Source organism: Helianthus annuus, chromosome 5 (assembly GCF_002127325.2).
Source record: "Helianthus annuus cultivar XRQ/B chromosome 5, HanXRQr2.0-SUNRISE, whole genome shotgun sequence".
NCBI classification, from domain to species: Eukaryota; Viridiplantae; Streptophyta; class Magnoliopsida; order Asterales; family Asteraceae; genus Helianthus; species Helianthus annuus.
This window is the reverse complement of record NC_035437.2, coordinates 174,036,660-174,108,748: the sequence shown is the minus strand read 5'-3', so window position 1 is coordinate 174,108,748 and position 72,089 is coordinate 174,036,660. Positions and strand designations below refer to the sequence as shown.

Sequence of the window (72,089 nt, the reverse complement as noted above, 5' to 3'; positions counted from 1 at the left end):
GGTGTCAAATCCTATAGCGCTATATCATACTACCAACCGGTCTGGTGAACAAAATAAGTACTATTCCAAACATTAATTTTATAATCTTTAAGAAAAACTAGAGTTTAAACCATAAATAATCATTCAGTTTGTATAAAGATAAGTACTAGTATGTATAATCAATTATACTTTTGAAAACAAGAACATAACAAATAGGTACACATGTTTCACCCCAAAACAGTTGAAAACAGTAAAAGAGGGGGCTATGTACTCACTTGAGATTGCTTAGAAGTCCTAGGATAACCACCAAGCAAAGCTAGAGGAGCACGGAATCAAACGACACCTAATATTGATAACTACATAAATAAACCGGACCTAAATCGGGAGATCGAATAGTATGAGGTCTCGTAAACCAAATGAGTGTGGGAACTCATATGATATGGTTTAACAAGGCCTACATACTAAAATGAAACCTATCCTAAGTGCTTACGACCCATCACGACCCGTTTAGGTAGCTTACGCTACTTTAACGCGTCGTTTGCGTAAAACGTGTTCGGACCGCCTAACTAGTCTTATGACAAGTATTATATGCCTAAACATGTTTAATTATGTTGCATAATTAGTTAAATAAGTTTGGGTTACATATGCTTAAATATCAATTATGCATAAAAAGGGTATTTTGGTAATTTACCTAAGGCATATAAACTACCTATCATACAACTACTTAAACAAAGTGACCATAAGGTATAACCTCGGAAGGTTATTCCCTATACAACTATGGTTACTAAACATGTTTGGTCGGATCCTAATGATCGACCAAACGGGTCGGGTTCGAAAGTATAAGCGATTGTTTAGATCGCTTACCTTACGACCCTACATAAGCACTAATCTAAAAAGTGACGAGCTAAACACGCTAGAACATGTTTAGTTAAGTTAGAAAACAGGTTTGTTATTAAAACAAATGGTTTTAATACCCTAGAGTAGTTTGGTTACAAAATACGCGAGAAAACGCATTTTGGCCGAAACTACGACTCGTCACTGAGCCTAGATAACGTGGTAATCAGTAGGTATAGTCACTAGGGACTATAACCATCGTGATTGTGATCACGTTATGAAGTTCAAACGAACTTCGCATTGACCATAAACTGGTCAATGCAGAAAGTCAAATGCAGTTTGACTTTAACGATAAAAACGAATGAAAAACGCGAAAGAATACTTACAGAAGGTCCCCGCAAGATTTGAACCCGATTCTCTCTCAGGTAGGAAGCATATACTTCCACTTAGCGAGCTTGAATCAGATTCAAATGTGAGGAATGAATGAAAACATGGTGGGTATTTATAGGAAATCTAGAACCGTTAGGATCGTTCATCGTAAAACGAGCTTCGATCTCATCCGTACACATGTGCCCATGGTTTTGTGAAACCATGGGAGCCCATAGTTTCACTAAAACCATGTGCAAATGAGGGGAACAGCTGGAAAAAGCTGGAATTTAGATTTTTCATTTTGGTCCCTTCCTAAGATAACTATGGCAGAATGTCAATTTTGGTCCCTGAACTTCAGAATCTTGCATTTCGGCTCATTTTTGACACGTTTAAGCCCCGTTAACCTCATTTCAAGGCTCTAAAATGAAGTTATAGTATAGGGAACTAGAAATGTGCTAAAAAATATCCCGGATGTCGGCTCGTTTGGTCGTACGGTTGCGTTGTTCGGTAAATTACGACGGAAGTCGTAACGAACGCAAAAACGATCCAAATCAAGCGACGAATGGAATTTTCTTATGCCAAACACTAAAATAAAATATTTTAATGCTTACATAAATTTTTGGATGTCCGGATATATTCAGAACGTAAGATATGCGCGAAAATGCAAACTTATGCACTTTTTGACGCTTTTAGTCCCTGAATGACCAAAAGTTTATTTTTGCGCACCAAACACCTCAAAGCCTAATTCTAAGCTATGTAAAGGATATTTAGGGCATATTTAACTTATGATCAAGTTCCGGAAGGTTCGTTACTATACGAATCGGTATAGTTTCGCAGTTTGACACAATTAGTCCCTGCGATCGAACAAGCTCTATTTCAACACACCAAACCATCCAAAACTTATTTCTAAGTTATATGGAGGTTATTTAAGGTATGTTAAGCCTATTTCACTATTCCGGAGTGTTGGTTGCGTTAAACTGGTTATATTTACGCATCAGTGCGCGTATAACCTTCCAGAAAGCGATTTAGAGTTTGAAATCGGACAAGAATTGATATGTGCAAACGATACACATATTTTTACAAATCCCAAGTATGAAATATGATATTTCTTTGGTTTGGCATTTGTTTGATGGTTGAAGTGACACAGGTGTCACAACCGCCTGTCAAGTTTTGGCCTAAAGGACAGCGCCTGAAATTTGATGTAAACATAAAGGACAAAACTTGTAATTTACTCTTTAAAATTATTGGAGTAGTACAGTAAAGCAAGCGTTGCCATTAATATAATAATAATGAACCAGATATTTTAATTTTGAAAAAATACTCATTATTTGGTAATTTTTAATAAATCATTTATTAATATCTAATAAAACTCTCTCGGATATCCGAAATATTTGATTTTTCTTTTCTAAAAAAAGTATATTCGGAATTTTGAATATTCAGAAATTAGGCAATTACAAACCCTTAACGACATTATGCATGAACTACATTATGTGTTATGATGTGTATGTTACGTTATGGTATGTTTTTTCCGAGGGTTAGGTGTCCTTATGATTTTCTTTTAAATTTAGAACTCACTCAGCAACACCAACTTTTGCATGTATATCAGACTGATTTCGGTTCGCTTTATTGGACTAGGATCTCTTATTCTCTTTGGTTGGATTATGGAGGTACCCTGTATTCCAAAAGACTTATTTTAAGTACACTTTATTGGATCGGGATCTATTTGGTTGGATTACAGAGGTACCTTGTATTTCGAAAGATGACATTTTTCATTTATATCTTTTATTATGAAGCCAGATTTGTTTTATTGTTTATGGTAAATTTTATGGATTGCATGACTTTTACCCTGCAGTGGTTATATGACATTCTAGTTAAACCATGTGTGCTTAGAATTCACCTACTGTGAGGCCTTCCGGGTTTAGGGTTTTTTTTTTTCGAACGGAAAAACACTTTATATATAAATATAAAGAGCCAGCAAGAAGCTGGAGAAACAACAAAAGAAAAAGAAAAGACAAAGAAAAACGAATTACAAAATGTCTAAAACATCAAACACTACCCATTTATCCCAAGACGGGTTCTTAATCTTGGCTCTATTACAGAACCAAAGAAAAGAGTCCTCCTTAATTAACTCCACCGACTTCATAACCGGGATAAAGGTACCTTCGAAGACCTTCGCGTTCCTGGCACTCCAAATCCTCCAGACCGTGGCAATGACAATGGTGTACACTAGACGTTTCCAAATAGGGCTGCCCGGGCTTTCTTTAATAACCCTGACTAAGTCCACCAGAGTGGAACACTCAGCCGGAAAACGAATGCGGGTCCAGGCTAACACGTTCCACCAAATGCATTTAGCCCACAAACAGGTACAAAAAATATGATTTGGGCTTTCTGGTTCGAGCCCACAACGAGGGCACCCAACATCAGCCACCGGAACCCCCCTACGAACCAACCCCTCTCTCGAGGCTATTCTTCCAATGAGGGCTCTCCACAGAAGGAGATTACCTTTCGGTGTGGCCCAACCATTCCAGACAAGTTCAGGATCATCTGGCACATCGGCCCATTTAGCGTCTTCAAGATCTTTCCTGACCTGTTTGACCGAAAAGAACTCATCTGAAGATGTCCTCCATCTCCAGACGCCATTGACAACAATCAAATATTGATTCAAATTGATTCCTTTCAATTGAAAAGAATCACCCATTTTCCCAATATCTTTCCACACTCCATGAACAGAATTTTTAACAGGAATCAAAAGACTATTCGAGTTATTATCATGAACAGAAGCTATGACTTTGGCCTAGAGCTGATTCGGATCCGACTTGAATCTCCACCACCATTTAGCTAACAACGCATGATTGAAATCCGTAATACTACCAATCCCAATTCCTCCTCTTTTTCTTGATTTTAACATCCCTTCCCATTTGACCCATCTAAGCTTTTTAGTGGTATCAGAAAAGCCCCATACAAAGTCTCTACGTATTTTTTCGAGTTTATTAAGAATGCATTTAGGGGCAGCAAAAAGTGATAAGAAATACGAGGGTAGACTTCCCAGCACAGATTTAGCTAAGGTAACTCTACCCGAAAACGAAAGGTATCTGGCCTTCCATTTAGACAACTTGGATCTGAATTTGTCCACCACCAGAGCCCAAAATTTAGCACGGTTCATGTTGACACCAATAGGGATACCAAGATAGGTGAACGGCAAAGAACCAACCTCACAATTCAGCAAACTCGCCAACCTTAATTTTTCGTTGTCTATTAACTCTGAACTCGAACAACTTGCTTTTTTGATAATTGACTTTGAGACCCGACACAAGATATAACCATCTAAGGAGACGGTTGAGGGTTAACACATTTTCTTCCGACCACTTACCCACAAAGAGCACATCATCTGCATAACATAGGTGGGATATAACAGGACCGCCATTCGGAAGCTGAAACCCTTGGAACAAATCAGCAGCCATCGCTCTATCCATAAAAACATTTATAATCTCCATGGCTATGATGAAAAGAAAAGGAGAGATGGGGTCTCCCTGTCTTAATCCCCTTTTGAACTTAAATTCAGCCGTTGGCGAGCCATTTACAAGAACCGAACCCATACCAGAGGAGAGGCAACCTTTGATCCAACTAATCCACTTGTCAGGAAAGCCCAAGTAATGCATCATAAGGAAAAGAAATTTCCAATTTAAGGAGTCGTAGGCTTTCTCGAAGTCAACTTTAAAAATGAGCATTTTCTCTTTATTCTTCTTAGCCCAAGAGACCGATTCGCTTATGATAAGCGGGCAATCAAGAATATTTCTACCTCCAATAAAGGCCGACTGCGTAGGGGAGATAATCTCTTTGATAACCCTCTTCAGACGATTTGCCAACACTTTGGTGATAATTTTGTAGACCGACCCCACAAGCGAGATAGGCCGAAAGTTATTAATCACTTGGGGGTCTTTGGTTTTTGGGATGAGTGCCACAAATGAAGAATTACATCCTTTGCTTATAACTCCATTGCTGTGAAAATCACACATAACCCCCAAGATAAGATGCTTAAAATCCTTCCAAAAGTGTTTAAGAAACTTTAGAGTAAACCCGTCGGGACCCGGGGCTTAGCCCCCATCACACCCTTTTAAGGCATTCCAGACTTCCGCTTCAGAAAACTCCTCACAGAGAGCAGAGCTACTATTGGCCGAAATACAAGGAAGACCATCACTACTAAATTTGGGTCTACGCCGAATTGGTTCCGAAAATTGCTTTTGAAACCAATTTTTAATCTCATTTTTTAACTCTAACGGGTCACAAAAAAACTTATCATCAAACTTCAACCCGTTAATTCTAGAACTCGCTATATTAACATTTAGCATCTTGTGAAAGAAAGCAGTGTTATCGTCACCTGATTTCAACCAATTTATTCTGGCCTTTTGAAGAATGTCATTGGCCTTAGAAGCATCCAAGGCGTTCAGTTTGGACCTAAACTCAATTCTCGACTTTTTATCCGAGTCCGAGATTGGCCCCAACGAAGCCTTCCTTTCGATTTCCCCGATGGCCTCTGAAAGTAACTTTCTTTCCTGATTCTCGGTAATTCTGACATCCCTTCTCCATTTCTTTATCTCAACTTTTATACTTTTTAACACAGACAAAAAAGACACGTCTTTCCTACCATCTGGATGTGGAGATTACAAAATAAAAGAAGTTCATTTACAAAACTATTAGGTTTAATCCTATAAAAGTTGTTTTGTGTAACCAGAAGATAAATGCCTAATATGCCTAAAGATATTGGTATGTGTATTACATCAACGATAGCTATAATGTGAGTATCAAATTTGTCATTCCATTACTGGTCAAGGTGGTATAAGATCTTAGTTTTATAGTGTAGTCATCGTCCATATATGGAAAAAATAATAAAAAAATCAGAAAATAATAATAATAATAATAATAATAATAATAATAATAATAATAAATAGAAACGAATAAAGAAGTGAGTGAAGGTGCCATGATTCAAAGCCTGGACCTTCCTCAGGTCAGACGCGAGCTTAACCTGATGCGGTGGTTCATTTCAACAGAAGTTGATGGCAAACAGATGGTTTTAATACTGTTCACATATCGTTAGTTGTTAGTAAGGGGGAGGGATGTTCACCGAGGGAAACACCCCAAGCCGGTGCCACCTCGACCACCCGTCGGAACCCCACCGCAACCAGGGGCAGAACCTGTTCGGGTATCACCTACACAACTCTCTATCCTCTGCAACACACACACAATCCCACAATCTAAATCGGTAAACAACAGCGGATTTGCACATCCGATCACCCCTACCTAAACCGCCAACGACAGTGTTACCGATTACATCATGTGTACCCGATTAATAGATAATTTCTATCCGAGTGTTCACAAGATTATTTTATTATTATGTTACTATTTGTTATTTTAGGATTTTGTCTTAAAAAGTTCCGAGTAAAATAGGGATTGTGGGGTTTGACTTTTGTTGCATGGGCATCTTCAACATGTGGACCCCATATTCACCTCATCAAGCCGGGCCCACTCAAATTTTCATTAAAAAGATTCCACTCTATTAATCGTGGCTTAAAACCAATCATTGTTTAAGCATACAATTAAAGTTCACGTAAACCTTTAATAATGTAAATAGGGTCGAGATACAATAGTAAGTTTATTTGGGTAAAAAGGCTAGAAAGTGATCTTAACCATTTATTTATAGTAAGTTTATTTGGGTAAAAAGGCTAGAAAGTGATCTTAACCATTTATTTAGTTAATCAAGTGCTAAGATTAAATGATGCAAATTAAAGGGAAGAAAAGAGGCGCGTGAGTTTGTTTAGGGGCATTCTAGTCAATCCAAGTCAATAGTTTCTCTCTCCTCCAATTCCCCTCATTTTTTAAACGTTAATAACTCTTTCATACGACATTATTTTTTTATAAAAATTGCACCAAAAAACAAGCGTTTTTTTATATTTAAAACGAGTGTACTATTGCTATATTTTCGAATTTTTTTTTGAAAACACAGTTGCGTAAAACGCAATGGAAAAACCCAGTTGCGTAAAACACAATGAAAAAAAAAAACCTAAAAAATAACATTTTTCTAAAACGCAATGCACAAAAAACACAAAGAAATGTCTTATTTGTAAAACGCAATGGCCAGAAAACACAAAGAAATGTGTTATTTCTAAAACGCAATAGCCTAAAAACTCAAAAGAAAGTGTAGTTTCTAAAACGCAATAGACTGAAAACACATAAAAATGTGTTTTACCTAAAACGCAATGCACAAAAAACATAAACACATGTCTTATTTCTAAAACGCAATGGCCAGAAAACACTTAAAATGTCTGTTTTCTAAAACGCAATAGACTGAAAACACATAAAAATGTGTTTTACCTAAAACGCAATGCTCCAAAAACACAAATAAATGTCTTATTTATAAAACGCAATGGCCAGAAAACACTTAAAAATGTCTCATTTCTAAAACGCAATGGCCTAAAAAAATAAAAGAAAGTATTCTCTGTAAAACGCAATGGACTGAAAACACCTAAAAATGTGTTTTACCTAAAACGCAATAACTAAAAACACTTCAAAAATGTGTTTTTCTAAAACACAATGACCAGAAAATGCATAAAAATGTCTTAGTTTTAAAACGCAATGGCATAAAAACACCAAATAAAGTGTTCTCTCTAAAACGCGTTGAACCAGGACAATAGTTGTCTGTGAATTGTCTGAACCAGGAATGCAGTTCTAAAACGCAATGGCATAAAACTGTCTACGAATGCAGTTTTCCAGAAACAAATTTATAGAAAATTAATTTTTCTCATGCATTTTTATTAAAACAATTTAATCGAAAAAAAAATTTCCCCTTGGACCCCAGCCAGGGGCTGCCGCCCCTGGGACCCTGCTAACAAGGGCTGCCGCCCTCGGACCCCCGCCAAGATCGTAAAACGCAATGACTAAATCAAAAACCCAGATCGTGAAAATGAAATTAAATAATTTCTTACATGGATCGAAGCCGATTTTTTCATCGATTGACGAAATTTGAATGATAGAAACACTTATCAGCGATTGAATCGAATGGATCGAGTGATTATCTTCAAAATCACGGGAAAAAACGAGATTTTGAATGAAATTAAACTGGGTTTTCTTTAAAAAAAAAAAAACTGAAGAACACGTTGATCGGGTGTTTGAATTATTGATTGATGACGAAAATCGCACTATAATGTAGTGATTATTGAGATAGTAAGTGAAGAAAAGGTTGGGGATGGTGGGTTTTGAAGTAACTGGGGAGAAGAAGGAAGAAAAAAGGATGAGATTGACTAAAATACCTTTTCTTTTTATTTTAAAATTTACCACATGTCATAATTCTATTACTTCATATCCTTGCTAGCCAAAATAAACTTCATATTTGATTCCTACCCATGTCAATAAGTTTAAAAATGTTATTACCCTGTCTCAAAATTATTGATATTTTAATCGGTTATGTTGATTAAGTTCTCATATTATCTCATACTAACATTTTTAAACTCATACAAAACAAGTTATAATTAGTGAAAAAATCTTACAAAACTTATACAATACATCAAAATATCAATAATTTTGATAATATAAGGTAGAAAAAAATAATTTTATAATTAGTGAAAGAATCATTTGTTAATAATACGGTAGAAAAAAAAAGATGTGTCAACATGCAAGTCTATCCTGATTGAGGAGTTGGGACAATGTATGTCTGCAGTAGAAGACAGAGCCATTCTCAAATACAGGTTAATGATCCCTATATACTCGGAAGATGAAATATGCCCGATATGCCATAAAGCTTATATGGATAAATACGGGGAGCAATCAGTTCATTGTAAAGAACTCCATGGATTCAAATATCGGCATGATTGGGTGCAGGATGTTTTGTGGGACATCCTGAGAAGAGCTGAGATTTCTGCTAAGAAACCGGCCCCTGTGAATTTTCTCACGGACTCTACGAGAGGGAGATCTACTTTGCGACCAACGAATCTGCTCATCTTTGCCTAGGCTGAGGGGAAACATGCTTGTGTGGACCTCACGAGGGTTTCCCCTTTGGTTGGTTTAAGGGAAAACAAGTTTGTAGCTGGACACGCATTAAGAAAGGCATAATCAAAGAAAGTGGATAAGCACACAAAAGCTTGCGCAGAGAACCAGCATGTCTTTGTCCCTTTTGCCTTGATACCTTTGGCTCCCTAGCGCGAAAAGCTATCCACGTCTTGACCAGGGTCCAACGCGTCATCCACAATAATTGTTCAGCCCAGGGGGGGGCAGGGGTTTGTCTTTGGAAGGTTTGTAAGATTAAATATATTACGTATTAATATTTAATCTATAGCCATCATAATCATTTACATTATAGAGATCAAAATATATTAGAACCTATTATTTAATTAGTTGGTAATTGTTGATGGACCATATTACCCTTAATAACTAATTAGGTTTCCTCCTGGGTGCTTATATAAGGAGAGTTATGTGGAGGTTTAGGGGTTACTCAGTTACACAATTACACACACCCCATTAGCCATAACATCATCACGAAACCTCCTCTCCAAAACCGATATCCCTTTCGGTTTCTTAGCCCCATCATCAGTTAGCATCCTAAGGAGGAACCAGATCACCTTGACAAAGATGTCGAACTCCATGTCGTCTTCTCTCACTGGATTCTCCTCTGCACTGTCTACGGTGACAGGTATGATTTATATGTTTTCCTTTATGTATAAACAGAACTTAACCAACAAGGTTAGCATTTGCAATTCAAAAAGGGATGACGACGCAACTTGTTGCCCGTCCACCTTCTGTTTTAATGTAACTTGTTTAGTTTAAATATAATTGTATATTCAAAAAAATAGTAATAATCCTTATAACCATTTTAGCTTATATTTTCTTTTTGGAAAGTTGGTAAAAATAATCTTAAATTCCAGTTTTGTTTTACAGATGTGTAAGAATTTAAAGAGGGTGAATAAAGTCTTCTTTTGTTTTTAACACTAATTCAGATATTTCATTTGCTCTAAGATTTCTACTTACAACATTAGGTCCTAATATAATAAATAGCTTGAAAGAGTTGTTGACTAAAGAAAACAAGTAATGAGATTATGGTAAAGAAATATCATCAATTCATCACACATGATGTATAATTGTACGAGAAGATATTAACTAATTCATATTTCATTCCTGTTTTTTAAAAGAGTTATTTGCATTAACTTCTCTCTAAAGGTAGAAATCAAACTATAAAATCTTCTTTATAATTCTAATGGATCTAATCCAATTTCTCCATAATATGGGATATTAGATTTAAGAGTAAATTACATTTTTCGTCATTTATGTTTGTAGCGGGTTGCAATAGATAACTTTTAACTTCAATAATTACAGTCACAATCCTTTTTTAGAAAACGCATTACACCTTTCGTTCTTAAGCATTAACCAAGTTAAAATTTTCAGTTTTGTCTATCCACTTAATGGTATTATGGTCATTTTATGTTTTTATTTAAAATGTTCATTAATAAATAAACAACATCTTCCCCAATTCCCCAACTCTAACCCTAGAATCTCTCCTTTTCATTTCTCTCCAACCAACCTCTACCACCACCACTCCCGTAGTGCCACCACTCATTATCCCCGGACGGCATCACTCATTACAGTGATGATGTAATCGCGTTGGATAGTGATGATGATGAAGTGATATCTGAGCCAAGGGCTCAGATGGCATTAGGATTTGAAGACGGTGATGGAGCTCTGTCTAGGGATTGGATTCTTAGGTTAACATCAAGTTCTTTGATCAATAATCATCGGTAAAGGGACAAACATAGAGGGGTTATAGTTGATGCAACTATCACAGGTTCTTAATTGATCGATCTGACTTCTAAGGTTTAACTGCAGCAATCAGTGTTCTCCGCTTCACTTGTTCATCTGTTTCGGGAAAAAGAATTAATTATACGTTCAATCGAATTTTAACTGGTTTATGTTTTAGCCGAAATCTGTTTAGAAAAACTATTAATATTCAGGTTTCGGGTTCCAGAATTTATGTTTTATGTTTTAGGGTTCATCATGTTCTTGAGAAAATTCGAAAATTTTGTTATGATTAGGAATGTGATTCGGATTATGAAGTGTTTTTCCTGATTTGATCTGTTTTGTCCTCAATAGATTTTCGAAAAAACTGTTATTAGATAAACAGTTACTATTTTTTCAAGATATGTTGATAAAATTAGATCACCTTAAAACAGGAAATAATATCTCATAATCCCTTAGATTTCGAATTTTCAGTTATGTTATCACAATTAACAGCTGTAACAGGAAGTTTCGAGATCATCAGATTGCGACTAGAGACCATCAGTCTCGACTCGAGACCATAAGGTCTCGACTCGAGACCACAAGGTCTCTACTCGAAATCATAAGGGAGCAAAAGGTCTCGACTCGAGACCATAACGTGCTAACTCGAGACAAAGGTCTCGACTCGAGACCGTAACGTGATGACTCGAGACAAAGGTTGCGACTCGAGACCATAACGTCATAACTCGAGACCGTGGTTGCGACTCGAGACCATAACGTCATTACTCGAGACCGTGGTTGCGACTCGAAACCTCATTATTTTAAGCTGTTTAAATGTGAACTAAAGAAAAAAAATTTCGGGGCTCCGCCCCGAACCCCGGGCGGGGGCACGCTGTTCCCCGCAACCCCCAGCGAACTCACCGCGGAGTTCGATCCGCCTAACGGGTAGTTTGCTATTAAATAAATGGTTTTGTAATTTACTTAGTTAATTAATCAGAATCAGATAATGTTTTTGCAAAACCAAAATAGCTTAACTTGCATGAGCTTCTGATGTATCATTTCTGGCCAAAGCTGACTTGATACATCTACTTATCATTCAAGTATTACGAAAGCTATGTTAAGTGTGCATCATAAGCATGAATGTTTTAATATCTGGCCAAAGCTGATTTAATTCTTTCATAGATGGCATACTTAGCAAGTGCATAACTAAAGTGATTGTTTCAATTTCTGGCCAAAGCTGATTTGTTACAACCACTTTGCACATATGCTTAAATGATTACACTTCTGGCCAAAGCTGTTTTGTCTTCATTTAAGTAGAATTTTAACTAAGTCTATTATTTTGATGTTAGTAATAGACATTATCACAGCTTCATTATGTAAAATGGTCATTATTTTGCCTGCCTTAGTTTAACATGCCCTTAGATCACATTAGGATTTCTTCCTTAGTATCATAACTTGCTCATCTTATTTCCACTATCAGCACCCAACTGCGGGATTCCACCTTTGACTGGTGATAACTTTGCTGCATGGAAGGATGCTCTCATGCTTACTCTCGGATTGCTTGATTTTGATTATGCTCTAAGAGAGAAAAAGCCAGCGGACCTTACCACTCAAAGTACTGCTGCTGAGCAGTTAACTCATGAAAAGTGGACTAGGTGTAACCGCATGTCTCTCATGTTTATGAAGCAATCCATAAGCAATGCAATCAGGGGAGCTATTCCTGATTCTGAAGATGCTAAAACCTACTTGGAACATGTGGAGGCGCAGTTCAAAGGGACGTCTAAGGCGCACGCTAGTACTCTTATTCTCAAGCTGGTGACAACTAAGTATGATGGGAGGAGCGGCATTCGCGAACACATCATGATGATGAATGACATGGCCAATAAGCTGAAGGGGCTGGAAATGGAAATCAGTGATGGTTTCCTTGTTCATTTCATCATCACTTCGCTTCCTTCATCCTTTGAAGCATTTAAGATCAACTACAACACTCAGAAGGAAAAATGGACGATGAGTGAGCTGGTCGCCATGTGCGTACAGGAGGAAGAGCGCATGAGGATGGATCGCACTACTAATGTTGCCAACTTCACTACCTCCAACTCTAAGAAAAGGAAGAACAATTATCAGAGGAAGGATGCTTCAAAAGTCCAAAGGCCTAATCCTAACTCTAATACAAGTGCACCTTCCAGCTCTAAGAACTCCTTAGGCAGTATCCGCTGCAAGTTCTGTAAAAAGACAGGACACATGCAGAAGGAATGCCCTGATTTTAAGGAGTGGCTGGCTAAGAAAGGTAACGATTATTTTATGATACTTGAGTCCTATAATTTAAGTGTTCCTGCTAATTCTTGGTGGTTTGATTCTGGTTCTATGGTTCATGTTACCAATTCTACTCAGGGATTCCTTTCAATCCGGAAGCTGGAAAGAAACCAAAGAACGCTTAAGGTTGGGGATGATCGAGAATTAGAAGTGAAGGCCATTGGAACATTACAATTAGTTATGAAAACTGGTTTATGTATTAAACTTTATGATACCTTATATGTTCCTGAGGTAACTCGGAACCTTGTATCAGGACCAAAGTTAGACATGGACGGTTTTATTGTTTCCCATGGTCATCGCAAACTCTCTATCCATTATGATTCTGTTCTTTATGGTACTGGTGTTCTGGATGGAGGTCTCTATAGATTAGAACTAGATGATGCCTTTTCCAAATCTTTGTTGTCATATAACATTAATGAATCACTCACAAAGATGGAAGAGAAACGAGACTTAGAGACTTCATCCATGTTGTGGCATCAACGTTTAGGCCACATTTCAAAAGAGCGATTAAATCGTCTCGTAAAGGATGAAGTCTTACCTCCTCTCGATTTCTCTGACTTTGGAACATGTGTCAAATGTCTTAAAGGTAAAATGACATTAGCGAATAAGAAAGGTGCCACTAGGAGTTCTAATTTATTAGAACTCATTCACACTGACATTAGTGGTCCCTACCAAATCGCTGGCATAACAGGACATACTTCATTTATCACCTTTATTGATGATTATTCTCGTTATATGTACTTGTATCTTATTAAGGAGAAATCTGAATCTCTAACAACTTTTAAAGATTATAAGGCTGAAGTTGAAAAGCAATTAGATCGTCAGATTAAAGTTGTGAGATCAGATAGAGGCGGTGAGTATTATGGAAGACATACTGATGTGGGTCAAGCTCCTGGTCCATTTTATGAGTTTTGTAAGGGCCAGGGGATTGTGAACCAATACACCATGCCTGGTACACCTCAGCAGAACGGTGTCGCTGAAAGAAGAAACCGTACCCTTATGAACATGGTGCGCAGTATGTTAGCCAACACTAACTTACCATTATTCCTCTGGACTGAAGCGTTAAAAGCAGCTGTTCATATACTCAATAGAGTTCCTTCTAAGTCTGTCCCTAAAACTCCTTATGAACTTTGGACAGGAAGGAAACCGAGTCTTAAATATATGAAAGTATGGGGCTGCATTGCTGAAGCAAAACTTTACAATCCTTTCCTAAGGAAACTTGACCCTAAAACAGTTACCTGTTTCTTTATCGGGTATCCTGACAACTCTAAGGGTTATCGTTTCTATTGTCCTTCCCATGTCACCCGTATTGTTGAAACCAAGCGTGCTGCGTTCCTGGAGGATTTCAAGGTCAGTGGGAGCAGTACCAACCCTTACGAAGAATTGCAAGAAGTACAAGACGCGGGGGGGAGAGACTTGTCGCTTACCATTACTCCGATTACTCCTCTTGTACCCAATGAAATTATTATACCTGAAGCTACTGCACCAACTCAAAATTCACCTCTACAATCAGAACCCATTATACCTCATGACGAAGGCACATCAAACGCTCATAACCACGACAACGCTGAACCCGATAATCCACTCAGGAGGTCATCCAGGCAAAGAAGGCCTCCTAACTGGGATGATTATGTTACCTACCTGACTGAAATGGATCCCGGAAAGCTAAATGATCCTATCTCTTACAATGAAGCCATTAGCAGTGATCAGTCTTCTGAATGGAATAAAGCAATGATTGATGAGCTTGAATCCATGAAGAAAAATGACGTTTGGGATTTGGTAGAATTACCCAACGGAGTCAAACCCGTAGGATGCAAATGGGTGTTCAAAACAAAACTGGATCCGAATGGGAACGTTGAACGCTACAAAGCGAGATTGGTTGCAAAGGGCTACACTCAGAAAAAGGGAATTGATTATCAAGAGACGTTTTCACCTGTCTCTCGTAAAGATTCATTAAGGATCGTCATGGCCCTAGTAGTTCATTTCGATTTGGAGTTACATCAGATGGACGTTAAAACCGCTTTCCTTAACGGAGATTTGGACGAAGATGTTTACATGAAACAACCTGAAGGCTTTAAACCTGAAGGTCAGGAGCATCTAGTCTGTAAGTTGAAGAAATCCATTTACGGGTTAAAACAAGCATCACGTCAGTGGTACCACAAGTTTGATGAAGTCATGAAGAAGCAAGGTTTTATGAAGAATCAAGTGGATCAATGCACCTACCTCAAGATGAGTGGGAGCGACTTTACTATACTTGTCCTTTACGTAGATGATATTCTATTGGCAAGTAATAGTTTAGACATGTTGCATGAGTCGAAGCGTTTACTCTCGCATAACTTCGACATGAAGGATCTCGGAGATGCATCTTACGTCATTGGCATCGAAATTCACCGAGATAGAAACAAAGGGATCTTAGGATTGTCCCAAAGGGCCTACATAGATCGTGTTCTCACACGTTACAACATGCAACAGTGCAAACCCTCCGTCGCTCCAGTAGTTAAGGGAGATGTTTTCGGTTCGTTTCAGTGTCCGACAACAGAGGTTGAGAAGGAGCAAATGAGCCAGATACCTTACGCGTCAGTAGTCGGGAGCTTGATGTATGCTCAAGTCTGTACTCGTCCAGATATCGCTTATATTGCTGGAATGCTAGGCCGTTATCAGACTAATCCTGGCTTAGATCACTGGAAAGCAGCTAAGAAGGTACTTCGATATCTGCAAGGGACGAAAGACTATAAGCTGACTTATAGAAGAAGTGATCATTTAGAAGTGGTGGGCTATTCTGATTCTGACTTTGCCAAATGCAAAGATGACAAGAAATCCACTTCGGGCTATATCTTTATGTTAGCAGGCGGCCCTATCTCTTGGAAGAGTCATAAACAACAGTTGACCACAACTTCCACAATGATGGCAGCGTACATTGCTGTTTATAACGCAACCTGTCATGGAATGTTGCTTAGAAACCTGGTCACTGGACTCAAAATCGTTAATTCCATTTCTAGACCATTGAAGCTTTACTGTGATAATTCAGCTGCCGTTAGTTTCTCGAACAGTAACAGTTCGACTGGAGCTGGTTTATATCTCGATACGAAATATCTATTTGTATGTGAACGTGTTGAGGAAAATAATCTTTGTATCGAGTATATTAGTACTAAGGATATGCTTGCGGATCCGATGACTAAAGGTCTCCCTCCTAAGGTTTATGAAGAACATGTTCGGAATATGGGATTTAGTAAAGACCTTATTTGAGCATATTGTACTAGCTTATGTTTTATGATTAATGAAATTTCCTCAAGTTTGATTTTGTATGTCTGTTAGAATATGTTCAACCGGTATAATGGCATATAGACAAATAAAAGTTACAAATCAAACAAAGGGCTTACGCGTATTTTGATCATGATGATTAGGTTTTAAATTAAGGCTATAGTATGATTAATGGGGGTCCTGAGTCGCATAATGATTCAACGGCTGTATTTTTCTGCTATAGTACTTGTTTAAGGCTAAAATGAGTGTTAACTCCTGATCAGGCTTATCTAATACTCATAGTAAATGATTACTTGGCTAAGTGGGAGAATGTAAGATTAAATATATTACGTATTAATATTTAATCTATAGCCATCATAATCATTTACATTATAGAGATCAAAATATATTAGAACCTATTATTTAATTAGTTGGTAATTGTTGATGGACCATATTACCCTTAGTAACTAATTAGGTTTCCTCCTGGGTGCTTATATAAGGAGAGTTATGTGGAGGTTTAGGGGTTACTCAGTTACACAATTACACACACCCCATTAGCCATAACATCATCACGAAACCTCCTCTCCAAAACCGATATCCCTTTCGGTTTCTTAGCCCCATCATCAGTTAGCATCCTAAGGAGGAACCAGATCACCTTGACAAAGATGGCGAACTCCATGTCGTCTTCTCTCACTGGATTCTCCTCTGCACTGTCTGCGGTGACAGGTATGATTTATATGTTTTCCTTTATGTATAAACAGAACTGAACCAACAAGGTTAGCATTTGCAATTCAAAAAGGGATGACGACGCAACTTGTTGCCCGTCCACCTTCTGTTTTAATGTAACTTGTTTAGTTTAAATATAATTGTATATTAAAAAAATAGTAATAATCCTTATAACCATTTTAGCTTATATTTTCTTTTTGGAAAGTTGGTAAAAATAATCTTAAATTCCAGTTTTGTTTTACAGATGTGTAAGAATTTAAAGAGGGTGAATAAAGTCTTCTTTTGTTTTTAACACTAATTCAGATATTTCATTTGCTCTAAGATTTCTACTTACAACATTAGGTCCTAATATAATAAATAGCTTGAAAGAGTTGTTGATTAAAGAAAACAAGTAATGAGATTATGGTAAAGAAATATCATCAATTCATCACACATGATGTATAATTGTACGAAAAGATATTAACTAATTCATATTTCATTCCTGTTTTTTAAAAGAGTTATTTGCATTAACTTCTCTCTAAAGGTAGAAATCAAACTATAAAATCTTCTTTATAATTCTAATGGATCTAATCCAATTTCTCCATAATATGGGATATTAGATTTAAGAGTAAATTACATTTTTCGTCATTTATGTTTGTAGCGGGTTGCAATAGATAACTTTTAACTTCAATAATTACAGTCACAATCCTTTTTTAGAAAACGCATTACACCTTTCGTTCTTTAGCATTAACCAAGTTAAAATTTTCAGTTTTGTCTATCCACTTAATGGTATTATGGTCATTTTATGTTTTTATTTAAAATGTTCATTAATAAATAAACAACATCTTCCCCAATTCCCCAACTCTAACCCTAGAATCTCTCCTTTTCATTTCTCTCCAACCAACCTCTACCACCACCACTCCCGTAGTGCCACCACTCATTATCCCCGGACGGCATCACTCATTACAGTGATGATGTAATCGCGTTGGATAGTGATGATGATGAAGTGATATCTGAGCCAAGGGCTCAGATGGCATTAGGATTTGAAGAAGGTGATGGAGCTCTGTCTAGGGATTGGATTCTTAGGTTAACATCAAGTTCTTTGATCAATAATCATCGGTAAAGGGACAAACATAGAGGGGTTATAGTTGATGCAACTATCACAGGTTCTTCATTGATCGATCTGACTTCTAAGGTTTAACTGCAGCAATCAGTGTTCTCCGCTTCACTTGTTCATCTTCTCCACTACAATCAAAAACCTCCAAGCTTCCACCTTCATCCCTATAACCATTGATCTTCGACTTCTTCATCTTATTCTGTTGACTTCTTGTTCTGACTCATCGAGTTTGGTTCTAATCAAGACAGCACATATTTCGATTTTGTGATATTTTTGTTCAGATTTTAAATAAGTTCAAATCTGCTCATTTGTTTGGCTCATATAGTATATCAGAGAATTGGATGGGTGTAGAAGGTCGTAGGTGAGAGACTGAGGGGTGACAGTAATGGTGGTGGGTGGTGTTGTTGGTGGTGGTGATTAGTTAGTGGTGGTGGCTGGTGAAAGTGAAGAACAATAGGTAGGGTTTTTTACTTTTATAAATGTTTCTAATTTTGACTTTTTAAGTTGTTTTTTTAATATATAAATATACTTTTAAATAAATAGATAGGGTAAAATGACTTAAATACCCTCACGTGCCTTGCATATGATCACACTTAACTGATAATTTTAACTGGGTTAGTGCTAAAGGACGAAAGGTGTAATACGTTTTTCAAATAAAAGATTGTGACTGTAATTATTGAAGTTAAAGGTTATCCATTGCAACCCGCTACAAACATAAAGGACGAAAATTGTAATTTACCCTAGATTTGAATAACCTTAACTTTCACCAATTAACCGATATCATTTCTAACCTTCGATTTATACCACACCACTCCTAACTCTCAACTTATTTTCCGCTGACACACTCAAACTAATTGAACCTTAACCCAATTAGTTATTTGCTAATGTAGCATTTTGTTTGGTGACATGGCAATTTTTGATGACGTGGCGGCTGATGTGGCTGCTGACTCGGCGTTTTTGTGACGTGGTAGGTGATGTGGCTGCTGCCATGCCATTTTCAATAACGTGGCATCTGACATCAACTAACTCGGTTAGAGTTCAGTTATTTTGAGAGTGCCAGAGGAAAATAAATTGAAAGTTGGGAGTGGTGTGATACAAATCGAAAGCTATGAACAATATTGACCGATTGGTGAAAGTTAATGTTATTTAAATCTAATATACCCGTAATAAAGGTAAACAACTTTACAACTTATGTTGGTAAGTAGTACTAAACTAGGATTAGTACCCGCCGCAATGCGGCGGGGTTCTTACATATGTATAAAAAGAATTAGTATCCAAACTCACCCGACAACCACATCACAAACTATGTGCCTGGAGATATCGATTGTTTCCAAATTCTTAATCAATTGTGAAAAGCTAATAGTGCAAAGTTGATACTAAGCAACAGTATTAGGGTCTAGAGTCATAACTGAACATAATAAGTCGATAAATGGTAGTAATTGACTGGAGACAAAATGAACCGTTTTATAAAGGAAACCCAAACACAGTTGAACACAGTTTCGGACATCAGATAGGCTGAAAAATCGATTAGGCTTTGTAGGCCGCATTCGTGATACGGACACTCCATATCTCATATGTTTTCCGTTGAAGATAAATGGTGGAACGAAGTGAAAATCAGCGCCTCCTTTACACATGCCATAGTACCAAAATTCCACAAATGTGGACTAACAACATCCCACACAGTTGCCACAATAGACCATGCAAATAAGGGGTAAACTTCAATAGCCGTGTTTCATTGGTCTTCGTTTCATTAGTCTTCTTTCTGGCACTTGCTTTCGTTTTTGTTTCTGAAGAATGAAATATCCGTTTGCGCTACATTAGAAACTAAATTATCAAGTGAATAGATGATAAAAACATATACAATTAAACATCAACTTCAACATCCAAATAAGTTGGTTTAAGAATTTAAAAATAACCCTTTAGTTAATGATGCATACCTGGCATCTATTGTCAAAGAGAATGCAAAAAAAGATCCAAACTTCTAGAGCCATGTTTCTGTCTTTTTTTCTAGTAGTTACAGCTGCAGATATTACTATTATCATCATCATACTCAGTAAATCCCACCAATAGTAAAAGCGTAAGGTAGGATATTAGTGTTATTAACAAAAGATCATGTGGGTAAGGACATAAATCCTAGAGTTATGTTTCCTTGCTCTACTTTTTGGTAGTTTCTTTACTTTTTATTTCTGAATAGTGAAATATTTATACAAATAGTATATCTTTGGGTTGTAAAAATTTTAATATAAAGTCTGCTATCATTATCGAGTTATATTAATAGTCAATTAAGTGAGACACATATTTTTCAACTCATAAGTACACAACTATTATGTTTACCTTCATTAGAAATTTTTCAAATTAGGAAGATGCACCACACGAATACTAATTTAAGCATTCATTCTAATTTTACCTTGGTATTATGTTACCCTTGTTGATTTAATAGCCATTTCTTTCCATTATTGGGGAAAAAAATTAAAGTCTAATGTCTCCCCTTGTATCTTGAAGGATGATTTTTACCAAATTAATATTTGCTCTCATCAAATGGCTTGAGACTTTTTCCACATGGCCAATATAATCTGTTAACCATCATTTAATAAAATCTAGTAGTAAGAGCATATAACGTATTAGTTAATGTATACAGTTATACCTATAAGCAAGTGATGGTTGTTAACACAAGTCTTGAGAACAACAAAGCTGTACCAAAATGTAGGGTTGTTGGTATCAAAGAGATCTTTTTTGGTTTCTAATGGATGCTATGTGCAGGACTACTTTCATGTGTGTTCAAGAAGGTAGTAATAAGTATTTCAAGAGGTTGTGAAGTGGCACCTGGTTGTGTGGTTCAAGTATGTATGTTAGCCATTAAACGTTTGTTGTAATACACTGTAATATGAGAAATATAAATATTTATCAAATGCAGAGTACATAAATAACATAATAATGCTATTTGTAATAACTTTAAAGCTATTGGGAGAAGTGTGCCTATAAAACATCAATTTCATATAGAAAGTCGGAGTACACTAAGCTTTTTGTTAAGTTCGGATGTTCGTTTTTTTGCAGAACAGTTAGGACTTACGCATAAGGTGGTGTATTCCTACAAATGTTAACCCCATCGGGTCAAGCATATGATATTGGTTTCATCACACTTTTCGATCACTTCCGCCTTCTGTGGTGATGGTCTTAGTGAAGAACCATTCTCTCTGAGAGCCCACCATCTTAAAGCAACCAACATTCTATAAACAAAAACCTAAATGTATAACAAATAACTTGAAACTTAATTAATAAAACAATGGTTGTTTCACTAAACCCAAACTTTAAATAAAACAACTAAGCTTTAGAATGAAATAAGTAAATCAGTAACAAAGGTTGAAAAACTAAACATCCACACACACTCACATAGCTCAATCAATGACTTGCAGACACAGATGGGGGTCACAAATGGATGAATGGGAACCACAGACATCTTTTTTTTTCCTTTTTTTCTTTTGAAAAAACACCTTAAGCCCAAGTTACAACACATATATGCACTAACATCTTTTTTTTTGAAATACACTCTAAGCCCAAGTTACAACACACATATGCACTAACATCTTGCTTCTTTATAATGTTTAATATGAAAGTATACATTAACTTTACAACTTCTCTCTAATATTATTGTTAGATTGAGGGGTGTGGGGGTCATGGGTTGGGTCATCAATCGTCACGTGGAATCATTAATGGATTGCTACATCACTCTCTTGCCTCATCCACCATGGTTGGTATGGATTAAATCATGACAACCATGAGCCTCCTTTCCTTTTTCAATATTTCCTTTTTCTTTTAACAAAAATAAATTAAAATAAAAGAATAATGGTTTGGGTCATGACCACACCTTTACGGTATTGGTTTTGGATGATGGATTAAAAGTGGGTGACATAACGCTGATGTGGAGAGTCATGATGACTATAAGGGTCATGACCACACCTTATAGCCTTAGTGATCGTCAATATTTTTTTATGATTAAGTTAAGGATCACTTATTTCTTTTTAAGTAAGGGAGATATCACAATCAGAACTTCTACCTATTCTGTCAGGGATCACCACTCATTACATATACAAGTGTTTGAAAGAATATTTCTTTTTACAAGTATATGATATCACTTGTAAAGTATAAAGTGTTTAAAGATCCATATATCACTTATAAATTATGTATACATTAATTTTAGAAAGGAAAATATATATTAATTTTAGAAAGGAATGAATAGTAATATATATATATATATATTAAAATTAGAAATGGAAACTAACAGATGAACAAATGGAAACTAACAGTAATATATATATATATATATATATATATATATATATATTACTGTTCATTCCTTTCTAAAATTAATATATATATATATATATATATATATATATATATTAAAATTAGAAATGGAAACTAACAGATGAACAAATGGTATTGAGTACTTGTATCGATACCAAATTTATCAAACCGTTGTATTTTCGTGTATAGAAAAGCTGAAAGATTAAGTGTATGAATCAGTCCAAAACCTTAATTAATGAATTAATCAAAGTAACAGATAATTCAATAAACTTCTTTTGATATCAACTTATATACCAAAAATAAGATTTGCCCTAATATGTTTTTTTTTAAACAGATTTCACAATAAGCTAAATAAAACACAAGATTCTATTATGACTGCTATATTATCGTATTTTAATATCACCACCAATCTAAGATTATAATAATGTTAAGACTGTTTGTTGGGGTGTACATGCTGTGATGAAAAGGAAGAATCAGGGAAGATCGCTAAACATGAAAAAACTGTTGAAAATTTTATGAAAATACATTTTCATAAATATAGGAAATGAATATTTCCTAATTTTGGAATACAAATATATATTGGAAAGTGAGGTTAATATATATATTTCTTTGTGGATTTGTGTTCTATGTTGGAAGAGCTTCGCAACGAAACCAACGGCTTCCAAAACAGAGCTAAGATGAATGAGATATCGATCCTTAAAGTTTGGTGTTTGGAACATTAAATGCTTAAATAATTGAAGTGGAATGGGAAACTGACACTTTATCCCACATGGGAGCAGAGATGAAACTTAAAGAGGTATTTAAGTGGGGACACCACTTTCTTATTGTTCCTTGGAAGCACACACTAGTGTACGCGCGTAGGGGTCACACCTTAACTCGCACACGCACGTTCATGTGGCGTGGGCGATGGGCACAATGTGGCACTTTGATGGCGCACTTTGCACGCTCGTAACGCTGCGAGCCGCCTTTATATTTTGAGATGCTGCAAGGATCAGGTGACGGGTCAACCATGGCGGATGACATGGCATGGCAAGTTGCGCGAGAGTATATGGCGCATGGCAAGTGGCAGATGACTTGGCATGGTGGGTGGCGCATGAGTACATGGCGGATGACCAGGTGTTGTCTTGGTCAGCGTGGCGCGTGTGGCGTGCGAAAGTGAACCAATACGACGCGACTCTGCGGCGTGTTCGTATAGGTTCACTAGGGACGTGGCGTGTGCACACCTGGGTGGCGCAAACCTGTAGAGTAGCGCGTGCCAGTGGCACAAGTGAGTAGAAACGTATAACATCCCTAAAGTAAACCGACACCCTTATAAATTTTTCTAACACCCTAATATATTTTAAAATATTATAATATGCCCTAAAATACCCCACATACGCGAAAACGGGCCCTGAATACCTTAATTATTATTAAAATTAATTAAAAATTGGAATTTTCGGTTTGAGGCGGGCCGCGTAAGCCACCCCTCAACACTTACGCGGGCCGCGACAAGGTAAAAGCTGGCGAAACCCTGGGCCGCCACGTGGCCCAACACCCGTCGACCCAATATGCTGACCCGGACAAGCTAAACCCTACCCGGGCTACTAGGCGGGCCGCGTAGCCCGTTTTCTCTGTTTACGCGGGCCGCGTAAAAGGCCAAATCAGGCCCTATAAGTAGTATGCATCGGCCTTCAGTCAAAAATCGCTCACAAACGTTTTCTTTCTCTAAATTCTGAAGTATAGGCATTATACTTGGGTTTAATACCCCCTTAAATAACGAGGTTCTGCTCCGTTGTAAGTATCATAACCCCTGGATACGTATTAGATACTCTGCCTGATTGATCTAGGGTTCCGTAACGGCTGTCGTGGTTCTGCCCGACGTAGTCGTTGGAATGCCGTCTCGTGGAGGGTATTACTAATGTTAAAATGGGTTATTTTACTAACACGTGTGCATTTGTGTAAATTATAGATTATTCCCAGGAAATCCTTACTGAAAATCCTAAGACAGCAATGTGAGTAATCTCCTTTTTGCAAATTGTTTTTACAAAACCTCACGCAATTAATTATATATTAAACAGTTATTGAGTATTTGTAAGGATACAATTATCGTCGGTATGTTGGGGTTTTGTATACAAAATTAGTTACTTCCTTGCGAGGAGTAACTTTTCCACAAGTCAGGTTTGACAGTACCGTGGGTGGTAATTGATATGACTTGGAAACAAATGTAATTGCGCGACCGCCCTCAATACTGTACAATGGTTTTTTATTAAAACTTGATTGAACTGGGATTCACTCACCAGTGTTTCCCACTGACAAAATGTTTTTAAACGCGTTTCAGGTAATAAAATGTGAAAGCCAACTAGAAGCCAGCTGGACAACACTGAAGGCTTGGAAAAGTGGCAATAAAGTTACCTAAAAGAAATAGATGTTTTTACTAAATAAAAATAGGAATTATTCCTATGAAAATGTGTGTACCGAAAACTTGGGTTTTATCCCATGTGTTTAATGTTATGAAATGTGGTATTTTACTCTGATAAAATATTTCCTAACTACGGTCCTGATGAAAATTCCGCTGCCAAATTAGACAATAACAGGATACCACCGAAACTGGCCTCGGCCGCCCGTTCCCGGGTTTGTATAAGGGGACGGGGGTTGCGACAGAAGGTGGTATCAGAGCTAAGCCACTGATTCAGCCACAGAAGTGTTCTGCTGACACCAAAATTCAAAGTGTTAGGAAATAAATTACAGAAATACGTGCATAATTGTATTTTCTTGTTATGTGTTATTTGACTATTTGTTAGTTTACAGTATGAGCGACCAAGGACCATCTGACGCCTACCGTCAATTGTCTGCTTCGCCTAGAAGCGAAGGTGCCTCTTCTCAGCCTGCCCTCTCGAGGTACTCCGCTGATACGGAAGAAGGAATATTCGTATTTAAGGCTCAATCTGAAGAGCCATTTCCTCAGAAAAAGAGGGGATGGTTCAGTAGGGGAGCACATGAGCGTAGAAAGCGTATGAAAAAGTTACAAGACCAGAGAGCACTAGCCGAAGCCAAAAGAAAGACCGATGCTTATGCCCAGGATATGCTTAATAGGGGAATAGCCAATATTCACATCTTAGCAACCACTGCAGCTGACCGGACCTGGAGCAAATGTTAGCACCCCAACCACAACCACTAATTCCTGACCAACCGATGGAGATAGAAAACCCTGAAAATCAAGTAGAAATGCATGATTTTAATCCAGAGGAAATACCTAGGGTACCCGCACCAAATTCCTTAGACCCAAATTACGACCCATGGTGGGACGACAATAGGGACTATGTGCAACGTTACCCGATACACGAAGACATGCCTATGCAGAACCTAGGAGCCTACCCAGGGTTAGACCCTCTAGATCCCTATTACGATAATGATGTATTCATTAGAGAGATTCTAGAAAATCCTTACCCATACCAGGCCCCTACACCTCCATACCAGGAACCCGCACCCCAGATTCCGAACCCAGTCCTAGAACCTGCACCCCCAATGAGTGCAGAAAATGTACAAGAACTTAGGACATTTGGTGAGGAAATTTTAGAGAATAGTGAAAGGATGCGACAGGTGGGGGAGCGACTCGTCTGGAAGTACGACGATCGCAATATGGATTTCTAGATGAATCCATATCCGTAGAAATGATGGTGGAAAAATTTATAATAATAATATAATAATATATAATATGTGTGTTTGAAAAAAAAAACTACGGATACCTAATACTATTAGTGTAATTTTATTCCAGTTGGTACTGTAATTTTATTTCCAGAGTTGGTTTGTACTAGATGCATATATATTATATGAATAGTGTAAAGTCGCAATGATCGACGCTTTTGACGAAAGTGCGTGTCATGTGATTAGCAATGTTAGATATTATTTGTGATATTAATACGTGGTAAATGTTTAAAATTTAGATGGACAACGAAGTGAACCAGGAAAACCTGAACAATGAAAACCAGCGTGATAACAACCCGAATAACGATAATCTGAATAATGAGAATCCGAACAACAATAACAATGGAAACCAAGTGGATAATAGTTCCATCCAACATATAGTGGCACAAGGAATCATAGATGCAATGCCATTTATTATCCAAACTGTTAAAGAAGCTGATAATAAAAGTAAACATAGCAGTAAGCGACCAACTGAACCTGAACACAGCATGAATAATGGACCCATACTTCAAGTGCCCATTCCCAAAAGAAGAAGAACCATGCCCTATGGTTGTTCTTATAAAGAATTCTGGTCCTGCAAACCAATAGAATTTTCGGGCAATGAAGGACCCATTGCAGCTCTACGTTGGATAGAAAAGACTGAGGCTGTTTTAAAAATAAGCAAATGTGCTGAAGAAGACAAGATAATGTTTGCTTCCAACCTGTTTAAAAACTCAGCCTTAGAATGGTGGAACACTATCCTCCAGTCAAGAGGAAGTGATAGAGTTTACAACATGGAATGGGAGGAATTTAAAAATATGGTAGAAAGAAAATTCTGGCCTCCCAATGAAAAAGAACAGATAACAAATAAGTTTCCGAACCTTAGAATGACCGGGGTAGATAGTAAGGGTTATACTACCACATTCTTTGAATATGCTAGAATAGTACCAACCCTTGCATCACCTGAACCGGTATTAATCTCCCGATACATCTCGGGATTAATTGGAGAAATTAGACATGTAGTCAAGGCAGCTAGATCTCAAACCATAGAAGAAGCTGTAGAACTAGCAAATACCTTGACAGGTGAGTTAGTGCATACTAGAGAAGAAGACCAGAGAAGAAACCTAACCCAAAGGCTTACTCAAGAATTCCGTTCTGGGAATTCCAACCGTAGGAATATAGGTTCTACCTCTGCACCATACTGCAAGGCCTGCAAAAAGAAGCATGCAGGAAAATGCTCCACTTACTGCAATTTCTGCAAAGTACTAGGGCACAAGGAAAAAAACTGCAGAAGGAAACCAACTAATGGACTGTGCTTCAATTGTGGAGAAAAAGGCCATATTAAGCCAAATTGTTCGAAATTGGCTCCAGCTGAAAACAACAAGAACACTAAAAATGCTAGAGTATTTGTTCTGACTGCAGATGAAGCCAAGATGATTCCGGACGTAATAGCCGGTACGTTTTTAGGTAATGATATTTTTGCCAAAGTACTATTTGAATCTGGTGCAAACCAAAGTTTTATTAATACTTCGTTTTGCAAACTTCTAAATCAATCATTAACTAAACTCCCACACGAATGTCTAGTAGAGACAGCAAATGTAGAAACCTTTAGAATTTCTGAAATCTTGCAGGGAGCAAAAATAGAAATTTTCAATCGCAAACCTTTACCCAATGAATCTGGCAGGATTTGATATTGTATTAGGAATGGATTGGTTGATAGCCAATAAAGCTAATATTTTGTGTCCCAGTTGGCCAGCCTCACCCCTACTCTTCATAGAGACCCGGGTTCGAGTCCAGGCACGGGGACAATCGGCCACCTTCTTCCCAGAAGGAAACGGACTCAGCTCGGGATGGGGTATTCACCGCCAGGCAGCTATGTGGCTGAGCTAGCTTGTGGAGTGGGATCACTCCAGCGGTTGGGAGGACCGTGCAATATCCCCCCCCCCAACCATCTAGATCCACAAAATTCATCTCCGTGATGAAAACTGCAAGTTATATAAGAAAAGGATCTATAGTGTATTTGATTTCCATAATCACTAACACTAAAGGAAAGAACTAAAAGACATTCCAGTAGTTTCTCAGTTTTCAGATGTATTTCCAGAAGAATTGCCAGGGCTACCACCAGACAGAGAAGTTGAATTCAGAATCCATCTGCTACCGGGAACGGCACCAATGGCCAAAGCACCTTACTGTTTGGCACCCGCCGAAATGCAGGAACTGAAGAAACAATTAAACGAATTGTTAGAGAAAGGATTCATACAGCCAAGCTCATCGCCATGGGGAGCGCCGATACTGTTCGTCAAAAAGAAGGACAGATCAATGCGTATGTGTATTGATTACCGTGAATTGAACAAGGTCACGATTAAGAATCGGTACCCATTACCAAGGATCGATGATTTGTTCGATCAACTTTAAGGAGCTCAATTTTTCTCTAAAATCGATCTAAGATCATGATATCATCAACTAAAGGTACAGGAAGAGGACATTCCTAAAACTGCATTTAGAACAAGGTACGGTCATTATGAATTTACTGTCATGCCATTTGGTTTAACCAATGCCCCAGCTTCATTTATGGACATGATGAACCGAATATGTAAGCCATATTTGGATAAATTCATAATTATTTTTATTGATGATATTCTCATTTACTCTAAAAGTAAAGAGGAACATGCAAAGCATTTGCACGCACTTCTAAGTCTATTAAGAAAGGAAAAGCTTTATGCTAAATTTTCAAAGTGTGAGTTTTGGTTAGAACAGGTACAGTTTCTTGGACACTTAGTCGACCATGAAAGAATTCATGTAGATCCAACAAAAATTGAGGCGATTACCAAATGGAAAACCCCTGAATCACCAACCGAGGTTAGAAGTTTCTTAGGATTGGCCGGTTATTATAGAAGATTTATTCAAGATTTTTCTAGAATAGCCATTCCCTTAACCAAGCTAACCTGTAAATCTGTTAAGTTTGAATGGGGACCAAAGCAAGAAGAAGCTTTTAGAATCCTTAAGCAAAGACTAACCCATGCACCCATATTAGCGTTAACAGAAGGAACTGAAGACTTTGTAGTCTATTGTGACGCTTCTAAGTTAGATTACGGATGTGTACTAATGCAACGTCAAAAGATTATAGCTTACGCCTCTAGACAACTTAAGAATCATGAAGAAAATTATTCCACCCAAGATTTGGAATCAGGAGCTATAATTTTTGCTCTTAAGATTTGGAGACATTACCTTTATGGTAGTAAGTTTACCATTTTTACAGATCATAAGAGTTTAAGGTATGTTTTTGGACAAAAAGAGCTGAATATGAGACAAAGACGCTGGATGGAGATTCTTAGTGATTTTGATTGTAATATCCAGTATCATGTAGGAAAGGAAAATGTAGTGGCTGATGCTTTAAGCCGAAAGTATCATGAAAAGCCAAAAAGGGTACGTTCTCTTAAATTAAATCTACAAGTAGATTTAAATGATCAGATTAGAAAAGCACAAGAATCAGTAATCAAGGATGATACTGAAAAATTAAAAGGAATAATTAAGAAATTAGAACAAGGAACAGATGAAATTTGGAGATTCTATAAAAAGAGAATATGGATACCTAAATTAGGAAACCTACGTCATCGTATATTAGAAGAAGCCCATAAGTCTAAGTATACGATGCATCCAGGAAGTGATAAGATGTATCAGATTTAAGAAAGAATTTCTGGTGGATAGGAATGAAAAAGGATATAGCAGCTTACGTTTCTAAATGTTTAACTTGTTCGCAAGTCAAAGTTGAACATCAGAAACCCTCAGGTTTGTTACAGCAGCTAGAAATGCCAGTTTGGAAATGGGAATTGATAACAATGGATTTTGTTACCAAATTACCCAAAACAAGAAAAAGTAATGATACAATCTGGGTGATTGTAGACAGGCTAACTAAATCAGCTCATTTCCTACCAATGAATGAAACTTTCAGTATGGAACAATTAGCCAAATTATATGTAAATGAAATCGTTTCATTACATGGAATTCCTTTATCAATTGCTTCTGATAGGGATAGCCGTTTTACCACTCATTTTTGGTCAAGTTTCCAAAAAGCAATGGGAACCAAGTTAAATCTAAGCACAACCTATCACCCTCAAATGGACGGACAAAGCGAAAAGACAATTAAGACAATGGAAGACATGCTTAGAGCTTGTGTAATAGATTTCGGAGGTAATTGGGACGATCGCTTACCTTTAATAGAATTTTCTTATAATAACAGTTATCACACTAGTATCAATGCTGCACCATTCGAAGCACTTTATGGATGAAAGTGCCGAACCCTAGTCTGTTGGGCAGAAATTGGGGAAAAACAACTATCTGGACCTGAGATAGTGCAGGAAACAACCGACAAGATCATTCAAGTCAAGGAACGACTGAAAGCAGCACGTGATCGACAAAAGAGCTATGCTGATAACAGACGTAAGCCATTAGAATTCCAGGTAGGTGACAAGGTATTGCTAAAAGTCTCTCATTGGAAAAGAGTGGTAAGATTCATCAAAAGAGGAAAGCTAAGTCCCAGGTATGTTGGACCTTTTGAAGTTATTAGAAGAATAGGACCTGTAGCCTATCAGCTACAACTGCCAGAGGAAATGGCAGGAATACATGATGTATTTCATGTATCTAATCTCAAAAAATGCTTAGTTGATGAATCATTAATGGTACCTCTTAAGGATATAGAGGTAAATGAACAACTTAAGTTTGTAGAGAAGCCTCTACAGATTGAAGACAGGAAAGTCAAGAACCTCAAGCACAAGAGATTAGTTCTGGTCAAAGTGAAGTGGGACTCCAAAAGAGGACCAGAATACACATGGGAGCTTGAATCAGAAATGCAAAGGAAATATCCACACCTATTCCAGTAGACCTCGAGGACGAGCTCTAAAACAAGGTGGGGAGGATATAACAACCCTAGAGTAAACCGACACCCTCATAAATTTTTCTGACACCCAAATATATTTTAAAATATTATAATATGCCCTAAAATACCCCCCATACGCGAAAACGGGCCCTGAATACCTTAATTATTATTAAAATTAATTAAAAATTGGAATTTTGGGTTTGAGGCGGGCCGCGTAAGCCACCCCTCAACCCTTACGCGGGCCGCGACAAGGTAAAAGCTGGCGAAACCCTGGGCCGCCACGTGGCCCAACACCCGTCGACCATATATGCTGACCCGGACAAGCTAAACCCTACCCGAGCTACTAGGCGGGCCGCGTAGCCCGTTTTCTCTGTTTACGCGGGCCGCGTAAAAGGCCAAATCAGGTCCTATAAGTAGCATGCATCGGCCTTCAGTCGAAAATCGCTCACAAATGTTTTCTTTCTCTAAATTCTGAATATAGGCATTATACTTGGGTCTAATACCCCCCTAAATAACGTGGTTCTGCTCCGTTGTAAGTATCATAACCCCTGGTTACGTATTAGATGCTCTGCCCAATTGATCTAGGGTTGTAACGGCTGTCGTGGTTCTGCTCGACGGAGTCGTTGGAATGCCGTCTCGGGGAGGGTATTACTAATGTTAAAATGGGTTATTATACTAACACGTGTGCATTTGTGTAAATTATAGATTATTCCCAGGAAATCCTTACTGAAAATCCTAAGACAACAATGTGAGTAATCTCCTTTTTGCAAATTGTTTTTACAAAACCTCACGCAATTAATTATATATTAAACAATTATTGAGTATTTGTAAGGATACAATTATCGTCGGTATGTTGGGGTTTTGTATACAAAATTAGTTACTGCCTTGCGAGTAACTTTTCCACAAGTCAGGTTTGACAGTACCGTGGGTGGTAATTGATATGACTTGTTGCGCGACCACCCTCAATACTGTACAATGGTTTTTATTAAAACTTGATTGAACTGGTATTCACTCACCAGTATTTCCCACTGACAAAATGTTTTTAAACGCGTTTCAGGTAACAAAATGTGAAAGCAAACTAGAAGCCAGCTGGACAGCACTGAAGGCTTGGAAAAATGGCAATAAAGTTACCTAAAAGAAATAGATGTTTTTTACTAAATAAAAATAGGAATTATTCCTATGAAAATGTGTGTACTGAAAACTTGGGTTTTATCCGATGTGTTTAATGTTATGAAAATGTGGTATTTTACTCTGATAAAATATTTCCTATCTACGGTCCTGATGAAAATTCCGCTGCCAAATTAGACAATAACAGGATACCACCGAAACTGGCCACGGCCGCCCGTTCTCGGGTTTGTATAAGGGGACGGGGGTTGCGACAAAACGGCATGCGCATGTCTCGCAACAACTTCCAGACTTCAGCAACATATCAGTTTCGAATATGCGGTAGAAACAGACGAATCAAGAGCATTGACTGAGAGTTAAAGAAACAAATTAAAAAGCAGTAAAGACATTTAATGCAATTTAATTCTCCCCTTTTATTCACGTTTTGCTGTTTTAACACAGGTGCAGTATAAATACTGCATCATACCTGCAGCAAAGGACACACAAAAAAAAAATCACAATCACATGCTAATCTCTCTCTACAGATTTCTCTTAATCTTTCTTCTTGTTTCAAGGTATACCTTCGGGGTTTTCGTCATCTCCGGAAGTGCAACTGCTTAGGATGTTGTATCCTGGAAACAAACGAGTTCTTTTGAGAGACTTGAAATTTGTTTTAAGGGACCCGTGCCCAACACGATCCTCAGCCAAGAACAATAGTTTGTTTTGATTTCTGTTCTTGTTTTTCTTTTATTTCATTTGTAATAGTATTGTAATTACTGCTTTCTTTGCTTCTGTATTGTAAGAGTGATTAATAAAAGTGTTTATTTTATTTTATGCGAAAACGGATTCCTACAAAAACTTGTGCTGAGAATAAAATGTTTTCATTCCCTTTGCCTTCGATAATTTCGGGTCTCTTGCCCCTGAAGCTATCGGTTTCCTAGATATAGTGTAGAAGGCCGTGCACAACAATTTCACGTCGTCAAAGAAACAGAGTTTTTCTGGTAGAATTGGATTTGCTATTCGAAAGGAGATTGCGGCGTAGCATGTTGCCCGTTTACGTGCCATTATTATGTAATTTCTCTTTCTTTGTTGAGACAAGGGCAACTTCTCTGAGTAGTGGCAAGCTGTTCATTAATGGCAACAATCTATAGTAGTTGTAACTCACACTTGTTGCAAGTCACCATTTGTAACTTGCATTAGTTGCAACTTGCAAGTCTTCTACCCATATTGGTTGTAACTTCTCTACAAACATCACTTGCAAGTTGCAACTTCCATACAGTGGTAACTTCCAGTCAGTTGTCATCACTCTAGTTGGATAACCACTTCACAAAGCTCCATGGATTCACACTTGATGTAGAACTTCCATCTTAGCAAGAACTTCACATAGACCGAAAACTATATCACCATACATTAGTGGCAAGTGTTTTATCAGTTGTTAAGATTGCTTATCCAAACAACGGTACAAGTGTGGGTGCGATCATTGCTTTATTAAACAAAATAAGAAACCTTCATAAAGTGTGAAGGGGACATAAGATTATTTGTGTTATATTTGTAGTCTGTTTGGTGTTTAAAGATTAAAGTCATTAGTCATTACCCCTTTTACAAAAGATACACATTTTTCATTTAAGATTAGAAAGGGTAAAAATCTTAGAATAATATACTTTGATTATAGTTATTGATCAATTTAAATCATTTCATAAGATTGTAGCTCAAAATGTAAAGCAAGTAACAAGTTAGGATTTCTCTTTATATAAAGATTTCTTTCAACCATTTCTTGATAAATTAAACTTTCCTAAACAATGCTATATTTTATAAAACTTTTTCTTACTTTATAGAAAAAGTTTTTATAAAAAGTACATCAATCTTTAAGTGATAAAAACTTAATTTAAACACATTAATTTGAATTAAAAATAAGCTTATGACAAATACATCTTGAAGTATAACATTTAATATTTTAAAGGAAAAAGGTTTCGAAAAGAAATTTTGATTCTCCTTCCACTCACACCACCCCTAACACATACAATAATTTATTCATTTGATATTACTACAAAAATTAAATATTAATATGTTTATTTATTTTTTTTTTATAGGAAATCATTTTCATTAAAATGTCAAAGTAACGAATTACAAACAAGTGGCAGGTAAACGGGCAATAAGATGCGTCGCAACCCCCCTTTGAATTGCAAAACTAATCCTACTAAAGATGAAACGACCCTTAAAGGTTGAGAGATTACTATTCGCAACCCGTTGGACCCTGTTTAGGAATTCCATGGCCTCTGGGGCTAGGGAACCAAATGTATCAAAAGCGAATGAGATAAACACATGTTGATTCGCTTTTGATATGTTTATATACTTATAGCTTATTTGATCCGGGTATAATATGGGTTTATTCAACCTGTACAATACACGGGTTGAATAAAAACATTAATATAGAATGTTAATATATACAATCGTCATGATATGTCCTTATAAGAAATAAATTTTAACGTGACAGTTATAGATTTTGTTAAGTTAATTTTTTAAACATTTTTTCTTTCACCATGTTTTTTTTATGTGATTAATAAATATGAATTCAATTAAAGTATACTTAATTCTTTAAATGTTATTTTAACATAGTTAAATTCACTTAAATTGAAAATAAGTAAAAGTTGGTTAATGAATAACAATTATCCATAATTAAATTTATATATTACAACAACCGAACTCAATAAGTCTCACCCCTAGCAAATCTATTTGTAGGGCCCGAGGAAATATGAGATGTAAGCAAACATTTCCCTTATCTATGAAGATAGAGAGGTTCCAACGAAACCCCCGACTTCAAAGCAAACAATTATGTTTATATATTAGATATCTAAAAATATTTTCTTTTAATCATTACTATTTAATACGAGAGACGGATGGGGAAACCAATTTTCTTAGACCCTAGGATGATGTTTCGTGTCCTCTAGTTTAGTTGTTTATCAAGTAGTATCGATAAATATAGATATTGATATAAATACGATTTCAAACAGCCATAACTAAATATAAAAATCTATATCAGCCCAAGTTCAAAATTCGGTTGAATGCTATTCAGGATTACAAAAGAGCAGTGTTGTAAAAATCGCGACTAGGCGACGATTAGTCGGTGATTAATCGCTAGTCGTCCAGTTACTGAGTAATTTTTCTTAAATCGGTCCATTAACCGACTAGGCACGACTAGGTCCGACTAGGCCAGCCAAAAGTCGACGATTCCAGCAAAAAACCTGTATATTCCGGCCAAAACCTCTAAATTCCGGTCAGTTTCCAACCAAATCTTTTGAATTCCAACAATTAATCATGTATACTTAAATAAATGAGTTGAGTAAGATTTAAAACCTAGCTACTTAAAATATTTACCTATAAAAATGTATATATTTATACATAAAACTGAAAATTACATATAAAAAACCCGATCCGATTAATCCTGATTAATCCCGAGTAATCCCGAGTAGTCGCTAGTCCCCACTTCACCGGCCGACTAGCGACTAGCGAGTTCTCCAACCTTGCAAAAGAGTAGTCTACCATCACTTTGTTATATTCTTAAAGTATATGTGTCCCATAAACGGTCCACCAACCTTCATGGCCTCTAACACAACACCTAGCTAAAGTCACCATCGTTATAGCATCGAATGCACGCAATACACACTTGTGTAAGCTATAAAGGTTTTTGAGTTCACAAGTTTAGCTCAAAACATGTTTTTAAACAAAAGTCAATCATTAGTTAAGATGTATCATCCAATACCAAGCTCTATAGTATGTATAATTTTTTATGTACATGATAATTGTCCCACAAATATATCTCTTAGCAAGATCAAACGTAACAATTGTGGCAACAACTGTCTATCAGTGGTGGAACTAGAAAAAAAATTCAGGAGTATCCCAATTTTTTTTTACCTAAATCCATCATTGAGAATTTGAGGACCTGCGGCTAGTAAAAATAGGTTATTAATATTTTTCTTTTACCTATGGTCATCCCTGAGAATTCGAAAGCCCTTAGGGGCGTTGTGCGACTAGTAAATATATATATAATGTTCATTTTTTTTATTAATTGGTGTACCACTAGGGATGAGCAAACCACTGGGTGTCAGCCCAGTGGCCACCGATACCCATCTTAAAACCTGCAAGGGGGAGGTCGCAAGTTCGATTCTTACCCTGAGCAGACTGGAGAATTCATCGCCAGGGCGCTTGGTCGGGTAGCAAACTGGGGAGGGGGATCCCTCCCGCGGTCAGGGGTACCGTGCATTTACCCATTTTTTCACTAGGGATGAGCATGGTACTCGTGTGGCACCGAAAGTGCTAATTGCAATGTAATTGAATGGCATTTGTTACACTCCAAAAGGCTATATGTTTTTCACTATGAGTAGAACAATACAATTTGAGCTACAGTGAAGAGCATATAGTTTTAAATAGTAAACATAAGTATTGTGTTGGGATTCTTGTCTCAAATATGCGAAAAAACGAATAACACACAGGTTTTAGTCGTACACATTTTAAATTTAATTAGATAACTACAGTTGAATGCACGTTTACCGGTGATACGCGCTCGAAAATATTATACCTAACTTTTTATTAGTTTACATAAAGTTCATAGCTTGTGGTTTAGAATTTTTCTTTTATGCAAAGTTTAGAATTAGTAATTAAAATAACATATCATTCATGCTAAGGGGACTCGGGGCGGTCCGTTATGGACTCCCGAGCACGCGTGATCACCTCCGAGCACACCGTCGCCGCCCCCATGATAACGCGTGGAATTTTAAACGCGTTAATTGTATAACGCGTTGTTGTATATGTTGAATGCATAAAGCTGCCGTACAATCTGCATGTTGCACACCATCTGCCGCACACGTGTAATATGGAAGAATATTGGGTGTTGTTGGGTACAACACGTGTCCTCATGGCAGAATTTTATAAAATAAAAATTAAAAAATTTGGGAGTATAGAATTCCATCACTAGTGATTCCACCCCTCCTACATTTCTATCACTAGTGATGGAAATTGGATTGATGACATGGCATTACTTGATTGGATAGTGAGAGTGATGAAATTCCATCACTAGTGAACCACCCCTAGTCCCCTAATAGTAGGTTATGCAAAAGATATGAAATTTATCTTCACACTTTTTATCAAATCTAAAAAAAAAAAAAACAAAACTCAATAAATAAAAACTTCAAAATATGAGTACCCACCGAACAATGAATCGTTGACTAAACGACGTCACTTCACACCTCTTTGACTAATTGACTCTTGACCCCCACCCCTTCAAAACACCCCCCACCCCTCTCTCTCTTTCTCTCTCTCTCTAAAAACACCCACTTTCACTTTCTCTCTCTAAAACACACACATACACAATTGATTCCACACACAAATGGCGAGAGAAAAGAGTAACGGATTGTACCTGAGTGTTCCTAGCTTCTTCAAATGCCCGATTTCAATGGACGTGATGAAATCTCCGGTCAGTCTCTGCACCGGCGTCACCTACGACCGTCAAAGCATCCAAAAATGGCTCGATTCCGGCCACAACACGTGTCCTGCCACCATGCAGGTGCTACAATCAACCGACGTCGTTCCGAACCTCACGCTCCGCCGCCTCATTCGCGTGTGGTCCGATTCCTACCTTTTGCGACCGGAATCTCACGCTTCGTTCAACAACCACATCGCCTTTGAATCCTTGAAGAAATTGATTAGCTCCGAATGTTCAGAACAGTCGGAACGCGTTTCGGTAGGTACGCTATCGAGTATTGTTAGTTTCGCAAAATTATCCGGTGAAAATAGAGAATCGGTTGCCAAAATTGACGGATTTGTTCCGTTGATTACGAAAATGTTTAAAAATTGCAATGAGATTGAAGTAATTGAACAGATTGAGCTTGTTATCATCTGTTTAGATCTGATTTTGCCTGAAAAAGGAGTTAGAGAACAATTAGTACAACATTTAGTCAATTCAACATCATCAACATCGTCATCGTTCACTCTCGTTCTTCAACGAGGCGGTTTAGATGCTAAAATTAGCGCCGCTAGGGTTTTGGAATCACTAGCGTCGTTCGATAACGAATCTCGCCGGATAATCGCCGATCAAAGCGTATTAATAAAGGAATTATATAACCTAACAGCCTCCGACGCCGGTTATCCAGCGGTAGACGCCGGACTAGCTGCGTTAATCGCCGTTTGCACATCTCGACAGTCGAAAAAGGAGATCGTACGGTTAGGAATCGTGAAAAGCGCCGGAAAATTATTATCCTCGCCGGAGAATTCAGTTACGGTGGTGGAAAAGGCGATGAAGGTTCTGGAAATAATATCCACGTGTACAGAAGGTCGAACGGCGATATGTGAAGATGAAAACTGTGTACCGGCGGTTGTTAAGCGGTTGATGAAAGTATCACCTGCAGCGACGGAGTACGGGATCGGAGTGATCTGGAGCGTTTGTTACATGTCACGAGATCGGACGGCTCAGGAAGCAGCAATGAGGAATAATGGATTGACGAAAGTGTTGTTGGTGATGCAGAGTAATTGTTCCGGTTCGGTGAGGCAAATGTGTGGTGAGTTGGTGAAGGTGTTCCGAGTTAACTCAAAGTCGTGTTTGGCGAGTTATGAAACTCGGACGACTCATATTACGCCGTATTGACTCGGTTTATAAAAAAAAGGTTTTTTGTTTTGTTTAGAAAGTCTGACTTGTTACAATTAGATTCAAAGATGTAAATCAAATTTGATTATAAAACGACAATTGATCCTTGTATTGTGCAGAAGAAATGGTCAACAACAAACAAAATTATGTGTTTACCAATGTAGAAGGACTCCATCGTCTACACATGAAATTTAAAAAATAAATAAAGAAAATAATTATAACTTTGGTAGTAAACAGGATGTGGATTGTTTGGTTCAGTTGTTTGCATTAAATATTACTATAACTGAAGTTATCGATTAATCCGTTCGGTTAATTAAGTTAATTTGTCGGTTTTTCGATTCGGTTTGGCTAATTTCGGTTAATACCAAATCAAAGAAGGGCTAACTTTTTTTTGCTTAAAAATACTTGTAGTGGAGGTATAAATACATGAAATAAATGTATAAATACATGAAATAGAGGTATACATAGATGCAATGAGGATATAAATACATGAAATAAAAGTATAAAAAAAGATATACATAAAATGAAGGTATAAAAGCTATAAATATATGAAAATACAAATGGTTCGACTCAGTTCGTTTAACTGATGGTACAAAATTAACCGACAACCGACTTTCAGTTTGGTTTTATCGGTTTTCAGTTCGATTTCGGTTAATGGTTCGACTATTGCACACCCCTGATAGTAACTTGCTCCTAGTAGTAAGTTTTGTGTAGTTTGAAAGTTTTTGTAACTTGTTAGGGGGTGTTTGGTGTTGCGTTTTCAAAATAGATTATGCGTTTTTAAAATAGATTTTGCGTTTTCAAAATTACGTTTTGAAAAAGCATGTATGTACATGCTTCTCAAAAACTGCGTTTTGGAGGCAGATAATCACTTTTTCATCCAAACACTTTTTTAGATTATTTATATTTTACAAACGCAATAATCAAATAATAACTTCAAAACGTGATATTAGTAAAACCAAAATGATTAAAGTGCATGCAAGATATTACACAAAGTGGTTTTTAATTAAAACTAAATAAATATGTTATCTAAAAATGGGTTTGATACCATATTAAAGTTTGAAGAAATATATGTGTGTTAAACTTTTATTGTTGTTTTGAGAGAAGAGAGAATAACAAAAGAATATGAGGTTTAAACCCATGGCATCATAGCCTAGTGGTATCTTGGTGGTGGGATAAGACTTATGACCATTAGGTTATGGGTTCGATTCCCACAAAGAGGGTTTTTCCCAGATTTATTGGGTTTCCTCCTGAATTGGTGTATAGGCATTATTGCCTAGTGGAGATGGATATGATCGGGTGGTTCTGCTGGTGGCACGATGATACTCCAATGGTCCGTCAGTGATCCAAATTTGCCGTTCAAAAAAAAAAAAAAATATGAGGTTTAAAAAGTGACAAATAAATAAATGTGAAGTCACATAAAGATAACCGAGTCAAAAGTATGCCCTTAAATGAGGCAAAGTCATATGAAAACAATGCAGAAAATATGCTCAACGGTGAGTTCTTAAAAAAAGAACAATAATAATAATAATATTTAAATAATAAATATTATTTTGATGTTTGATTATTCAGTATTAGAAAGATTAGATCAGATATATATACTGAATTTAAAAAGAAATATACTTTAATAATAGTTGGTATTAAAACCGACGGACTGCTTATTTTGACTTTAAGTTTGACTTAATGAATTTTGACTTATTTAATTGGTATATTTAGGCTTACGCTTTTGACTCTCTTGGACATGATTTAAAGTTGTGGGCATAATTTCAACCGAACGTGCTTTTCATATACAAGAATATATGACGTTTGGTTAAAGGCATGATTTCTATTATTGGTTTCAAGAATATTGTCACAAAATTTGTTCTAAAAGTTAGCATCTTATATTCTACGTTCTATTTCAAGTTGATTTCTTTTGTTTTGTTTTTCTTATATTGCCATGTTACTATCGTAATTGGTGTTTAAACAATTAAGGGATCCATATGCACCACATACGATAATAGTAATGAAATTCGGTTAATGAAATAGTTAACAAGGAAGAACTGGCCGCCGCTGATGTTATGTCAACAATAAAGGGTAAAGGGGCATGGCAAAACAAGAAGGGTACGCTTAAAATCATATACAATGCACGCTAAAAGGTCATCATGATATACCAGTAGTAGGAATATTTTAAATGCCGGTTCTTATGTCACTTATTGTGTATGCTAATTGTTATGTTCTTTAGTTTCGTATAAATATGTTACCAGATGAGTTGGAATATTTATTCTTCGTTCATCCAACATCATTGGAGTACTGGTGTGCATTCGTGTATGTGTTGATTATAGATGTCACCTACAAGACAGAGGTGCATAATATCTCGTTTCTTCATATTGTTGGTATAACTTTATCCAACAAGAACATATAAATGTACCTGGTAAAATCTCACTCATAGAAAAAACTACGATCTGAGCCCGGTGGAAGTGAATGAGATGAGGGCAAACCTTTCATCTATCCCGGTGAATGGAGAGACGACTAACACACTTGGCTCTAGAATAAAAACAAAGAAGACGAATAGTACTATTAATAATGGTAGTAACTACCAATACAATGTAAAAAGTTTAAAAATGAATAAATTTTTAAATGTAATGTCGCTTTTTAGATACCTTTTATTAAATAAAAGAAGAATGATAATCAAAAGCGATACATATACATATACACATATACATATATCCAGAAAAAGATAAATTGTAAAAATAAAAATGCAAAGTGTATTATTAGAGCACTATAATGCAATGACGGACCTATGAATTATTTACTGAGGGTGTAGATAAAGTGTTCAACCATATTTTCAAGGGGTGTGGTCGGGGTTTTTGGCTAAAATATATACTAATTTTTTTAAGGGTTGCGGCCGCTCACCTTGGCCAAAGGGTGGGTCCGCCCCTGCTACAATGTGGATGAAAGGGTGTTGTTCGGATAATGTGGCACACAAACCGGAAAATGAGTGAAGTCCATAACATTGCGGAGAAAGTTTAGATTCGAAGTCTGAATTCACCCACCCACCCACCCATCCTTCCACACATGCAATATTATAGTGACTTTATAGAGGTTTATACATTGCAGAAAAAGTGTGAGTTTTCTAAAAAAGTTTGGGAATTAGATGTGGCGCTGAGGTGACAGTTTGTGAAACACTTGCATTGTGAATGCTTTTTGGTGAATGATAAAAAAATGACATTTAAAAAAATTTGGAAATGGTAATACGGTATTTTTTTTTTTACGGTAATACGGTAATTTGGAAATGGTAATACGGTAATGACTTATCATAGATGAATTCTAATCATTTTGTGTTGATGGGGTTTTACGCGTCTCCAACCACAAAACAAGAATAGAGGCTACAATACGCGATGGCATACGCCCTTGATGGTTTATTTGGTTAGCACAAAATAATATGGTTTTCAAGAAATCTAAAACTCTAATCTCTTTTGTAGTTGATGGAATAAAGGTGCAATTATTCCCATGGATCAACCAAAGAACTAATCACAAAAACATATGTTGGAACACATGGTGCACGATCCCTCGTTCATGCTTTTCTTAAGCTCTTTACTTTATGTTTGATGAATTGATGCAACGTCAATGTATTAATAGGTGAATCCTTATAAGTATTGTCATTTGCCCAACACCATCACCCTGATGGTTTGGTTTGTTAATAAAATTAGTTTTTAAAAAAAATTGAATGATTAATTGATAGATTAGATTTAATAGTAGATAGGGTTGATTAGTAATCTAGAAGAAATACCAATATAACTTCGTTTATATTTGTGACTTTTTTTTTTTTTTGTTGTGTCACGATATTAAGTTTCTCCTTTCAACTTAACAACATTCTTTTTATTGGTTAAAATATATAATTTATTCGTTTTTCCCCTTTTTTTGGGTAAAACAAATAAAGACCTTTCAAACATCCATTGACTTAGGACCATGTATATATTGAGTCTCATTTCATTAGTTGGTAACTACTATATAAAATTTTGAAGTATCCGATGCTTGTGAATTGTTATTCATCTCTCTCTCTCTCTATATATATCTCTCTATATATATAGAGAGGAAGTTTAACGTATATTCCGGCTTAACGTACATCACGTAAGACAGGTAATTACGCACGTTCATTTTAAAATCACGCACGTTATAACTCAAAAATCCAAAATCAAGCATGTTGAAACACAATATCACGCATATTGAAAACATTAATCACGCATATTATAGAACAAATCACGCACGTTGTCGTACGTGAAGTACGTTAAGCCGTAATGTACGATATACTTTTTCTATATATATATATTAACGGACAACGAATCCTCTAAATGGGCTACTGACGAAATTTACACTTGCCTCCGAACTGGGGAAAACCCTCACCTAGGGCCGAAGCCCGTGGACACTCGCCCGAAGGCATGGCAGTGTGGTGAGGTAAAATCCGCCCATTTCAAGGATCAAACTAGCGATGTCCACCTATTCGCCTATTCTCTCATCATCACTGGGTGCCACAGAAAATAATGGGGATGACAGGAATTGAACTTGGGTCTCTCTCTTACCACTCCACCACCACCTCATTGGCCGACAACTATATTATAACTAACTAGATTATAAACCCGTGTCTTACACGGATCTAAAGATAGAAATCATGTAACTTTACAATATTTGCACAAATATACACAAGTAAATTCTTTTTATACATAAATCAATTTACATAACTTAGTTATTCTTTTTCTTTGTCGGGAAGCAATGAAAGTAGGTGATCCATTTACTTTCTGTACAACTTCGTTCGTAGCAAGTATGACTCTGTTATGAAAATATTCAGCTTTTTCGAAATATTGAAAAATAATAGCGGTGGTATGGTAATTTATGGTATGTTAATCGGAAAGGTAAACCGATATGTTTTGGTAAAGTTAAAATAGTTATTAGCGGTAATGTTTATAGATTGTCATTTAGATGAACGTGGATAGCTTAAGATTGACTATTTTTAAACTTTTGAAATCCTGATATGCATTTTGATAATAGATCTGGAAATTAGATTCATAAAGCAAAGGTGGAGATGTTCTCTGATTGGATTCATTGAACCTGTGAATGACCAAAATTAGGGACATAAGAACTTAATTATCTTTACATCATTTAAATATTGAAGTTGTTTATAATACAATAATATATTAATAAGATTATTAATAAATTAATATAATTCATAACATATCTTAAAAAAATGCACTACCGTTAATAATTATAATATTAGATACCCATTAGAATTATTGTACAACTAATTATTATATTAATTGTATTTAACTAATATTATTATTAAATTAAAGGAGAGAATGAATGTTATTCGCATAAATATTTGAAGAAAGAAAAACTATATAGTTAATATTTATAATGTTTAAATATATTACCTTTACAAGTACAATAATATAATTTATATTAACGGTTTTATTGCTCATACTAATTATATAACCCTACAAAAAGCAACTTGGGTTGCCTCTCTAGAATGAAAAGTGGTGACTTTTAAAAAACCAAACATACATACCCCCTTGTTTAGAATATTTTGTAATTCGTTCATTGGGAAAATCTAAAATATTTTGAGTATCCAAATAAAACTAATCAATAATATATATGTTCATAATATATATTATGATGAAGAGATTTATATTTAATATTAAATTAGAAGAAGATATTTAAGATAAGGCTAAGTGATATTTATTATATTTTAAATTAAAAGAATATAATAAAATTTGTGAGATTAAAGGAACAAATGTCATGTGGCATTATTATTACTAAATATATAAAAAGAATGCCATGCGGCATTAAAATGATTTCTTTATTAGTAGGGGTGTTCTTCGGGTTTTTTAATCAGGTTTCGGGTTTTTCAGTTCGGGTTTTTCGGGTTTTCAAAACTAAATATTTAACCCGATAACCAAACCTTTCTAGGTTCGGTTTCTTCGGTGTTCGGGTTAAATGGGTTGGGTTAGATCGGGTTTTGGGTTAGAAAATGAACTAGGTTAACAAATAAATACAACCTTCTAAAATTTAAAATATCAATATTAGTTATTAGCGAACACTACAAAAACAATTTTATAAAACAACTCTTCTATAGTAATATAATACAAATTATAAATTGTAAAATGCATCCTGTCTTTTAATTAGAAACAAATTATTATAAGTTCGATATTCTTCTTCACTCTTAACGGTTGACAACTTGACTATATGACTATATGTAGAAATATGGAATTAGTGATTCAAAATTCTAAGAAGATATGGTTAGTTGCATCATGGAATAGGGAAGGATTATTAGTTCCTTTTAAAAGATATGACTATATGTAGAAAATATGCTAATTGTTTTAAAGTTATTTCGGGTTTTTCGGGTTAAACCGTTTACCCTTTATTCAACCCGTTAACCAATCCATAGAACTATATTCGGGTTCGGGTTTACAGTTATTCGATTACTAGTTCTTCGGGTTTTGTCTACTTCGGGTTCGAGTGACTTCGGTTTCAGTTTGGGTTTCGGGTTTCGGTTAAAAAAGACAGCCCTATTTATTAGTATTAGATAAAATGTCACAAATACCTTTGCAACCTTTCAATACCCTTGATAGGTTTGATAAATTATAAAGGGATTTTTACATATTTCCCCCTATTAAGATGTCTTATTACATATTTACCCAAACCATAATATCAATTACATATTTCCCCTTTTTAAGAGATATTACCTCTTTACCCTTTGTAACTCATTTTCTAAAATAAAAAATCATCAGACCCTTCCTTCTCCCCTTCGACTGATCTGCTTCACAACGCCAACGACAAGACAATCTGGATCCCCTTCGACGCATTCCGGTTCACAACGGCAATCAACGAAATAAATAATTGAAAGACGATGGAAGACAAGGCAACCCCTTCGAAGCAATCTGGTTAACGACGGCCGCCCAATAAAACCAAATCAGCGATTTTCATTCAACACTAATAGTTTAATGCTAATGAAGAATTTACTTATGAGCAGGTTAAGTTTTCATTGTCAATTTTGTTGCTATCCTCTGTTGTTCAAATCAATTAATACTTGACATCAATTCCATAGCCCAGCTTTCATTTTTCGTCAACTTGTACTTGGAAACCACAGTTTGAACAAGTCAAAATTGAAGTTCACGTGTTTAGATTTTTTTCTCGTCAATTAATACCTGAAATCAATTTCTCTTCCGGTATTGTTTTGGTTGCCGACGGTTGTGGGTCGTGGTAGGCTCCGGCAAAATTGAAGAAGAAACACAATTTGTAATTTTAAATAAGTTGAGTAAGGGTAAAATAGTAATAAATGAGAAAAATTTTAATGAAATGGGTAAAGATGTAATATATATAGTTTAATAAGGGGAAATATGTAATATATATAGTTTAGTAAGGGGAAATATGTAATTGATTTTAAGGATTGGGTATATATGTAATAAATGATCTTAAGAAGGGGATATATGTAAATGACCCAATTATAAAAAACGATTTTATTAAACCTTCAAGTCAATGAGAAATGCCTACACACTTTAACTTTTAAGGCCTTAAAAAGTGTTTGAAATGTGGTGTTATACCCAATTTGTAGAAGATGGCTCATACAAACTCATTGATTGTTCTTATGATGACTATATTGTATATTTTTGTATAAACGAAATCCACAAGAAACAGCCCCCCACCCCCAATACACACACACACGAGACATATATAACATTTCATAATTGTTAGGGATCAACACACATGATGACAATCAACTACACATGGAATAGTGGTTGTATTTATTATATTAAATTCACTTTATTACTGGTATTCAATGTTCTTGTGATTGGGTTTCATATGACTACTCTGAAAAAATATTCGTTTGTTTTTATTTTATTTTAAAGGGTTTGATTTTTATTTTATAAGCACAAAAAATATTATAAAAACTATTGATTTGACATTTTAACCGACATAGTCAAACTTCAAAATTGTTTCATATGTGATACTTAAATGATTAATCAAACTGAATTAAAGAGACTTATATGGTTAATGAATTGAAAAATATTAAACAGTCGGTGAATTAAATATAAAGATTCCATAATCTTCTAACATATGTTTGTAGAATTCTAATTTTTTTAGAATATAAAGATTCCATAATCTTCTAATTAACATATAATTTTTTTTTAGAATTAGTAGTAACAAGTACATCAAGACAATAGAAGAACTTATTTTTTTTTTTGAAAGATGGAGTATTCATTATAGATTGTTGGATAACCTCTTGATCATAGTTCATAGGACATTTTTAACTTCACAAGACTCTTTATTAAAGTTTGTTTGAGGCCATGTACATAATCAATTATCAATAGAAAACTATTAAACATGCATAATAAACTTGTATATAGATTATCCATGGACTATATGAAGTTTGTCGTTAACTTTTTAGTTGTTTTTTTTCTATATTATATCTTATCATGACTAAGATTTAAATGACCTTATTTATTCGTGACAAGTAAAATCTTAGTCTAGGGGTGTGCGTTGGGTGGAAATTGGACGGAACCTAAATGAATCGAGCCGTATCCTAATCCCTATCCAAAAATTCTAACATAATAAAACCGAAGATGGAATCGATATAAAATGGGTCTGTTTCGATCTTTTTGGGGGTGGATTGATTTTATAATTTGGCCAGGAAAGATGTAGAATTTTTATGCTCGAGATATTTCTTAATAGAGGAACTTGTTTGGTTTATTAATTATCCGGTCAGGTCATGGTAAGTAAATAATATGCGTACGTGATAACATTCATCAATCACATAACATCACATGTTATAGCATAAAGTAAATAACTCAACAAAGCATGTAGTGAGAACGTTGCCATTGAGCTTTCATTAATCACGACCACAATATTGTTTTTACAAGTTTTGTAGTACATCATACATCCAAATGATATCATAGGGTCATATCACCCTCAAAATACAAGTCTAACTACACCTATCATATACAAAAAGTGTGATCTCTCAAAAGTCTTCGTAAGCTGGCTCAATCGTGACTTTCTCACCAAAAAGATTGACCTACATCAAACCAAAAATATCTATGATGATGGCGGAGGAGGAAGAGGAAAATGAGAGAAAAGCAAGCGACACATGTGCAACCAGTCCTCCTTATGTACACGACAGACACGCAACAAATATGCAATCTGCTGCTCAGATGTCAAGAAACGAACGTCTGAATCATGGGAAAACGGACGTGGAGTGTGCGGTGCTACAAAGGGGGTCTGACAGTGACAAGGCGGACGTGGAGCTCTCTCCAACTCCTGAATACGACGGCTCAGGGCGTCCTGCTGTAGCTGCAGCGACGCAAGTATATCCTCCGTAGTGTACCCCACATGATACGGGTGGTACGGATCGGATAATGGCATAACATGGGGCGTAGTCCACAAAAATGGGTCGCCTGATGGTATGAATGATGGTGCAGTATGGGGGAACTGGGACATGAATGGAAATGATGACGGTACAGGTGGAACAGAAACAGGTGGTTGCCTCGATGAACCCTCTCTAGGACGAGGTGGCGGTATGTCCTGGAGGAATGTGATGGGGAGATCAGTGCGATGGACGTCAGTGGTGTGTGGGTGAAACAATGGAATATTAGTGGGTGCAGAAACGGGTGCTCCTGGAGGAGTGACAGGTAGCACAAACGGTGGGTAATCATCATCATCCTCGATCCACCTGTTATGGGTATCAGCATAACGAGGATCTATGTGAGCGGCAAAAGGTGCACGGTCAACCAATACCGGCACGAGATCAGGTAAAGGTGCATCAACAATAGGATCATCCACCAATGGTGGTGCAACAATGGGAAGGTCAGCAATGGGTGGTGCAAGAGTTGGTGCATCATCAAGAACAGGGTCGGGCTCGGGTGCAGGATCAGGAGCAACAACGGGCTCGGGGGCCACGACAGGCTCAGGGTCAACAAGGTCCATATCAAAATCGGCAGGAATGTCAAACAACGGATCAATGGGAGCCACTGGCGCCTCTAAGGGCTGGTCCATATGAATAAACTCGATCTCATGATCAGGATCGAAGTCAAGAGGAAAAACTAGATCAAAATCATCATCGACCTCATGGTCAAACTCAAACTCGTGTGACGGACCAGGTGCAGCTGACATCGCCACGTCGGGGTCGGCGTCAGGAGAGTGATGCTGCACACCCTGGTCGTGCAGGGACGCGGATACCACAGACTCCAACGAGTCTGGGACAGGTGAACCAAGAGGAACCTCCTTTACAGGGGCCTCGGCAATAGGAAGGAAAACATCGGCATCAATCGGAGCCCCACCCTCATAGTCGTCCTCAGGGGGACCCTCCTCGAACAGATTAATGTCGTCATCAGATACGACATTGAGTGGCACATTCACCACAGGGAAAGCAGCAAGCGGAATGGGAGCAGGGATCACCGCAAGAGGGAGATCCCCAGCAGGAATGCCATCAGCAGGCTGTATCTCAACTCCGATGTCTGGCAGAGCGAACGGCTGAAAATCATCGTCGTCCGTGCTCGTCGTATCTGACATGTATACGTCTCCCTCTGATGGTATCTCATCGTCTGACACAACCGCCATGGGGTCCACTGTGTCTAATACTCCTGTGTCTGAAGATGATGGCATGGTGTCTGTATCACAACCACACATATGCACAAATATCAACATGAAATCAAATAAACATATAAGTCACAATAAAACAAACAAGCAATCCTCCTAGTCTCCCTAAACTACCCTCCCAGCCTCTCAGACTGAACTTCCTAGCCTCTCAGACTAACTCCATGGTCTCTAAGACCAACCTCCCAGTCTCTAAGACTAAACATCCCCAATCTCTAAGATTGAACCCTTCAGTCTCTAAGACTGAACCTCCCTCAGCCTCTAAGACTGAACCTTCCCAACCACTAAGGCTGAACTCCCTTAGTCTCTAAGACTGAACCATGAATTTTGAAAAAAAAAATGTATTTGTGCCTTTTTGTTTGTAAAAATGTTTTGTATCCTGGATCTGGATGTTTTAGTGTATGCAATGTAAAAAATGTTTTCGTGAGAGCCCTAGTGATCATAGTCTAAACTCGAGAAAGAATCCTAGTTCTCTATGATCGAAGCTCTGATACCAAGCTGTCATACCCTGGCTTTTGCGGAAGCGTGGGTTTAATTGGTGTGACTTCTTAATACCATAGCACAATCATAACAATGCTATATGAAATTAAAACACATGATAGTCATCCATTCATCAAGTTTAAAGTTACCATAACATCATTGTTTAAAATGTCGACACATAAAAACAAGTTACAAACATGACATAATTAAAACGTGTCCACATGACACCACAAAAGACTTGACTAAAAACATGGTTTAAGACTTGTAACCCGTCCAGGCAAGGGTCACACCTCCTAAACCTGGATGACATCATTATTCTCTACGCAGCTTGACACGATTGCACACTTCGCCAGATCCACTAATTTCCTGAAATACATGTAGTTTGAAAAATCAACAAAAGTTGAGCGAGTTAATGTAAAAGTGAGTATGTATAAACCTTTCATGTATAAAAGTCTCTGGTATGTAGCAATAAGGAAAAAGAGATCACCAATGGGTTGCAAAGCCACTGGTATGTGTGAAAAGGTGCAGGAAAACTCAAACCTAGCAGATTTGTTACCGGGCTTCGGCTGTAAGACACGGTCACCTCTATGGGCCGCCCCGGCCTCACGGGTGTGGGCTCGCTACACCCAAATAGATCTATCACTCTTCTGTCCCTCGGTCCTAACAACGAGGATTAATGGCCTTAAGTGTTGTACCCACCCCTCACATGATCTAGTAGTAGACCCTCCCTACGCTAACCATACCATGTAAATAAATGTTTGTAATATTCGTCGCATGTATTTCACCCCTGAAGTATAAAACTTAAAACAATAAAGAGAAAAGGGGGACATGAACTCACAGAAGTGCGTAGCCTGTAACGTCAACCTCAAACTCGATCTACTGCGCGACGACCTACACGTACTAATGTCTATTAGACGAACGGCCCGTGCCTTGGTGTAGGGTTTAATGTTTTGAGTTGCGCTACCTTGATATTATACTTGTTAAAATAACATTAATTATTTTAACTTAACTTTTGTATTTAGAAAAAAATGAGTAAATTACAAGTTTTGTCCTTTATGTATGTACCAAATTGCAGGCAGTGTCCTTTAACTTCAAAATTGACGGGTTTTGTCCTTAACGTTTCAAAATCTTGCACGTTATGTCCTTTAGGCCAAACCCAGACCCCAGTTAGATTTTTTTGTTAAAATTGGTCATGTGCCTTGCACATGAGGGCACTTTTGTCATTTTGACTCCCAAGGGACTATTGAGTAAATGACTAGTAGCAAGGGGCTAACTATGTAAATGTAAAAAAAATTAAAGGTATAAAATAGAATTTCTCATTTCATCTGCACTTTCTTTCTCTCTCTAACTCTCTCTCTCCCCCTCTCTTCTTTCTCTCTCTCTACAAAACCCATGTAATCTGTTAAGATCAAACTCTAATTAAGGTGTGGTTAGTGATATTGAAGGTGCAAAAATACAGTTAAATCATCTTCAATTGCAGCAAAAAGATATTAGGTTTAGCGGTGATGGAGGATTACGGTGGTGGGTGTGATGCTGATGGTGGGTGAAGGGGTGGGTGCGGCGGTGGTCCGATGGAGGTGTAGTTGGGTGATATTTGCCGGAGTTCACCTTCTCATCGTCCTCAGAACTGTGTGGTGGGTGGTTGATTGTGATGGGTTGGAGGCGACAGTGGGTGAAAGGGTGGGTGCGGCGGCGGTCCGGTGGAGGTGGAGTTGGGTGAATCGCCGGAGTTCACCTTCTCATCGCTCTAATCAATATCATCACAACGTCTCCTTTTAACCTTTTGTATGGTCGTCAATACAAGCAGAGTAGCTCTTGCCAAGCTTGATGCTTTTCCAGCAGCCTCTATGGTTATAATCATCACCAACAAACTTCAAACCATGCGCAATTTTGCTTCCCTTTACCTTGAGCAGACATTAAATTTTCTTTGCAAAAACATAGTTCTGTAGATGTAGAGAGAGAGAAAGAAGAGAGAGGGAGAGAGAGAGAGTTAGAGAGAGAAAGAAAGTGCAGATGAAACTGTTAAATTCTATTTTATATTTTTTTATGTTTTTTACATTTACATAGTTAGCCCCTTATTACTAGTCATTTACTCAATAGTCCTTTGGTAGTTAAAATGACAAAAGTGCCCTCATGTGCAAGGCACATCATGTGCAAGGCACATGACCAATTTTAACAAAAAAATCTAACTGGGTTCGGCCTAAAGGACATAACGTGCAAGATTTTGAAACGTTAAGGACAAAACCCGTCAATTTTGAAGTTAAAGGACACCGCCTGCAATTTGGTACATACATAAAGGTCAAAACTTGTAATTTACTCTAGGAAAAATAGTTAGGCAACTATTTCGTATCCACACTTCTTAGGTATTTTATATGTGTATTTCCTTCCCAAAGATGGGGGTATTTATACATGTACACTTGTATTTCCGAAAAAATATATTTTAAGTCCCACTTAGAAAAATATATATAAATTATTTGTCTAAAACATCTTAATTCAAAATATATATATTTTTCCCAAAAATATTTTATTTTACTCCATAGATGTTCCAAAATAATTTTTTTACCAAAAACATACGTACAAGAGTATTTTTCTAGAAATATTACATAAATCACGTTTTAGCGTTTCGTATTGCAATAAAAATTGCGTAACTTAAATATTTATTTCGTGAGGGTTTTGGTATTATTTTGGAGTCGAAATTTTATGGTATATAATAGTTATATTATTTTATCCTAAAAATAATATATCTAGTTCACAAAATAAACAAACAATCACACAAGAGTTTTATTATAAAATATATATTCTAAATATATATTTATCAAATTTCATTTACGAAAATCAACCTCCGGCACTTAGTATTTTTGTAATAAAAATCATGGCGAAGTTTATTTTGAAAACCAAGTTAAAAATATATTTGTAACACTTGTTAGAAAAATATTTTCTAAGTGTCCAAATTTTAGAAAAATTTCGCCATAGTTTCCTTTTTAAATGGAGGCGTCCATGCTTATTAGCATATCATTTTCTTTTGTAAAATCATTAAGTCGATACTCAATCATCAACATACAACCTCTATTTACTAAACTTGTTGTCACACCCCGATTTCCACGTGTCACCGGTGGGCCCGGTGTGGGGTACAGTGACGTAGTTGGCATCGTCATAGACAATCAACACAATATAATAATGCACAGCGGAAGCAGAATAGATACATTTCAACCTTTAAATAATTTGCAATAATAAATATCACAGTAGTTGAACGGATCCACAGGCGGATCAAATAAAATAAGATAAAAATAGTTCAGCAGATATTTGTCGTCCAAGCTTGCGAGACTATAGTGGACGCTCTTAGGAAACAGCCAGCCTATTTTCGTATAGTACCTGCACTTAACCTTTTGGGAAAAATACGTCAGTTTACACTGGTAAATACAAATCAACTGACTCATTTTGAAAATGATTGAAAATTGATTTAAATGCACAAGGCATAAATATTTTTATTAACTTGGGATAATTATATAATATAAACTCGTGAACGAATTACATGCACTTATATCTCTGGTGGCTCGGGATCTGCTGTCCGGGCTAGAGATTAAATGACACACCACATTAAAGAGTTATACACGTCGGGTGTACGCCTACACCCCGTGCTCTGGTCGTGGCCATCTCGTAAGATAATGCCAAGGATATCCGGGACACGGTCAATAACCCCCCAAAGCCTTTAAGTAAGACAAAACTGTTTAAACGAAGTCGCACAAGCTATTCAAGACTGTACACCTATAAGGCGCAGGACTTGTGCGCCCGATCAAGCGGTATTTTAAATACCGTACCCCAAGCCCGTATAGGGAAAATAAGTCAAAATGTATTTACCTGAGCAAGTATAAGTCACAAATGATAAGTGTTGGTAGCTTTTACCGGGCCTCCTAATCTGGAACAAAGGTTTATAATTAACCTATTAGATTCCTAACGGCCTTTCATTTAAGCCTAAGCTTTGACCGGTTAGTTTTAAGAATGATATGGTTTACGCACGATTAAGCGAAAGACCGGATAGAATGTGATTTAGACCCGACAAGTTTGAATACTTGTATAATATGGGTATACTAAATACATTCTGGATTTTGAAATAAAAATGATATCGTTTGACCCGTTTCGGTCGATTTACGCAAACTAGTTACGTAAACCGAACCGAACGCGAAAAGGGCGATACGGGAAGACCAATGATTCAAATGCAAGTTCCCTGAGATAATATGCTTAAAATATGATATTATATCAGTAAGTTATGTTCTATATTGCCCGGAATAATTTTAAACCCAATTTATGCCTTAGAAGGGCATTTTGGTCATTTAAAAGATAATAAAAGAGTAAAATTAGAAATCTGAGTTTCGGGTCTGGTTCATACAGTAAATATACTTAATATAACATATTATATCGGTAGGGTATGACCCATATACCAAATTTATCATTTAAAACCAAACTATGCACCGTAGGGGTATTTTAGTAATTTCACAAGGGCTACAAGTGCCAAAACTGGAAGTCTGAGTTCATATACTTATACTTACTGTTATTATATGAAAATATGCTAAACATATCAGTAGGTATAGGTCTTATATGTTTAAAACAAGTATAACGCTTACTATGCGCTTAAAACGCTAAATATGCGATTTAAGGGCGTTTTCGGGTTTTCAAATAAAATCTGAGATTTTTATATTTCCAGAATACTTAAAATAATTTATTCATCATATAAAATCAGTAGAAAAAGGTTTCGGGTCAAAAGGAGGTGTAAAACTCATTTTATGGCTAAAACGGTCAAAACCGACATAAGCCGAAATGACTAGGCGATCTAGGATCCGTTCAGCCAAAAATTAATTAAAAATCATCAAAATTCCCAGAATATTATATTACTTCTGTTGGTAAAGAGTTTCGTATCAAAACGTGGCCAGAAACGGGTTCTACGCGAAAAGGACCGTTTATGTGAATTTATAATATAGTTTTACGCTAATGGCCATAACTCACAATCTGGACCACCAACTGATCCGAAATTTTCGGTGCAAGTTCATATATTAGAAATAAAGATTTCTATCCTTTCACTTTTTCAAAAATCCCGTTTTAAATCAAAAAGGGCAAAATAGTCAACTTTATGCATAAATCGGAAACATGCATTCGAATCGGCTAAGCATAGACTCATGACATAAAATTTCCAGAAAGTTTAACTAAAATGCCAATGGTAAAAAATGCTCAAAAATACAGATCTCACACATGCATGTACGGATCCGAACCGATAGTTTACGAAAAAGTCATTTATTAAGACTTTCGGTTCCAATCCGGGTTTACACTAAAGATCGTCGAGTTGATCGTGGTAAAATACATTCTTATATTCATAATAAAGCTTTCTATGAAGATCAAACAGATTGCATGTCATCTATATCATTATTCATGTCATTTTTCACAAAAATCGCTTCTGTTGACTTTTTAGAAATAGGTTTGACTCGACATTTAGCATGCATGTAGTGGGAATCAGAGAGTACCCTTTTGAGGGTTTGTTTCCCATAATATTACCAACATAAATCAGGTTTCAATTCGAGAAATGACTGATTGAAATCCGTTTAATCAGAAAGTCAAAGCTTATGAACACACAGTTTGACTTTTAGCAATAATCAAAGTAATAACGGATTAAAGATTGAATTGAAAGCTTACAAAAGTCCTATAGGTGTTTAATGAACACTAGAAGTCGGCCTTGTTGATCAGATTAGCTCCAGGAAGTCTTGAGAACCTTTGTAAGTCTTGAGAGCTCTTGTTCACAATTGTAAATGCTCAAGAATGGTTGCAAAAACTGATTTAAAGATGAATTCTGATCCTTGGGAGTAGCCCACTGTAGTAATAGCCATGCATGGCATTTGATTGGAGTATTTGGAGGCAAGACAAGCTGTTTGGCACTTAAAATCGGACCCAAATCAGCCATTTTTGCGAATTCAGTCGCTGGCAGACCCACGCGGCCCGCTTGGGCTTTACCAGGCGGGTCGCCTGACCCCTGGTTCAGCCAAACAAGTTTCAGTTTTGGCAGAAATGGTCCCTGAGCTTGTACGCGATGTTTCGGCTACTTTTCTCGACCCGTAAACCCCCAAACTTGGTTTTTAAGAACCTTAGGACATTTACCAACATGGTAATGTCCTCGGATAACTTTGCGCTCAACCGAAAAGCCATGAAATTCGACATTGACGCTTTTAGTCCCTCGAGTACGGTTTTGGCCATAACTTTCTCATACGTTGACGAAACTTCATGAAATTTTTACCACATATTCTAGTGAGTATATTTTAGCTTCTCGAAGCTTCGGGTCTGCCAAAAGTTCACTCAGAGGTATAAATTAAACATGTTGACACTTTTGGCCCCTATAGTTTGTAATTCCTCACTTTTGTGCAATTTCCGCGTCGTATGATCCATGAACCATCCATTTAAGGTTATAATCATTATGTGGGGTTATCATAGAGTCTATTTATCCATTGTTGACACTTTGGACCCTTACGTTCCATAGTTTTCACTGTTTGTCACTTTTAGTCCCTCTAAAGTATATTTTTACATACCGGAACCTTATGACACGTGTCAAGACATTATTGGACGAAATTTTTCGAGGTGTTACATCCTCATCCCCTTAAAAGAAATCTCGACCCCGAGATTTATTCAAACAAATGGGGATATTTTTCTTTCATCGTGGACTCCACTTCCCACGTGTACTCGGGTCCTCTACGGGCATCCCATTTGACCTTAACTGTCACACCCCGATTTCCACGTGTCACCGGTGGGCCCGGTGGGGGAGTATCGTGACGTGGTTGGCAACGTAATAGTCAAACAACACAACATAATGATGCACAGCGGAAGCAAATTAAAATATGATACAACCGAATTTATTTATTGTAATCAAAGTCACAATATCCGGATGTTTATCCACAGTAGGATCGAAACAAAATTATATTTATGGTTCAACAGACTTCAGGCATCTTGAGTTTGCGAGACTTCTAATGATGCTTAGGAGAAATCCCAGCCCATTTCGCTTAGTACCTGCATTTAATCTTTTTGGGAAAATACGTCAGTTTACACTGGTAAATACAATCAACCGACTCATTTTGGAAAATGATTAAAAATTCGGTTTAGATGCACAAGGCATAAACATTTGTTTAACTTGGGAGAATTATTTAATATTATAATCTTGTGAACGAATTACATGTTACTTATGCGTTCAGTAGCCCGGATCTTGTCCGGGTTAAAGATCAATAGACACACCACTTTAAGTGAGTTATACACGGGAGTACGCCTACACCCCGTGCTCAGGTCGTGGCCATCTCGTAAGATGATGCCAGGGATATCCGGGACATGGTCATTAACCCCCCAAAGGCTGTAAAGTAAACAAGACTGTTTAAACGAGCCGATCAAATTATTCAACTACCCACTAAGCGTGGAGATTTGATGCCCGATCAAGCGGTACGCTATGCACCGTAACCCAAGCCCGTATAGGGAAAATAAGTTAAAAGTATTTACCTGATGCAAGTATTAATCACAATAAGCAAAATGCACGTAGCTTTTACTGGTTCTCCTAATCTGGAACGAAGGTTTAACATAACCTATTAGAATACTAACGGGTCTTTATTTAAGCTTAAGCTTAGACCGGTCAGTTTTAACGATACGGTTCGTACGCACGATTAAGCGAAGACCGGATAGAATATGATTTAGACCCGACAAGTTTGATGACTTGTTTAATATGGGTTTATTATTCACATTCTGGATTTTGAGATAAAACCGTTAAGGTTTGACCCGTTTCGGCCAATTTATGTAAACTTGCTACATAAACCGAACCGAACGTGAAATAAGCGTAACGGGTATCCGTAAGAGCCATATACAGGTTTCCTAGGTTAATATGCTTCAAATATGTTGTAACATCAGTAGGATGTCTTTCATCATGCCCGAGACGAATTTAAACACAAACTATGCCCCGTAGGGGTAGTTTGGTCATTTTAAAGGTTGTAAAAGAGTTTAGATGTTTAACTGAGTTACAGGTCTGATGTAAACAGTAAACATACTCAATTTTAATATGTTATATCAGTAGACTAAAGCATGTATGTGAAACTTATCATTTTTAACCAAACTAGGCCCCGTGGGGGTATTTTGGTAATTTCACATAAGCCGAAAAGCTCAAAACTGAAGTCTGAGTTTATCAACCTTTGTTTACTGTTAAAATATTGTAATTTGCCTCTTATATCAGTAGGTATCAACCTGGGTATGTCCATTATGATTTTGAAACATACTATGCGTTAAAAACGCTTAATTAAGGCGATTAAGGCCATTTCCGGGTTCGATACTTAAATCTGAGATTTTTATATTTCCAGAGGGCTTAAAATAATTTATTTATCATATGTGATCAGTAGCAAAAGGTTTGGAGTTGTTTAGATAAGTAAAACTCATTTTATGGCCCGTAAGGGCAAAACCGAAAATTACCGGGTTAAGCATGCGACTATGAGTTATGCTCAGCCTAAAATTTATTAAAAATCTTTAAAATTCCTAAAATAATATATTACATCAGTGGGTATTAAGTTTGATACCAAAAAGTAGGCTTAACTAGGCTATATGCTAATTACGCCGTTTTATTAACATAAAGCATTAGTTTTGCGATAACGAGCATAACTCTTAATCTACAAGTCAAACTGATGTCAAAATTTGCATGCAAGTTTATATATCAGTATTTAAGGTTTCTACACTTTCACATTTTCATAAATCACGTTTTAAGGTAATAAGGGCATAGTGGTCAACATATGAGCAATTAACGGAAACATGCATATTAATTGAATAACTAATGAACCAAGGTGTATAATCACAGAGGGTTGTTCTAACATGTAACCTTATCCAATTAAAGCTCTGAGGCATTCCTAAAACATGCCTAAACAGGTCAGAACTGAAAGTCAAAGTATAAGTCAAACTATGTGACTTTCGGTTCCGAACCGGGTCTAAACAGGAAATCGTCGGGTTGAACATGTTTAGACATGTTCTTACACTTATTACTAAGTTGTAATAATGGTCCAACAGGTTGTATATGATCTACATTGCTAATTATGCATAAATGGCATTTTTGACTTCCTGTTGACTTTTTAATTAAACGTTTGACCCGACTTTTGACCTGGTTAGAGTGATGATCAGGGGAAACCCTTTTGAGGTTTTATTACCCACATAACAACCATCTTATATCTACTTTTGATTCGGGAATTGACTGAGCCATTATTGACTAATCTTGAAGTCAAACCGTTATTACGACGGTTTGACTTTTAGCTATTAACTAAGCTAAAACTTAATTAAGAAAGGTTAAGGCAACTTACAAGGGTCCTAAGCTTGATTAGAGAACTCTTGAAGGCAGGTTGGAGCTCCAGGAATGCTCAATTTATGCAGATGATGGTGTGAGAATGATTGTTGTGCAACATGCCCTTATATAGTGAGTTTACTCACCATAACATGTTGACAACTAGCTCTATGATCAACCACAACCATCCAACACATGTTCCTAGTGCTCTAGCACAGTTAGGGGTCGCCCAAGAATGAGAATTATCGGCTCAATGGGTTAAAATCGCACAAAACAGGCTGCTGCCCATTTTTTCTGCATCTGATGTCCCCACGCGGCCCGCCTCAAGTTTTGCCAATCTTCACGCGGGTCGCCTGGCCCTTAAAATCTGATTTTTATTTTTTCTTTGATTTCCAACTTGACCCTTGGTTAATTCGAAGGGGTAAACGGGTTTTTAACTTGCAATTTGATCCCGTATTATTTACCTACAAGGGCTCTAGGACTTATACCCACCTTGCCAAGTCCCTGGGCACTTCCGGCTAACCCGAAAAGTCCTAACTTCCAACGTTTACGCTTTAACACTTCGCACACGAATTCGGTCATAACTCTCTCATACGTTAACGAAACTTTACGAAATTTTTATGGTGCATTCCAGAGAGCATAAATAATATTTACAAATCATCGGGTTTGTCAAAAGGTCACTCAGAGGTATAAATTAAACATGTTGACACATTTGGTCCCTGCAGTTTGGAATCTCTCACTTTTAGCTTCGTATGATCCATGATTTATCCGTTTGAAGGTATGAGCATCGTGTAGAGCTAATGTACACTATATTTATTCACAGTTGACATTTAGAATACGTATATTCCCATACTTTCCATGTTTGTCAACTTTAGTCCTTTTATAATATTCTTTCACACGTTTAAACTTTATGACACGTGTCAACACATTATAGGGCGTGAATTTCCGAGGTGTTACATCCTCACCCCCTTAAAATAAATCTCGACCCGAGATTTACTTGAATAAATAAGGGTACTTTTCTTTCATCGTGGATTCAACTTCCCACGTATACTCGGGACCTCTACGGGCATCCCATTTGACCTTTACAATAGGCACGTGCTTCCTCCGAAGCTTCTTCACCTGCCGATCCTCGATCGACAAAGGTTTTTCAACAAATTTCAGGCTCTCGTCTATATGCACATCTGCGTGTGGTATGATTAGTGACTCGTCAGCGGTGCACTTCTTCAGGTTGCAGATGTGGAACACATTGTGAATTCCACTGAGCTCTTCAGGTAAGTTTAGCTTATAGGCAACTGACCCGACACGTTCGATAACCTCGAAAGGTCCTATGTATCTCGGGCTTAGCTTGCCTTTCTTACCAAACCGCATCACCCCCTTCCAGGGTGACACTTTAAGTAGGACTTTGTCACCTACTTCGAAGTGAAAATCCTTACGCCTTGGATCAGCGTAACTCTTCTGCCTATCCCGGGCAGCTTTGAGACGGTCACGAATCTGAACAATCTTATCCGTTGTTTCGAACACTATCTCTGGTCCTGATAACTGGACATCCCCTACTTCCGCCCAACAGACGGGCGATCTACACTTCCTACCATATAATGCCTCGAAGGGCGCAGCCTTAATGCTGGTATGGTAGCTATTGTTGTAGGAGAATTCGATTAGTGGGAGGTTCTTATCCCAACTATCACCCAAATCGATCGCACATGCCCGCAGCATGTCTTCCAACGTCTGAATAGTACGTTCGCTCTGCCCGTCAGTCTGAGGATGATAGGCCGTACTAAAATTTAGACGTGTGCCCAAGGATTGTTGGAAACTTTTCCAAAAATGTGACGTGTATCTCGTATCTCTATCAGAGATAATAGACACGGGTATGCCATGCAAGGCTACAATCTTATCAACGTATAGCTGGGCTAACATATCTGAGCTATAAGTCTCTTTGATGGGTAAGAAATGTGCGGACTTAGTCAGTCTGTCCACTATAACCCATATTGTATCATTTCCCTTCCTTGTCTTGGGTAACTTGGTAATAAAATCCATAGTTACACATTCCCACTTCCACTCGGGAAGTTCAGGCTGCTGTAGCAAGCCTGACGGCTTTTGATGCTCAGCCTTGACTTGCGCACAGGTCAAGCATTTGGCTACATGGGCGGCTACCGACTTTTTCAAGCCTATCCACCAATAATTTGCCTTTAGGTCTTGGTACATTTTATCAGCTCCAGGATGAACGGAATATTTGGAACTATGGGCTTCCTGGAGGATAACATCACGAAGTCCCCCATGAACTGGAACCCATATTCGTCCATTTAATCTTAAAATTCCGTCCTTGCTAAGAGTTAACTGCTCCTCAGTTACTCCTAACTTTTCATTCGGGTAATTGGCTTCCAACACAGCTTCCTTCTGTGCAGCTAACAACCTTTCCATTAGGTTGTTCCTCACTTCTATGCTTTTGGCATTGATTCGGATGGGTTTCACCCTTTCCTTACGACTCAAGGCATCGGCGACTACATTCGCCTTGCCGGGATGGTATCTGATTTCACAATCATAATCATTCAAGGTCTCCATCCAACGGCGTTGCCTCATGTTTAATTCCTTCTGATTAAACAAATGCTGGAGGCTCTTGTGATCAGAATAGATCACAAACTTGATTCCATAAAGATAGTGCCTCCACAATTTCAGCGCGAACACGACGGCACCCAATTCCAAATCATGGGTGGTGTAGTTCTTTTCATGCACCTTTAATTGTCGTGACGCATAGGCAATAACCTTGCCTTTCTGCATAAGCACACACCCCATACCGGTGTGTGAAGCATCGCAGTAAACTACGAATTCTTCAGTGCCTTCAGGTAATGTCAGTACCGGAGCGTTGCTCAACTTTTGCTTCAGAATCTCAAAGGACTCTTGCTGCTTAGGGCCCCAAACGAACTTTTCCTTTTTCTTGGTCAAGGAAGTTAAGGGTGCAGCAATCCGTGAGAAATTTTCTATGAAGCGCCTGTAATATCCTGCCAATCCCAGGAAGCTACGAATCTCTGTAGGCGTCTTCGGCTCTTTCCAATTCATAACCGCTTCAACTTTAGCGGGGTCCACCTGGATACCACGCTCACTGACCACATGTCCAAGGAATTGGACCTCCCGGAGCCAAAATTCACACTTGGAGAATTTGGCATAGAGTTTCTCGTGTTGCAAAAGTTTGAGAATACATCGGAGGTGTTTCTCATGATCGGCTTGGTTCTTAGAGTATATGAGAATGTCGTCGATGAAAACGATGACGAATTTATCCAAATATGGCTTGCAAACGCGATTCATGAGATCCATGAATGCAGCCGGTGCATTAGTGAGCCCAAAAGGCATCACTAAGAACTCGTAATGACCATAACGAGTTCTAAATGCTGTTTTATGCACGTCTCCATCTCTAACCTTCAGCTGATGGTAGCCTGACCTCAAATCGATCTTTGAGAAATAACTTGCTCCCTGCAATTGGTCAAATAGATCATCGATTCTGGGCAAGGGATACTTATTCCTTATTGTGACCTTGTTAAGCTCACGGTAGTCGATGCACAGACGCATCGATCCATCCTTCTTCTTTACGAACAAGACTGGTGCTCCCCAAGGAGACGAACTAGGTTTGATAAAACCTTTGGCTAACAATTCGTCTAGCTGTGTCCTCAATTCTTTCATCTCTGTTGGAGCCAACCTATAGGGTGCCCTGGCAATTGGGGCTGCTCCGGGGATGATATCAATCCTGAATTCCACTTGCCTGTCTGGTGGCAAACCAGGTAGTTCGTCCGGAAAAACTTCTGGGAATTCAGAGATAACAGGGATGTCTTCTATCTTCGGTTTAGGCTCGTCAATAATCACTCGTGCCATATAGATGATACAACCCTTCTTTAGACATTTCGAAGCCTTGAGCATAGTCGCTTGCTCAGGTAGCCCATACTGGGTATCTCCCCGAATGGTAAGTGATTCACCAGACGGAGTCTTTATCACCACTTGTTTCTGATTACAGACAATTTGGGCCTGGTTATGAGATAACCAGTCCATACCCAGAACTATGTCAAAACCAGCCAACTTAAAAGGGAGTAGAGATAGAGGAAAAGAATGGTTCTTAATAGACATAACACATCCATCTAACACAGTCGAGACGGGTTCTATGGTACCATCTGCTAACTCTACCTCATAGTTCGCGCTTAAGGTTTTGACAGGTAAATTCAACAATTTGCAAAACTTATGATCTACGAAGGACTTATCTGCGCCTGAATCAAAAAGTACTCTTGCAAAGACATCATTTACAAGGAAGGTACCTGTTATGACATTATCGTCTTGCACAGCCTCTTTCGCGTCCATTTTGAAGACTCTAGCATTAGTCTTCTTAACCTCTTCAGGCTTCTTGTTGTACTTTGGGCAGTTGGTCTTGATGTGCCCCTTTTCATTGCAACGGTAGCACGTTGCGTCTTTTATCTTTTTGCAATCCAGGGTTTTGTGATCCGTGGACTTGCAAATTCCACAAGCAAAGGGTTTTGACTGAGTCTGAGAGTTTGACTCCAGTCTGCACTTTCCATAGTGCTGCTTCTTGCAAATTTTACACTTGGGCTTTTCACCAGAATTATGCCCATCCTTCCTCGACTCCGACCCTTTCTTGTTGTCACCGCTCCCACGGTGCTTCTTGTTTGACTTCCGCGAACCATCGTCTTCACGCTTCCTTTTCTCGGCCTCCTTATTTCTCAGCGATCTCTGCCTGACCGCATCCAGAGTGAGGGATAAGGAAATGTCAGTTACAGACCTGAAGGTAGCTGGCCGAGAAGCTTTTACGCTTGCCTTGATTTCCGGGGCTAAACCTCCGATAAAGCGAGCGATTCTTTTTGGTTCCGGGGTTACCAGGTAAGGAACCAACCGGGACAGCGTATTGAAGCTTGTCAGGTAAGCTTGACAGTCTAGGTTCGTCATCACCAACGATAGAAAGTCAGATTCTATCTTCTCCACCTCATGTTGAGGGCAGTAGTTATCCTTGATTAGGGCGACAAATTGATCCCACGACATATTATACAATGGGATTTTTCCGGTGGCCTCAATCAGAGATCTCCACCATGCTAACGCTTCACCCTTGAAGGATTGTGACACAAACTTAACTACATCCCTTTCAGCGCACCCGCTGATATCTACCACCGTGTCCATCTCGTCCAGCCAAGTCATACAGTCGACGGCCCCCTTTTCCCCAGTAAAATCCCTGGGCTTGCAAGACACGAAGTACTTATAGGTGCAACCCTTGTTACGGGGTTCTTGATGCAGTACTAATTGTTGAGATGGGACACTTTGATGGTTGGTGGACTGACGGTCATCACCATCTTTCTTGGGTCCATTCTTTTTGGGAGGAGGCTTGCTATGAGCCTCAGAATGTGTCTTGGGCTTTGAATGTGGTGCAGAGTGGGTCCTACTTCGAGTACCACTGTATTCCTCATATTGCCTTTCCAAAGCCTGCGTAACAGCGCCGTCTATGATCGCTTTTAATTCAGCACCCGTTAACGTAATCTGGCCGTTCCCATTTTGCTCCACTGGATGGCTATTTATTTCATTTGAGTCAGCCATTTGGATTGAGCTGTTGCAGAAAACAAGGACATTGTTTTATTTGGGAGTTTTTAAGGAATTACCCCTTAGGGTAACTCGTTAACCATGGTAATCAGAGACCATATTTGGTTAACTTATTAATCGTATTAATTTAGGATTTCAATTAAAATTTATCCTAATTGTAAACAATAACAATATATATTAGCACATAAGGCTTAGTCACATGGACAATTTGAATTTTTAAGCTATGATTTCAGAGAATCAAGACTTTTAAGGTTTGAACCAAGTTCTTTACCCTCATCAGACAGGGAGTCATAGCTACCTCTGCCTTATGGCTCATATGGAAGTGAGCTGGGCTCGTAGGCATCATATTACCACGTATGGTAAATTATGACCATCTTAATTGATGCTCTCAACCCATGATTCAGAGATCATACAATTGGGTTTGGAATCTTCTAAAGAATCCTTATATATATAAGAATGACATATGATTTTAACGAATCACTTCTGCCAGGAGTGTTAACATATTTTAAGATGTTAACAGGGATTTGAATCTTTTAAACGGGTCTTACCATCTTGGCCCGGTCTTTCAATTGACTCGAGGGCTAGGTTTCACACTTAAGATTCTTAATTAATATTTAAATAGGCAGATTATTTTCAAAAGGAATGAATATAAATTAATTATGCACATAAGGCAAACGTGAAATTTTTATAACACAAACATTCCATTAATTATACATAGGTTACACACTGCCCTAAACGGGTCTTTTCAAACAACATTTACCCACGCAGGGGTTTAATAGCAACACATGCCCACACAGGGGCCTAATAACATAATAGTCCACGCAGGGACTTACACAATAAAATACCCTCGCAGGGGTTGACAGAAAGATAGACCCACGCAGGGGTCAAATTAAACATACATACCTACATACATACCCACGCAGGGGTTTATACAATAAGATATGCCCACGCAGGGGCTTAACAACAGTTGGAAGGATTCAGCGGTCCTTCTTGCTCTTCCCTTTGATCAAGCTTGTCAGTCCTTGGAAGAACGTTTCTCGTTCCCTTCGCTCCTTGTGAAATTCTCGCTCTACATAGTCCAATCTCTGCAGAATTTCTTCATGCTCTGGTGGGGAGAACCTTGGTGGTTGTGATTGTGCCCGAACAATAGGTCTGGGAGGTATCGGGTACCCATGAGTTGGGTATCCTATTCCCCATGGATCTCCATAGGGTCCTTGGGTGTTATAGTTAGCCGTTACCATGTACGGGTCTGCTTCGGCATAGTTGTAGTTGTTGCGCACTGGCGGTTCGAACGGGTTATACGCCATGGTACTCGTATATGCCGGAATTGGGTTATCAAAACCCATAGGAGGGGGTTGCGGTGCAACTGGTTGCGAAGGCCCACCCATTTGTGGATTTTCTTGATGTGGCGGGTAGTGGCTGGCACTTGATTGGCGTGGAGAACTAAAATGAAAGTCTCCTGTTCGCACAGATATGCGCGCTCCGGTTCTCCTACGCCTTGGTGGTTGCGGGGGTGCCGGTTGAATCGGTGGCGGAGGAGATGGTGGCGTGACTGCCACGAACCTCGGATTCTCAGGGGAATCTTGTTGCTGCTGTTGCTGCTGCTGAGGCGGCGAATGGCGAGGAGGCGTATAGTACCATTCGTGCCTGGTAAACATAGCTTGAAAGCTATCGGGGCTAACATAGGGCGATCCGTGAAAGGAAGATCCGTCAGAGATCTCTATCGGGTGGTTTGGTGTACCACTGGCAGGCTCGACAGGGTCCGTATCCTCGTCCATGTCGTCCGCATGATCTCCAGAGAAATGATCTTCTGGACCTAATGGGTTAAAATTCCCTGGTTCTTGCAGGAAGTTTGCCGGGTTAAACCGGCCCCTAAAAACTGGTGTAGGGTCACCGAAGGAGTTGTGCGATAAGGATCGCTGTAATGGTATGTATGAAGGTTGAGGGTTGCTGGCCTCGTGATCCGATCGTGGTCCATAAGGGTTAGGAGGTGTTGAACTGTGTGAGACCGACCGTCGAGCTGGCTCAAAGAGGTTCCTCCGGTTCTGCTGGGCATCGTCACTCTCCGTGGTGGATGGAGCTCTCGCATTCGAGGGTCCAGCTTCATTATTATTGGGGGCGGTGATTGGCCCCTTGCCCCTTCCTCTTCTCCTGAAGAATCTTGGCGGCATTTTGGTAATTCCTGTCAATAGGGTATGAGATAACCAAACAAAATATATGCAAAAATAAAGGTCAAATTAATAGTAGAATTTGTCCTAGGTTTTAAGTCTAGACTCGAAGTTTAGAATTGTGTAATTGTGTAGCTGAGATTAAACACAAAAGGCTAGTGTTTAATTCACTCAGTGTTGGCTCTGATACCAACCTGTCACACCCCGATTTCCACGTGTCACCGGTGGGCCCGGTGGGGGAGTATCGTGACGTGGTTGGCAACGTAATAGTCAAACAACACAACATAATGATGCACAGCGGAAGCAAATTAAAATATGATACAACCGAATTTATTTATTGTAATCAAAGTCACAATATCCGGATGTTTATCCACAGTAGGATCGAAACAAAATTATATTTATGGTTCAACAGACTTCAGGCATCTTGAGTTTGCGAGACTTCTAATGATGCTTAGGAGAAATCCCAGCCCATTTCGCTTAGTACCTGCATTTAATCTTTTTGGGAAAATACGTCAGTTTACACTGGTAAATACAATCAACCGACTCATTTTGGAAAATGATTAAAAATTCGGTTTAGATGCACAAGGCATAAACATTTGTTTAACTTGGGAGAATTATTTAATATTATAATCTTGTGAACGAATTACATGTTACTTATGCGTTCAGTAGCCCGGATCTTGTCCGGGTTAAAGATCAATAGACACACCACTTTAAGTGAGTTATACACGGGAGTACGCCTACACCCCGTGCTCAGGTCGTGGCCATCTCGTAAGATGATGCCAGGGATATCCGGGACATGGTCATTAACCCCCCAAAGGCTGTAAAGTAAACAAGACTGTTTAAACGAGCCGATCAAATTATTCAACTACCCACTAAGCGTGGAGATTTGATGCCCGATCAAGCGGTACGCTATGCACCGTAACCCAAGCCCGTATAGGGAAAATAAGTTAAAAGTATTTACCTGATGCAAGTATTAATCACAATAAGCAAAATGCACGTAGCTTTTACTGGTTCTCCTAATCTGGAACGAAGGTTTAACATAACCTATTAGAATACTAACGGGTCTTTATTTAAGCTTAAGCTTAGACCGGTCAGTTTTAACGATACGGTTCGTACGCACGATTAAGCGAAGACCGGAAAGAATATGATTTAGACCCGACAAGTTTGATGACTTGTTTAATATGGGTTTATTATTCACATTCTGGATTTTGAGATAAAACCGTTAAGGTTTGACCCGTTTCGGCCAATTTATGTAAACTTGCTACATAAACCGAACCGAACGTGAAATAAGCGTAACGGGTATCCGTAAGAGCCATATACAGGTTTCCTAGGTTAATATGCTTCAAATATGTTGTAACATCAGTAGGATGTCTTTCATCATGCCCGAGACGAATTTAAACACAAACTATGCCCCGTAGGGGTAGTTTGGTCATTTTAAAGGTTGTAAAAGAGTTTAGATGTTTAACTGAGTTACAGGTCTGATGTAAACAGTAAACATACTCAATTTTAATATGTTATATCAGTAGACTAAAGCATGTATGTGAAACTTATCATTTTTAACCAAACTAGGCCCCGTGGGGGTATTTTGGTAATTTCACATAAGCCGAAAAGCTCAAAACTGAAGTCTGAGTTTATCAACCTTTGTTTACTGTTAAAATATTGTAATTTGCCTCTTATATCAGTAGGTATCAACCTGGGTATGTCCATTATGATTTTGAAACATACTATGCGTTAAAAACGCTTAATTAAGGCGATTAAGGCCATTTCCGGGTTCGATACTTAAATCTGAGATTTTTATATTTCCAGAGGGCTTAAAATAATTTATTTATCATATGTGATCAGTAGCAAAAGGTTTGGAGTTGTTTAGATAAGTAAAACTCATTTTATGGCCCGTAAGGGCAAAACCGAAAATTACCGGGTTAAGCATGCGACTATGAGTTATGCTCAGCCTAAAATTTATTAAAAATCTTTAAAATTCCTAAAATAATATATTACATCAGTGGGTATTAAGTTTGATACCAAAAAGTAGGCTTAACTAGGCTATATGCTAATTACGCCGTTTTATTAACATAAAGCATTAGTTTTGCGATAACGAGCATAACTCTTAATCTACAAGTCAAACTGATGTCAAAATTTGCATGCAAGTTTATATATCAGTATTTAAGGTTTCTACACTTTCACATTTTCATAAATCACGTTTTAAGGTAATAAGGGCATAGTGGTCAACATATGAGCAATTAACGGAAACATGCATATTAATTGAATAACTAATGAACCAAGGTGTATAATCACAGAGGGTTGTTCTAACATGTAACCTTATCCAATTAAAGCTCTGAGGCATTCCTAAAACATGCCTAAACGGGTCAGAACTGAAAGTCAAAGTATAAGTCAAACTATGTGACTTTCGGTTCCGAACCGGGTCTAAACAGGAAATCGTCGGGTTGAACATGTTTAGACATGTTCTTACACTTATTACTAAGTTGTAATAATGGTCCAACAGGTTGTATATGATCTACATTGCTAATTATGCATAAATGGCATTTTTGACTTCCTGTTGACTTTTTAATTAAACGTTTGACCCGACTTTTGACCTGGTTAGAGTGATGATCAGGGGAAACCCTTTTGAGGTTTTATTACCCACATAACAACCATCTTATATCTACTTTTGATTCGGGAATTGACTGAGCCATTATTGACTAATCTTGAAGTCAAACCGTTATTACGACGGTTTGACTTTTAGCTATTAACTAAGCTAAAACTTAATTAAGAAAGGTTAAGGCAACTTACAAGGGTCCTAAGCTTGATTAGAGAACTCTTGAAGGCAGGTTGGAGCTCCAGGAATGCTCAATTTATGCAGATGATGGTGTGAGAATGATTGTTGTGCAACATGCCCTTATATAGTGAGTTTACTCACCATAACATGTTGACAACTAGCTCTATGATCAACCACAACCATCCAACACATGTTCCTAGTGCTCTAGCACAGTTAGGGGTCGCCCAAGAATGAGAATTACCGGCTCAATGGGTTAAAATCGCACAAAACAGGCTGCTGCCCATTTTTTCTGCATCTGATGTCCCCACGCGGCCCGCCTCAAGTTTTGCCAATCTTCACGCGGGTCGCCTGGCCCTTAAAATCTGATTTTTATTTTTTCTTTGATTTCCAACTTGACCCTTGGTTAATTCGAAGGGGTAAACGGGTTTTTAACTTGCAATTTGATCCCGTATTATTTACCTACAAGGGCTCTAGGACTTATACCCACCTTGCCAAGTCCCTGGGCACTTCCGGCTAACCCGAAAAGTCCTAACTTCCAACGTTTACGCTTTAACACTTCGCACACGAATTCGGTCATAACTCTCTCATACGTTAACGAAACTTTACGAAATTTTTATGGTGCATTCCAGAGAGCATAAATAATATTTACAAATCATCGGGTTTGTCAAAAGGTCACTCAGAGGTATAAATTAAACATGTTGACACATTTGGTCCCTGCAGTTTGGAATCTCTCACTTTTAGCTTCGTATGATCCATGATTTATCCGTTTGAAGGTATGAGCATCGTGTAGAGCTAATGTACACTATATTTATTCACAGTTGACATTTAGAATACGTATATTCCCATACTTTCCATGTTTGTCAACTTTAGTCCTTTTATAATATTCTTTCACACGTTTAAACTTTATGACACGTGTCAACACATTATAGGGCGTGAATTTCCGAGGTGTTACATTAACAATAGGCACGTGCTTCCGCCGAAGCTTCTTTACCTGTCGATCCTCAATCGACAAAGGTTTTTCCACAAATTTTAGACTTTCGTCTATGTGTATATCTGTATGCGGTATAACCAGTGAATCGTCAGCGAAACACTTCTTCAAATTACAGATATGGAACACATTATGAATAGCACTAAGCTCTTCAGGCAAGTTTAACTTGTAAGCGACTGACCCGACACGTTCGATAATCTCGAAAGGTCCTATGTATCTCGGGCTCAGCTTGCCTTTCTTTCCAAATCTCATCACACCTTTCCAAGGTGATACTTTGAGCAATACTTTTTCACCCACATCGAAGTGAAAATCCTTGCGCTTAGGATCCGCATAACTTTTCTGCCTATCCCTGGCAGCTTTCAAACGATCACGGATCTGAACGATCTTGTCTGTCATCTCAAAGACGATATCTGGTCCAGACAACTGGACATCTCCAACTTCTGCCCAACAAATTGGCGATCTACACTTCCTACCGTATAGGGCCTCAAAAGGCGCAGCCTTTATGCTGGAATGGTAGCTATTGTTGTAGGAGAATTCAATCAGTGGTAGGTTCTTATCCCAACTACCACCTAAGTCGATCGCACATGCACGAAGCATGTCTTCCAAGGTTTGAATAGTACGCTCGCTCTGACCATCAGTCTGAGGATGATAAGCCGTACTAAAATTCAAACGAGTGCCCAATGACTGTTGGAAACTCTTCCAAAAATGCGACGTATATCTAGTATCTCTATCAGAGATAATAGATATAGGTATACCATGTAGCGCTACTATCTTATCGACGTATAATTGAGCTAACATATCTGAGCTATACGTCTCTTTGATGGGTAGAAAATGAGCTGACTTAGTCAGTCTGTCTACTATGACCCATATGGTATCATTTCCCTTTTTCGTCTTCGGCAACTTGGTGATAAAATCCATTGTCACCATTTCCCATTTCCATTTGGGAATTTCAGGTTGTTGAAGCAAACCTGACGGCTTCTGATGCTCAGCCTTGACTTGCGCACAAGTCAAACATTTGGCCACATACTCGGCCACGGACTTTTTCAAACCAATCCACCAGTAGTTTGATTTCAAATCCTGGTACATCTTATCAGCTCCAGGATGAACGGAATATTTAGAGCTGTGGGCTTCCTGGAGGATAACATCCCGAAGTCCTCCATATACTGGAACCCATATTCTTCCGTTTAGTCGTAGCATCCCATCTTTGTCGTGGGATATCTGCTCCTCAGTTACTCCCAACTTTTCTGCAGGATAGTT

At 37.8% G+C, this 72,089-nt stretch overlaps 4 protein-coding genes across 4 annotated transcripts; 1 reads left to right on the top strand and 3 right to left on the bottom strand.

Annotated features, from left to right (window-relative positions):
• Positions 1–3,208: 3,208 nt before the first annotated feature.
• On the bottom strand, positions 3,209–3,880 carry LOC110944157. The gene has a single exon (XM_022185871.1). The coding sequence runs from the start codon at positions 3,878–3,880 to the stop codon at positions 3,209–3,211; it is 672 nt and encodes a 223-aa protein (XP_022041563.1).
• Positions 3,881–37,554: 33,674 nt separating this feature from the next.
• On the top strand, positions 37,555–39,051 carry LOC110942256 (U-box domain-containing protein 28). Its single transcript, XM_022184009.2, has one exon. It carries the CDS (start codon positions 37,645–37,647, stop codon positions 38,896–38,898), a length of 1,254 nt encoding a protein of 417 aa, XP_022039701.1. The 5' UTR covers positions 37,555–37,644; the 3' UTR covers positions 38,899–39,051.
• An 8,910-nt stretch (positions 39,052–47,961) lies between these two features.
• LOC118492210 (calphotin-like) lies at positions 47,962–64,900 on the bottom strand. The gene is made up of 2 exons (XM_035990072.1): positions 64,588–64,900; positions 47,962–49,532 (listed from the first exon to the last, which is right to left on the bottom strand). Exons 1-2 carry the CDS (start codon positions 64,898–64,900, stop codon positions 47,962–47,964), a joined length of 1,884 nt encoding a protein of 627 aa, XP_035845965.1.
• Positions 64,901–65,880: 980 nt separating this feature from the next.
• On the bottom strand, positions 65,881–67,074 carry LOC110944159 (leucine-rich repeat extensin-like protein 5). Its single transcript, XM_022185872.1, has one exon. It carries the CDS (start codon positions 67,072–67,074, stop codon positions 65,881–65,883), a length of 1,194 nt encoding a protein of 397 aa, XP_022041564.1.
• Positions 67,075–72,089: the final 5,015 nt, after the last annotated feature.

What these genes read in the sequence shown, in the direction of transcription:
- LOC110944159 (XM_022185872.1), bottom strand. Translation starts at nt 67,074, where the DNA reads ATGCCGCCAAGATTCTTCAGGAGAAGAGGAAGGGGCAAGGGGCCAATC.
- LOC118492210 (XM_035990072.1), bottom strand. Translation starts at nt 64,900, where the DNA reads ATGGCTGACTCAAATGAAATAAATAGCCATCCAGTGGAGCAAAATGGG. An exon ending in AGTACTGCATCAAGAACCCC is followed by an intron (nt 49,533 to 64,587) that starts GTAACAAGGGTT and finishes GTTGTGATACAG; the next exon opens with ACACCATGCCATCATCTTCA.
- LOC110942256 (XM_022184009.2), top strand. Translation starts at nt 37,645, where the DNA reads ATGGCGAGAGAAAAGAGTAACGGATTGTACCTGAGTGTTCCTAGCTTC.
- LOC110944157 (XM_022185871.1), bottom strand. Translation starts at nt 3,880, where the DNA reads ATGGGTGATTCTTTTCAATTGAAAGGAATCAATTTGAATCAATATTTG.